At 40.9% G+C, this 72,089-nt stretch overlaps 1 protein-coding gene across 5 annotated transcripts; it reads right to left on the bottom strand.

The window, feature by feature from the left end:
* Window positions 1-14,342: 14,342 nt before the first annotated feature.
* On the bottom strand, window positions 14,343-49,183 carry LOC147630143 (serine/arginine-rich splicing factor SR30-like). 5 transcript variants are annotated; one of them, XM_086811762.1, is made up of 15 exons: window positions 49,032-49,177; window positions 47,805-47,949; window positions 47,494-47,624; window positions 47,211-47,276; window positions 47,008-47,082; window positions 43,284-43,395; window positions 43,112-43,158; window positions 42,968-43,025; window positions 42,626-42,675; window positions 42,490-42,546; window positions 42,250-42,392; window positions 15,178-15,288; window positions 15,072-15,105; window positions 14,890-14,943; window positions 14,343-14,661 (listed from the first exon to the last, which is right to left on the bottom strand). In XM_086811762.1, the coding sequence occupies exons 3-15, from the start codon at window positions 47,581-47,583 to the stop codon at window positions 14,653-14,655; spliced, it is 906 nt and encodes a 301-aa protein (XP_086667888.1). In that variant the 5' UTR covers window positions 47,584-47,624; window positions 47,805-47,949; window positions 49,032-49,177; the 3' UTR covers window positions 14,343-14,652. The 5 variants fall into 5 exon arrangements, 4 of the variants coding, with proteins under 4 accessions (XP_086667888.1, XP_086667890.1, XP_086667887.1 ...); XM_086811764.1 differs by having other exon boundaries at window positions 47,497-47,624; window positions 49,032-49,176; XM_086811761.1 differs by lacking the exon at window positions 47,805-47,949 and having other exon boundaries at window positions 49,032-49,182.
* Between the last annotated feature and the right edge of the window lie 22,906 nt (window positions 49,184-72,089).

Raw genomic sequence — 72,089 nt, 5'->3', positions numbered from 1 at the left:
CTAGATTTATCTTACCCCCTCCCCTCCTCCCACCCACAAAAAGAATGAGAATTAGTAGGCATATGAGATTTAAAAACCAAATAAACATCCAAATAAAATAATCCGCCTAATGTTTGGGAGATATTTTATAAAGCCTACAAAATATGATTTCTTAGAGAAACAAAATACCAACATTGTGTCCAAAGTCATAACATTCAAGCACTATTTCATCTCCTACTCACTACTGTCACCCTCTCATCAGCTGATTCATGATCAACAAATATAATTCTCACATTTATCCTCTCTCTCTCTCATTAAACATAACTCTAGCAAGATTGTCTCTCCTTTGTGCGTCGCCAACCTGGGATGAATCACGTAGTATTGTTTCCAATGATTGTGCCCTCTGCACAACCACTGAGGTCTCGGTCTGCAACAAAGCTATAACCTCAGCAAAAAGACCCACTTGTAGCCCCTTCTGAATGATTGGATCCAAAGCCAATGCATCATTGTTTGCTCTCTCCACCTCCGCTTGTGCCTCTTGAACCCAACCCTTATCAAATAAATCTCCATGCACAATGCACATGTTATGAAGGACCAAACAAGTGCTAACCATCTTCGGCACATTCTGCAATAACATGTCACGTCTCTTCAGTAAAATATGAAAGCGAGCTTTTAGCATTCCAAAAGCCCGCTCCACAGGCATCCGTGAACTAGATTGAATGTAGTTCCAAAAGTACCGCTCAGGGGATAATCCATCTTTACTTCCTTTAAATGGATGAACCTTTCAAAACCTTGCAGGGTAAGCACAATCACCAATGCAGGGCATCCTTCCAAACCTCCCTCTTTTGTGTTTGTTCATCTACGTTGGTCTTTGGTGTTGAGGCCTTTCTACCTCTCTTGGTCATGGGGGCTTTGTTGAAGCACAATCACCAATGCACGGCATCCTTCCAAACCTCCCTCTTTTGTGTTTGTTCATCTACGTTGGTCTTTGGTGTTGAGGCCTTTCTACCTCTCTTGGTCATGGGGGCTTTGTTGAAAACTTCAACCTCCTACACCTCTGCATCATCTGACTGTTGGACTCTATGTTTTACTAGAAGCTTTTTGACCTTTTGTGGAGCAGAAACCCCATCCACATCACTTCTCCCTCTCAGAGGCAAAGATGAAATCTCATTCTCTGCTTGTGAGGGTTGCGGACTTTGATGCACAGGACTGGTAGCCGATTGGATTGGGCTGTTGGTATGGTGTAAATGCCAACGGTGAACCACTGAAAGCGGACAAAGGAAAAGTCCCTGGAAAAAGTGGGGGACATGCAAATGCTGAGGACGAGGATGCAGGTAGTGTCATACTAAGGGTTGGAGTAACTGGCACATGCATGTCAGGAAAGTAAGATGCCTGAGAATATTGGGAGTATAAGGGCGTGTACTCGCTGTCTTGCAAGTTCTGGGAATCCATTAGGGGATTACTAGAACATCAAAATACTGCGAGCTATTAGATGCTAATCAAAAGCACTTAATGATTGATTAAAAATAATCAAGACACCTTTTTCAATTACGAGCATACGAAATACAAAAGATGCGTACAGATTAATAAATCACATGGAGTATGGCATGCAGCATGATAGAGAGGTAGGGCTGCATGCTGTGAGGAGAGAGAGGAGCAAGAAAGAAAGAAAAAAAAAAGCTTAAAAAATGAAGGTTACCTGGAGACATGAGGAAGAATGCTGCCAAGTGCCGAGGGAAGAGGAAGGCACTGGAAACTCGGTCTGCAAATGCCAAGCAACCTTGGAAAAGTCTTGACTTTCTACCGGGAGCGTTCTACCGGGAAGGAATGGCAACTTGGTCCACAAACCAACATCCATTGGCTAGAGACCGCCGGTGTGCCCAAGATAGGGCAGCCAAGCTCGACTACCTATGCAGAGGCAAAACAGGGGCAGAAGGTGGAGTCTAGCATGGCGATGTGTCATGCATGCTCCTCAACGATGTGTAAAGGGAAGCTCCATAGGACATCGTCCAATTGGCCCAGTGCTCCCACTTACCTTCAGGTGAGGGTCGATGTGTAAAGACCCTAAATTGAAGAGCAAAAACAAAGAAGAAAACTCACAACATAGTATCATCTCCAGTATTTAATATCTTTTTTAAATTAAAAATAGACATATTAATCTCCTACACTGCTAACCATGGAATATAAATTGCCATTACAACTAAGCCAAAATATGAACTTAATTTAATCTGAAAATTGGCACATTACTATAGATACTTTGTGTCACACCATGATTGGCACTTGTACACTATGGTCAAACAAGACACAATGTCATCCATATGCAACACCTCATCGCTACCCTCATACTGCTCAACGCCTATTACTCACAAGCATCAACAATCACATTGGTTAGAACAATTAATTGGACTCCTCAACAATTAATCCCAACATGATTACACTCATAGGCACAAATACAAAACACCAATAATACACTAGCTTGATATTTAACACGATAATCACCTATAATACCAATAACACTAGCATGGCTATAAATGCATATGTCAATAATATTAGCCCATTAGTATTAATATGGTATCACCCAAAATACCAACTATTAGTATGGTATAATGGTGTCTAAGGTGTCCCCAATCAACCATAGAGTGGAATATCTAACATAACCACATACCTCTTAAGGAGACTTACATGAAAGACATTGTGGATCCAAAGATGGGAAGGTAGAAGCAGCTCATAGGCTTGATTTCTAATCTACCTTGTTATCACATATGGACCACAATACCTAGGAGAGAGCTTTCAAAACTTCTCCCAAGGACAGGGAGCTCTTCTTTAGTTCTTCTTTGGTTTGACTCAGAGAAACACCACGTCTCCTTTGAACAGCCTCTCAGATCTCTTTCGATCTACATAACTTTTCTATCAATCCTGAGCGGCCTTGAGATTTTGATGATAAACTTGACTTGGCAATCCATATAGCCTCAACTCTAATCAAAGGACTCAAGAAAGTCAAAGTTGTTATGCATTCTTAGCTTTAAAAGGGAGACACTCTCATGCTTCTATGACAAGAAGCATTATAAGCTAACGTTATAATCAAACTCTACCAAATGTAAAAATTTATACCCTTTTGGTTCTTGACTGTAGTAAGCTCTAAGCATATCTTCAATAACCTGGTTTACCCGCTTGGTATGTCCATCTATCCCTAAATGATAGGCCATACTCATACCTAAATAAGTTTTCATAGCCTCAAATAAAGTAGTCCAAAATTGAGAAGTGAGCTTACTATCCCTATCACTCTCATTGACGATGCAGTGAGGCAATCCATGAAGTCTTACTATTTATTTTACAAATATATGGGCAATGTTAGCCATTGTAAAGGTCTTCTTAAATGGTAGCAAATGGGCTTGCATAGTCAGGATCCCAGTGATGATGAAGTCCATACTAATACATTCCCACTTTATCTCTCCACCCAGAATCTATAAGGGATGAAGCTTCCCTTTAAGCTTAACTCTTTCAACTTTGATTTTCTGACAAGGAATTTCTTTGAACAAAATTCAATACATCCCTCTTTAACCTAGGCCAAAAGAAAATACTTTGAATTGAAGCATACTAGTCTTTGCATAACCTAGGTGTCCTCCCACACTTTATCTTCATGCTTCTTATGCTGCTCCTAGAGCTCTTGCTCGGCTTTTCTCCTCTTTGATCTTTCTACAATCAGTTTATTATTTGTTCTTTCTAGTTTTTCTTCCACAAGACTTAAGTCTTTTGCTTTGTAAGTATTGGTTATGATCAAGTATGTAATCAGTATATGATAATTAGACACCAAACCTTCCTTATCATCATCTTCCTTTCTAGGGTTGTCATGTAAAAATTTGTATCTGTGTATTTCTTTCCAAGGAGATGATAATGAAAGATCTATTATTAGGAACCACGAGCATGCATTTGTGAGCATGCATCTATTAGGAGATGTGTAGCACGAGTCCTTGTGCTGTGGGGAGTCATAATGTAAAAGTGAGAATCAAATATGGTAGACTATAAACTAGCTGAGGGAGACACCTCTGTCACTTTGCCATTTTTGTGGAAAAGTTTATAAGTGATTGCTAGTAGCTATTTTAACTGAAGTTATATGTATGCTTAGTGAAGCTCTAGATAAGTTTTCTCCTGATGTGAAAAACTAGATTAGTTTTTCATGATCAATATCTAGACATATTCATGTTTAAAAGAAATCCTCAATTTAAAGCAAAAGAAAGTTAAAATGGATCACTATTAGAAAGGAAGTTGAGATTAGAGTTATCAGTACCATTCCTAATAACTTCTATTGGTCTAAATAAAACTAGTCTGGTTTTTCATGGCATAAATATCTTGAGATATTCACATCAAAAAATATTAGTAATTAAACATGTTAGAAAGGTTCATTAAGTCATCAGAATATGCAATTAGTGTTTGAAATTTATTCCTAAATAATTTTTATGTCATGAAAAACCAGTCTGATTTTTCATCTAGGTTTTCATGATGGCAATGAATATTAGAAATATTCACATTGAAATTTTTATCTTTTTTTGACAAGTTTGATGCATATTAGTAATGCAAACCATTTAGATTATAAGATGGAGTTAGTAACTCATACTATTTTTTAGATTTTGTGGCGTGAAAAATCAAGGTGGTTTGTCACACATGATTTTCTTAGAGATAATCATGTGAGCTCTAAAAGTTAGTTATATGGTACAAAATGATCTTAAAAGGATATATTAAGGTTAGAGGAGAAGAAAGATGAGATGAATGATGGATTCCTAAGGATTTCCCTTGGAGTGTTCTAGTTTTTCACAACGATGAATATCCTAAGAATTCACATCAACATTTTATCACAAAAAGGATAAGGAAGTGCTAGTAGTACTCAAGAAAGTGTGATGGTTAAAATTTTATGTTTTCCCCTTGAGGTCCTTTGCGAAGCTTTCATGGCATCTTATGTATAGATTGGCTTGGTAGGAATGATGCTACCAGTCATTACAAGATGGCCCATGTGGGCTAGTAGCTATTTTAACTGAAGTTATATGTATGCTTAGTGAAGCTCTGGATAAGTTTTCTCCTGATGTGAAAAACTAGATTACTTTTTCATGTGATCAATATCTAGACATATTCATGTTGAAAAGAAATCGTCAATTTAAAGCAAAAGAAAGTTAGAATGGATCACTATTAGAAAGGAAGTTGAGATTAGAGTTATTAGTACCATTCCTAATAACTTCTATTGGTCTAAATAAAACTAGCCTGGTTTTTCATGGCATAAATATCTTGAGATATTCTCATCAAAAAATATTAGTAATTAAAAATGTTAGAAAGGTTCATTAAGTCATCAGAATATGTAATTAGTGTTTAGAAATTTATTCCTAAACAATTTTTATGTCGTGAAAAACCAGTCTAATTTTTCATCTAGGTTTTCATGATGGCAATGAATATTAGAAATATTCACGTTGAAATTTTTCTCTTTGTTTAACAAGTTTGATGCGCATATTAGTAATGCAAACCATTTAGATTATGAGATGGAGTTAGTAACTCATACTATTTTTTAGATTTTGTGGCGTTAAAAATGAAGGTGGGTTGTCACACATGATTTTCTTAGAGATAATCATGTCAGCTCTAAAAGTTAGTTATTTGGTACAAAATGATCTTAAAAGGATATGTTAAGGTTACAGGAGAAGAAAGATGAGATGAATGATGGATTCCTAAGGATTTCCCTTGGAGTGTTCTGGTTTTTCATAGCGATGAATATCCTAAGAATTCACATCAACATTTTATCACAAAAAGGATAAGGAAGTGCTAGTAGTACTCAAGAAAGTGTGATGGTTAAAATTTTATGTTTTCCCCTTGAGGTCCTTTGCGAAGCTTTCATGGCATCTTATGTATAGATTGGCTTGGTAGGAATGATGCTACCAGTCATTACAAGATGGCCCATGTGTATCCTTCTAATAGAGTGCAAGAAATGGGATTAGTGTTATTATTATTGGTGTTGTCTTGATGCAACAAGGCTAGCCCATTGCATATGTCTAGAAAGCTTTGACCACATGAGAAGAGTTACTGTAATCTTGATTTGGAGCTCTTGGTTATAGTTTCATGTACTTCACCTCTGGAGGCATTGTGTTCTAGAACGTAGATTTTAATTAACTATTGACCATAAGAGCATAAAGTGGATATTATCTCAGCTCGTTCTTAACATAAGACAGATGAAATGGATAGAACTACTTTAAGAGTTTCGTTTTGAAATTAAATTTCATCCTAGTAAAGAAAATGTCTAGTGGATGCTCTTAGTCATCATTAAGGTTTTAGTTTTGCCATCTCTATGCCCTCTAATCCTCTTCCATACCAAGTTAAAGGTCTTTCTTTATCACAAGATCCATATTTTCATCCAATTTCACAAGCTTTAAACTCTAATGGTAGGGGTCCAAATCTTGAAGGCTTTCAACTTGGAGGATGGATGCCTGTTTTATCTTGGAAGGTTGTGTATTCCTCATAATGAGGAGATTAGAAAGAAGATTCTCTCTGAAGCACATGATAACAAATCAAAGAGAGTTACAAGTACAAAAACAAGAGCCCAAGTAGTTGAAGGAACAGGTAAACAAACAACAAAAGAACCTAAAGGACCTTAAAGAAGATTATGAAAAGAAGGTGGAGTCAAACCACTCTTGTGAAGTGAAGGTAAAGCTCCAACAAATAGAGGTAGACTTTGAAGCTAGCTGAAGAACACGTCACATAGCTACACAAGGATAAGGAAATTAGAATAACAATTGAGTCAACTGTAGAAGAAGCCATAAGTAGAGGAGCCCAATGACAAACTAAGGCAGCTGGTGGAGCATGCATCATAGTTGGCCTCATTTCTGGTGACTCCGAGGACCCCTCTGCAAACTCCTAACCTATTTTTTTCATCATTAACCCTCTCATTTTTACAATATGATATAGTCGTTTTAGCAAGAACATAACCAGAGAGGGATATAGAACTCATCAAACATGGGGATAAAAACCCAACCATCCAACATAACTCAAATAAGGATGCAAACCCAACCATAATCATGGCAATTTTTTCATAATGACCTCTATCTTACTGACTACACCGCCATGTATACTTATGCATTGCATCCCATAGTGCTTAAATTTAGGTCATGGTGATGTTTGTTGCTTCTTACACATGTGCCTTTCTATGCTTTGTGTGAGAGAGTGTAGAAGGTGACACAAAAGAGTCCTTGCAGAGGGAAGTGTAGCAAACTTCTTGTTGGGACCATAAGAAGGAGACTTGGGAATTGGAGCTAAGAACTCTACCATTCAAGCAAACAATAACACTAGCAACAATCGTCATGGGATTCTTACATTGCTTATGGCCTAGGATCTCTATGACCTCCAATCTCCACCACTGGTGGTTGCTATCTCCAACTCCCAAGTATTCTTCTTGTTGTCACCAAGGCGTTTACTACACTTCCTTGCAAGGATTCACCTCTCTCACTTTCTGCACTCTCTCACATAAAGCATAGAAAGGCATGTGTAACAAGTAACAAACATCTCCTCTCAACAACTCTCTCTCTCTCTCTCTCTCTCTCTCTCTCTCTCTCTCTCTCTCTCTCTCTCTCTCTCTCTCTCTCTCTCATACACAAGAGAAAGAGCAAGGAGAAGACAAGAGCTCACTTAGCACAAACAGGAATTGTGTCATTGTACTATGAAAATTTGACTTATATATAAGTGACCTTTATTCACAAACAAGCACCCAAATTTAAACCCTAAACTACTAAGCTTTGTCATTTACCAGCTTTTCTCATAATATGTACAATGTTATAGTGCCTTTTCCTAACACTTATTATACAGCTCCCGTGTGTAGTAGAGAGTGCATTTGTTAAGCCCAAAATCAGGATGTTGCCAAGTTAATGACCATGTCTAAATTCCACACTTAACGACTCTCCTTACTAGGGATGTTACCAAGTTATTCATTTTGGAAGATAAAGAAAGGATTTGTTGAGGTTGGAAGTAAAAGAACAAGATATGATTTTGATTGTAAGGGGAGAGGGTCAACACCATAGGGTCAACACCATAGGGTCAACACCATGTGGTAGTGATTGCAAAGGGAAGGGTGTAAGGGAGGCACGGTTGGGAGGGGGATGGGACGGCCATTACTGAACTTGAAAATAATGAGGAGGATTGTCTTAGTGTAGGGTGCTCACACAAGATAGAACACACTCGCACTTAATTAGTACTCACAAGATCTACAACGCAATTACACATGATACTATGAAGTAGACAGCTTTTTCATTAAGAGTAGAAGTAAAGACCTAAAGTTTAAAATATAGAATACAATAAAAACTAAGGCGTGATTTGTTCTTGCAACAAATTAAATCAAACATCAAATAAGTATATGTTTTCATTAATAGTCATCAAGGTTAATTAGTTAAGTGTTAGGGCTCTTGCCTCCATGACCAAAGTTTGAATCTTATTCCATGCCACTATGTTTTTGAGAATAGAGTTTTAATATTGATTTAATCCTTGTTTACGATTTTTCTTAGATGTCACCCTTACTTAAAACCGATCCCCCTCTAGTGGTCTCACTCTAGCATGCTCTATTATATATAAAATAATCTCTTGCCACTATGCAACTATGTAGTGTTTTTATTATTTACAAAATAATAACAAGTTACAAATAGCCCTTTGTAAAAGAGTTTCTTGCACTATGCAACTATGTAGTGTTTTTATTGTAAACAATTACTACACTTGCACAAACAACAAATGCTAACCAAAATATATTTACAAAAAATCACCAAAAAATCAAAATGAAAATTTGTAAAAATGAACCTTCACCCTTTGATCCCTTGATGGTTGAATTTTTATTAGGATTATTCTTACACAATTATCAATGCTAAATCAAAACATATCTACACCAAAACCAAAAATAAAAATTTTAAAATAAACCTCCGCCTTTGGATCACTTGATCATTAACCCCAAGAGCTTTGGCTAAACAATTTCACCCCATTTTGCACAATGTCTTGCATAAGGCAAGACCCAAAAGGAGCCATTGGCTTTTCAATCTTTGAAGGACTTTTGTATAAAAATCATTTCTATTCAGGCATATCATCTCAAAAGTTACTACTCGGTAAATAGTCTCAATGCAAGCTATTTGTTTTTTCAAAAAAATCAAATGCCAAATAGTAGTCTTCCGTTGACATCATTTAGGCACTTTTATAAAAAAGACAACTTTTAAATTTTAAAAATACACACTATATATGCAAAATTTAAACTCCTCTATATGTATATTCATGCCATTGGCATGTACCTTCTATCAAGTAATGACACACTTCATTATACATGTCTTCTTAAAGATAAGGTTACAATAACATTTTTTATATTTTTAAAATTTTAAAAATGATAAATATATTGAGTGCATGATTTTTTTTCCCCCAAAAAAAAACTTCAGTAGATGTATACTAATCAACAAATTTGAAGTAGTTCCAAAAAAATCTAGGATGATTTGCCTTTCCATTTTCCATAATTCATGACTCAAATTTGAGCCACTTTTGTGGCTCAATTATTGGCATACTATTGTTTGGTGAAGAAGTTTATGAATCTTAAGAAAGTTCAAACCTTTAAAGATACATGATTACAATATCATCTCAACTAGTTAAATCATTTTTTATTCAAACATAGAAAGAAAGGAAAACAATACCTAGCTCAACCTTTCGCTAGTTGCTACATTAGGAGGTTGAAGGTTGCACTTTATCTTTCCCATTGGTAACTTTGAGTGGGCCTTAATAATTTTAGTCATAGTAAATAAAGGAACAAGTGGTGGATTAATGTGGATCATTGACCCCTGATGAATACATGTACAAAGATAGGCCACCATAAGTGTTAAGTTTTTTTATCAACACTCAATCAATGTGTTACTCTCTAGCTTTGCAATCTAATGAGTGTAAGATTTTTTATCAACACTCAATCGATGTATTACTCTCTACCTTTACAATATAATGTTTAAATGGGTTCTCTTCTTTGGACTAAACAATTTAATTTATTTTAGCAATCTTCAACAAAAATGAAGATGTGAAGATTTAAAACATTTCCAAACAAATTTGAGACCAAAGATTAGTGTTACATCAAATGAAGCAATCCTTTCAAACCTTTCAACATGAGAGATGACACACACTTCAAAATGGAGCAAGTCTTTCGTAAAAAGTCATGCAAGGTGAGATCTTTGCAATGTGCAAAAGGGATTGGTTGCAAGGTGTAGGCTCCCTTGGATTCCATTTTTGAATTTGATTCACAAACGTTTTTATCCCTTTAGAACATACACCTAGTGTCAACAATCAATACTTCAAAACCAACAGCATAATGTATTTTCAAGAGGGCATAGCATATCTTACATGCTATACATGATTCATTTTGCAACATATGCACATGCATATTGATGCATGTGTACATATATGTATATGTCTATATACATATACACACACACACACACATATATATATATATATACATGTGTGTGTGTGTGTGTGTGTGTGTGTGTGTGTGTGTGTGTACTTCAAAAACAACAAGATAATGTATTTTCAAGAGGGCATAGCATATCTTACATGCTATACATGATTTATTTTGCAACATATGCACACGTGTATTGATGCATGTGTACATATATGTATATATGTCTATATACATATATACATATACACACACACACATATATATACATGTGTGTGTGTGTGTGTGTGTGTGTGTGTGTGTGTGTGTGTGTGTGCACATATATACATATGCATGTATATGTATATGTATGTACACGTGTATATACATACACATACATTACATACACATACATTACAACATGTATATACATACACATACATTACATACACATACACATATACATACATATACATGCATATGTATATATGTACATATACATCACACGTGTGTGTGTGTGTGTGTGCGCGCGCGCGCGCGTGTGTGTGTACATATATGTATATATGTATATTTACATACATATATATGTATGTGTATATCTATACCTACCAAGCTATTTTGGGGGCAATTTAATGTGCCTTTAGAATAATTCAAAAGAGTGTGCTGGGTAAAATCCAAGGTGGACCTCACATGGTCATCTCACAAGGGAGTTTTTATGAGTGGAGGGACCCTTTCATGAGCCACTTGCAGCTTGCCAGTTTATTGATCAAACGACAAAGCTTGTCTAGACTAAATGACAAAGCTTGTCTAGACTAAATGACAAAAATTGTCTGGGTTAGTTCTTTCCATTGTGTAAAGTGTAGGCTTTCTTGGTTTGATCATTTTTTTATTCTCACATTTGAAGAGAAACCTCTATGTTAACAATCAAAATCAACAAAATGCCGTGTTTTTCAAAGGATGCATAGCATACATCATATGCTAGACATGTAAGCATGCACATGTATGTGTGTGTGTGTGTGTGTGTGTGTGTGTGTGTGTGTGAGAGAGAGAGAGAGAGAGAGAGAGAGGATTGTCGATGTCTTCTTGTTGGTGTTGGTGTTGGTGTTGGTGTTTTCCCCTCTTTTGGGCACTGCCTGTTGATGTGATGTCAATTGATGGTTCTTCATGTCAGTTGTAGTCTTTCCTTGCAATAGCTTTTCACCTCTTCTCTTGTTGGCTATGGCCCTCCCCTCCTTCCCTTTTTGCCTGCTTATTATCACCTATTTTTCTTCATAGCAACCTCTATTCCTTCTCAACCTTTTGGCTTGTGTGTGTGTGTGTGCGCGCGCGCGCGCGTGTGTGCGTGTGTGTTATAATGATGTTCTCTAAGAGTGTGTGTGCATGTCTATCAGATCATCTCCATGTGTGTACGCTTCTCGCATCATGGATACATAGGAACAATTAATTCACTATGAAAGAAGGCATGATAAACCTATTGATGGCACACCAATCCCAAGAAGCCAAGGCATGAGGATCTACTGCGCAATTTCTTTATGCTGTGCTCCATCAAGATTTTTAGGGTGCAAAGTGGGAGAAGCCTACAGGATTACCTGTAAAATGTGTCTACTATGCAACCTGTGGTTTTTATGAAGTGATGCTTAAGCAACCAAATTTCAAGCAACAGTCAGTTATTTGAAAAGTCTCCTTTGTTTTACGCTCAGCAAATGGTCCATGTGCTACCACAGACCCCTACTACTGACTACCAAGTGCTTGTCCGACATTGTTGTCTCGATTTAGGTGGAACTCCTTGGTTTCCCTGTCATTTTCTATGATGTGCTTCTGTACCTAGAGCAAGTCTCGACACAATTATCTACGCCACCACTGTCATGGGTAATTATAAATTTGTGTTTTGTGCAACATAGATAAACCAACCCCTAAATCGATTAGTATGGAAGCAGATGATGTGTTGATGGGGGAAAATGTTTTGAGCATAAATGGGACGCATTTGCAAAAGCTTGTTTTTGCTGTCACAAATATTTACACTTTGCAAATGACTACCCTGCCCTCAAATTAAACCCACCTGATGATTCCTTGTTGTGTTGATGGGGGAAAATGTTTTGAGCATAAATGGGACGCATTTGCAAAAGCTTGTTTTTGTTGTCACAAATATTTACACTTTGCAAATGACTACCCTGCCCTCAAATTAAACCCACCTAATGATTCCTTGTCACCGACAACTTTGGTCAATGATAATGTCCCTCCATCTAAGATGGGTCATGTAGGACCTATGATTGGTAAATAACTACATGCAAAATAGTTGTGCCGCCCCAACTGGCACCCCAACAAGCACAAGTAGCATTACAAAAAAAGCATAGCTTCTAAGGACAAAGCTCCTATAGGTGATGTGGACGGCTGGCAAACCCCTATTGCTATTATAGGACGACATCAACTGCAACTCCCTCATTGGTATGATACCTCCTCTATGCAAACTCATGCTTCATCTTCTAGTATTGCATCTACCTCTATAGCGATAGATACTAGCATGCTCTGGTCTCATGTTGTGAAAGGTTGCATTGCAAGATGATATAGACATGATGGTTACATAACTATTTTGTTGCTCATGTTGATGATGATGAATGCCCCCATAAAATGTGTATCATACAATGTATAGGGTTTGTGTTTCCCTAAAAAATGGAGACTTGTTTGGGAACATAAGATGCATCTTGATACTATGTTTTTTTAGGAGCATAACTAACATAAATTTGCTAGCAAGACAAGTTTCTTTGATGTTTACAATATATACTATGCTTGCTTCAATTCTAATTCTATCTAGTGTTTGTGTGCTAATCAAGTAGATTTTAAAGCCTAAAAAGCTTGAGTTCTAATTCTGGTGTTTGTGTGCTAACCAAGTAGATTTTAAAGCCTGCAATGACACATAATGATCCAAATGGCAAACTGATTATTTTGGAGTGCATGTTCAATGGGGAGCTCTATGAGTTTGGCTCTGAATACGCCCCTATAGTTTCAACCTGCACCTAACTCTTTTGTGGTTTTTTGAGTCAGTATCCTTGGTTCTCCAATGCTCTTATGGGGATTTTAACAACTCCCCTTGTCTTCTCATGACAATACTTGAGGTCATTCTCATATGCTGATTTCAAAGAACATGGCCCTAGAGACATGTCGTGGGACCTTGGATTGAGAGAATTTTGGACCACCACTTCTCCTAATAAGAGAGGTTTTACTTATCACCATAATGCACATTTGGAACCTCATTTGCGTAAGTGCCTCGTTAAAATAAAACTAGGATCAAAAAAAGGCTTTAGCTCAAGAGCTTTGCTTTGTACATGCACACACCATCTTTCCTACCAATAACCGGCAGTAGTAAGCTTTGGAATAGTAGCACTCTCCATCGGTACCTCTTGTGTAAACGTCACACCACCTTTACTACCAAAAAACTACAACAGTTAGCTTTGGAATAGTAGCATTCTCCATAGGTACCTCCTTTGTTAAACAATCTTCACAGAAACTGCTGTTTTACCCCCGTCCCTTTTCCTCAAAACACGCTGATGAGCACACAAAGACTGCATAATGATTTGTGTGCACGGGCACACATGAGTGCGCATGCATACGCGAGAACGCACGTGTGTGTGTGTGTGTGTGTGTGTGTGTGTGTGTGTGTGTGAGAGAGAGAGAGAGAGAGAGAGAGAGAGAGAGAGAGAACCAGAATGCAAAGGACACAACAGCCTGCTCTATGCAAGTGTAGATGTGCCATGCCCCAGATGCATGTGTGGATTTGTGTGCACACGCGTGTAAGAGACAGAGAGAGAGGCAACCTACATTCAAAATTAATTTGGAATGCTAAGGACAAAAGAGTCTGCGCTATGCAAGTGTAGCTAAGCCAGGCCCTAGATGCAAGCAGCAGCCGCCCATGAACTTGTCAGCTAAAAAGATGTTGAAGTGAACCTGTAAAGGGAAATACGTGGGCAAACAACAAACACATTTTTGCAGTAGCATTGCTACATAGCCACCATGAGTGAAAATTCAGTTAAGCCTTTTTAACTCCACACTCATTTCAACATACGGATCACAAGAGACACGGACTACATCAGTCTCTACACCAGAAGCTAGTGTTCGACCGTGAGGCAAATACACACATTCATACTACACAACTCAGAAACTTAACATTGATATTAAAAGCAATGTCTACTGAAAAACAGGTATATCTGAGCTTCTTTTGGAGGCCTACTAATAATAGCCATTTCTGAACTTCAACGTCAGTTAGTGTGACCTTAGCCCTCCTGCAGAAATACTTCACAATTAGCTATGTGCAAACAGATTGCTAATAAATGACACACACACACACACACACACACGGGATGAATTTAAGAAAACACATACAGCAGAAAATGATGGACTCCTATTCAAGCTGCGTTCTCAATCATTTGTGTGTGTGTGTGTGTGTGTGTGTTTGAGAGAGAGAGAGAGAGGGGGTCAATGTGGGCGGATGCATTTAAGTAGACACTTACAGAAAATGATCGACTCCTACTCAAGCTGCGTTCTCGATCATTTGGTGGAGAAGGCTGTCCAATAAGCAGAAAGTTCATCACTTGCTTGCCAGTAGGCTCAACCAACAAGCTTTAGCACAAAACAAAAGAGGTAGCTTGACATTGACCATAAGCACTTCAGATAAAAATTAATTAGCACTTACCATGCCACGAGGTGACCTAGATTTAGACTGGCTCCTGCAGGTCAATGTTCCAAAAAATCACTCAAAGTAGCAGGCACAGAGCAGATGCACACTTCACTTTACAAACCTGGGTGCACTTGGAGGGGAACCGGACTGTGAACGGCTTTTTGAAAGTGACCTTGAACGAGAATCCATAGGTGACGCCGATCTGCTTCTAGGAGACTTACTACGAGAGCGGCTGCGAAGACAGACAAGAGAGTCTAAAAGCAACGTCGCAAGAGTGATGGGACCCTAAATAATATTGTAACAACATTGCCCATAAAATCAATATATTTTGCTCAATCAAGGACAAAACCATGCAAATATAATATGCAATCGAGGATTCCGTGCATGCGTACATGTGCTTCATGTGCAGATACTACAATGGGGACCAAAGTATGGAATGGTTCTCCTTGGAGTGTCTTTTTAATCCAGAAATCTATATACAATGAATGCTTTGCAGAGGCACAGATACTGTGACCTTAAAGCTGGCATGCACAATTTCCAAACCCCCATCCTTTTCCTTTTCTCGTGTTTGGTTCTCATCATGTTGATTGATGTCATGGTATGTGCGGAAAGGTTGGAGATGGAATCATTGACTTGGTTAGAGCAAAATCCAGCATTCTTATACAAAAATTTCTGAGCAAGAAAGAAGGGAAAAGAGATGTAAGAGAACACACGATTGGATCCCCATAAACACTCTAAAGGGTCTCCACTATGAAGGTATATTTGTCTTATTGCTGTACATGAAAAGATGAGACTGACTTACGAAGTGTCAAGACTGACCTTAAACTTGCAGATAATCCCTGAGACCAGGGCTGATCTAGCCACCTCTCTGTGGTACACTGCTGGACAGATAATACATAGGAGTGGTCAATGAGCCAATGGTTAAGTTTGATTGTTTGTTCTTGATTGGGGGTGGAAGAGATGCATTTTCTCCAACAGGCTGCTCGTCTACCTGTTTCTCCACCTCAGATGGTTGCATTTTCTTGCCAATGAGCTGCTTCTGGCATGCACATGGGCCTGGGTTTCTTGCAGAGCAATGAGATGATCAAATGGGCTCAGGGACACCCTTTATATAGGGGTGGGGCTGCTTGTGGACCTCGCCGATTGCATGTAGGGCTTGCCGACTAGCACAAGACAATGTAAAAAATGCATTTTTGCATGCATTTCACACCCTTACTGGTCCAGGTGCCTAGGGTCCCAATATGAGGAGGCATGGAAGGCTGAGGGGCTAAGGGCTGTTTACAGCTCATTGGCTAGCCCAAATGAGGGGCAATGGACCCTAGGCACCTGGACCAGTACGGGGCCAGGGTGTGAAATAGGTTCACACATCTAGACCTAGACAATGACTTTGACAGGTGCCTATCCACTCGACCAACTGGTCTAATAAGTGAGCAGGACTACAAAACACGATTACATCATAAAAGAGGGTTACATCCTTGAATGGGGCTGGTATATGACTAACATGTGTGAGACGTGCACGACTAACTCTGACCACCCCTAGGCAGTACACTTTGCAGCTCGTACCCCAGACAAGGGCTCACAAAATGCAGTGTTCATCTCAGGGCCTTGCACTTGTCTTGTACAGCCATGTCCATGACATCCAAGTGTGGGATGCACGTGGCATCCCTTTTTGCTTAAGCTTGATAGGACCTGCATAGCTTCCATGTAGTCCATCAATAAAGCTGGGTAGTCCTAGAAGAACTCCATGTCAAGCCTAAGCTGGGTAGGTCATCCTCGTGTGTGGGTACTAAAGTTTGCATGTGTGAGGGACTCCTCCCAAGGATCACCTACTGCACAGGCATAAACAAGATTAGAGAAACCAAATAAAAGGGGAGCATACAAGCTCACCACCAAACTAGGTTCGCGTCCGCAAACATCCCCTAAGCCAAGGGCTAATGTTCCACTCCAACAAGTCCATGCCAGTCAGCTCTAGCGTCCCATACCACCATTGCCTCCTCAGAGGGGCCGCTGGCAAGACTACCCATGATCTTCCATGTCCATGGCAGGAGCAATCCTCTTGGTCTATAGCCCTCTCAAGGAATCATATAATCATATAAATCAACACTAAACTGGGTAAAAGATTCACCCTCTCTCAGTCCTAGCAACCCCATCCAAATTACCCTTTCGATTTTCTTGTCAAAGTCTTACATAACTCCGTCTACCGTAGGGTAACTACCCCCCATAAGGATAGGACATAGCGAGGTTAGAAAATATAGATACACCCGAAAACTCTACATGCTGCAGATCCTAGCGTCCCATACCATTAGAATACACACCATATAAAATTTCCTTGACACTTTTAAAGCCTAGTCAAGTTGAACAATCCTTTCCCAACTAAGTCTGGGTGCACTACACCACCACCCCATGTCATAGTCCACCCTATAGGTAAACCACTGGAAGAAATACTAAAATAATTCACGCATGTCCACAAGTCCGACAACTCTCGTCCTAATGGAGCTCCCACAGGGAAATATACCATGCCATCTGTTTGAATCTTTAGATACTCCGACAATTGTCACGCGACCTCGTTCTCCCCCAACTAGCTTATCCTATATAAGATGTAATTACTCACACGTTGAGACCCTAGGATCAAACAATCATGTGACCAACCAACCAACCAACTAGAAGACCACAACCACCTCAACAGAGAAAACATTTGCAAAACCCGCACTAATGCTTTCTAATCTAGTCTCCCAAACATCTACTTAACCGTTATAAACCACAATTAACATCAGATAAAAGCGCTCATAACACATTTAAGCACTTCATAACAAAATATTACATTATATTACGAAGTCCTACAATGTTAGGGTGGGCTCCAAATTCACTCTTCAAACATACTAGAGCATTTTCCATTACAAAAGAAAAAATTTGACCCTTCCAATCTACATGGACATCATGGCTATAAAGCCATTCTTTACCCAATATAACATTGACCCTATCCAGATTCATAATCAAAAAAAATTAGGGACTCTGTATAGCTCTGGATAGATTTCGACATGCGTCTATCCCAGTTTTGTCCATATCCCACCACCAAGTTCACACGATACACGTGATCACAGGGCTGCATCTTCCACTCCCAGCTTCTACACAAGTTTAGCATTAACGAAGTTGTGAGTGCTACCAGAGTCAAAAAGGATGTGCACACTCTCTCCTAGCATCGACCCAAACATATGTATCAAGTCGTTAGAGCCGAAGATTGCCATGCTGAAAACACATTCCATGCAAGCACTCTGACCTAAAACAATAGTATCCACGGGAGAAATTTGAGGGTTACCAGTTGAAAGAATGTGCACAAGCGGAAGCAAATAAACATGAGAGAGAGAGAAAGATTGCAAGCAAGAACTAGGGCTTTATTCGCTTGAGGTTACAGAGTACAAGAGCCAGCAAATAGGGCAATGAATGATGATTGAATGAATAAAAGAGAGCAACTCTTATATACTTGTGCATGAAGCAGTGGGCTGTAGAAAACAGGCCGACAGGACTCTACGACAGCATTAAGAGAGAGATGCAATATTTTAACACCCCCTCTGCATCTTGAAGTGTGTAAAAAAGTCAAAAGAAAACTGATCACGAGGGTGCGACCGTGGACACCTCAGCATGGCCAGTACTGAGTACACCTCGGAAAATGCACATGTCAGCTTGTTGTCTGCCACTATAAAGAGCAAAAGAAATCTGCTTGGCTCCAAACTCAAAGTAGAACTGTGAACACATCACATCCAATAACCTCGAACAAGTGAACATGGAACACATCCTGTCCATAGTCTCTGCTGACCAATAGTTCTGGATCTCATCCGAACCATGAAGGAAACTTGGTTGATCCTGGAACTCATCCGGACCATCAAGTGAACTTGCCTGTCTTTATACTTGGAACTCCGACACACGGGTCCCATGCTCCAGATTTAATATAAGAGAGCTTTTGAAAGCTCCCTCTCCCGCCCACAAGCCGTTTCTGGAAGACAGCACGTGGGAGATACCCTTAAGATCAGAGCAGGACACCAATCATGTTATCTCCAGTCTGTAAGGCCTTGGGAGAGCTGGGGTTATCACTAGACGAGTCTATGTCAGTGTCATGTGACTTGTCTTTTCCCTTCTTTGAAGACTTGCCCTCGTCCCAAGCTTTGCCTTTGTCCTTTGACTGACAATCCTTTGACACGTGGCCTTTCTTCCCACACTTGTAACACCGACTCCGAACTTTCTTCTGCACTGTCACGAGTGCCTGATCAGGTCCAATAGACGATGAAACTTTCAACTTCCCATGTGAAATGAGAATGGGTTCCTCTTCCAAGAGGAGAGTACAAAGATCATCAAACTCGAGGGAACGTGTTGTGATCTGAACCCGCAAAGCTCGGGAAACCATGTCATAATGTACAGGAAGCCTGATGAGGAGGAGAGCAGCTAACTGAGAAGAGGTCAGGGCAGTACCCATTGCAATCATGAATCACCTTAACCTTCATCACAATGACTGCATGTAAGTCCCTGCTGTAAACTCCAGGGAAAAGAGCTGACCCAATAGGTTGACAAACCGCATTGTAGAGTCTCGTGCATATAGATCTGTCAGCTTTCTCCAAACAGAAGCAGCACAATCCAATGTTTGTACGGCGGGGGAGACCTTTGGTGAGATGGCTCGTACAAGTGCAGAGTGAGCTTTTGAGTCTTGATTCTCCCAAGCTGAAAGTTCTGCAAGAAAGGCATCCTCCTGGTCCTGAGTCCACTTCCTAGAGTTGGTAGGGCGTTCGGGCTTTCGTTCGTGGCCCTGAACAATCTCCCAGAGACCCTTGTGTGTGAACCAGACCTTCATCTGTAGCTTCCAGTGATCATAGTTTGAACCACTGAGCTTGTCCTCCTTGTTCGTGCAAGGGGGGACCCATGTCTGCCTCAAAGAAGCTATGTCTCAAACAACCTCTGTAGCTAAGCAATCCGCATGCTCTCTCAAGCACCTTTCCAGAGGATCCAACTAGGGACTAGTAGCCCCCTCTGAAGATGCAGGCTGGACAGCAGCAAAAGAAACCCAAAAAACACACCACCGGGAACCTCCTACCGGAAGAGGGAGGGGATCTTGGAGGGAGAAGAGCTGATGTGCCACTTGTCTGATGCACTTACTGAATCTGCAGCTAGAACTCTTCCACTTGCCTCTATAGAAGAAAACGTAGCCTGGGGGCTGGCTGACAGTAGTGGGAGAGCTTGTAGAGCAAAAAACGCAGCTAAGAGAGAAGAAACGCAGCCACTGTTTGAAGGGTCTACAGCCTGGAGAATCTAGGGAAGCAGAAAACGGAGAGAAGCAGATTGTGTAGCAGCCAGAGCCTAGGCGTATGATACCATGAAAGAATGTGCACAAGCGGAAGCAAATAAACATGAGAGAGAAAGATTGCAAGCAAGAACTAGAGCTTTATTAGCTTGAGGTTACAGAGTACAAGAGCCAGCAAATAGGGCAATGAATGATGATTGAATGAATAAAAGAGAGCAACTCTTATATACTTGTGCATGAAGCAGTCGGCTGTAGAAAACAGGCCGACAGGACTCCATGACAGCATTAAGAGAAAGATGAAATATTTTAACACCAATTACTTCGGTCAAATAAGCTACCTTGCTCTTGGCCTCCAGAAAACTCGCCTTCATATGACCCTTATGACCGCAAGAGAAACACATACACTCCCTTTTGTTCTGGAGGGTCAGTTGATACTTCTAATCCTTAGGTTCAACCGTTCACCCGAATACTGGGTTTGGTTGGTTCTATGGAGCCTTCTTAGACTTAAACTATCATTTACACCTGGACACCTACTGACACATTTCTACAGATTAAGGTTTCTAAGAGACGAACAATGAGCCGGAACGACTGGCCCCTCTCTCAGATAATCTATATTGATCTTGGGAGAATCAAGTACATAGTGTCATGGGCATTTCTAACCAGATTTCCATACCATAGTCACCAGAGACGAGAAACTGGAACAGAAAAGTTCGAGGAATGGAAACGGGAAAACGAGTTTTTAGGGGTGGAAACGGCCGTTTCCTGTGACAACATCACTTGGGAAACGGAAACAGTCGTGGAAATGGATGGGGACTTGAAACGGAGAAACACGCTTCTAGGGGCTGAAACGGCCGTTTCCAGTGACTATGTTCCATACAATGCATACGAACACAATATTGCAAACAGTATGGTCATCGGTGAAGATCTACGACTCACACTACCCTCTCAAGTGTCCATGTTCTCTACCATCTGCTCTCTATTGTTCCACCCACACATGGTAGAACCGATCTTCAAGAGAGCACGTAGGACAAGAGAACACTACACACGGTATGTACTATGTAAACACGGAGTCTTCCTCCTTTTTGAAAGCTTCAATTTGTTGCAGTCCTTCACGACAAAAGACTTCAAGTGGTTGCAAGGAATCCTAGGAAAGCTTCCCCTATGGTTCACCTTGAGAAAGGAAGGCTGAAATTAGAGTTTTCATTCAAAAGACCAAAAGTTACAACAAATAAAACAACTGTTTTGCTGAATTTGAGCCGTTGGGAGTATGTAGGAGAGTAATTACGGTCTGGAAACACGCTTGGAAGCTTGGAAAACACTTTAGCACACTTGGATTGGATATGGAGTAGGGAAGGAGAAGGTGCAGAAAATACAGCCATACAGCCTCTTGAAAGGGACGCCAACTTCTAGAGAGAGGAGAGGAGAGAGATGATGAGATGTCCACCCTGGGTGTCAGGCAAAGAGGGAAAGTGAGTTGGGATCCAAGCATAGATTGACACATGGCTGGTTGCTCTCTTTGAACAAAGGAGATAAGATATGAGAAACCGTGGACATTGAGCATTGTCCACCTCAAGACATCAGTATGTTTGCACACACAGGGCTGGTCATAATTTATAAGTGAGTTTTGGTCGCCCAGAACTTAATAAAGTGAGTGCACACTCACTTATAAATTAATGCTAAATCCTAAGGCTCAATTATGACCAATACTTACCACTTGTCACATGCCACATAACCATGTCAGCAGACAGTTCACAAGCGGGTGTTCCCTTACCCGGAACTACACATTGGTCAAGCAAGCATGAAAATGGCATGCAAATTCAATTTGCATGCAAGCACATAAACACGCTACGCAAATTGACCCGTTCATGAGACAATACCAAAATAGACGTGTTCCAAGCAAGTACACGAGGTACCAAACCCAATGAAATACCAATCCTCCAAGCATTTTCGTGCAGGACATAGAGACATGTCCCAATGGATAGCCAAATCCATAGTATCATATGGCTAGTATCAATCCCCTACATAACAGCCATGGATACCAATCCAATGTATACACATAATGAGAAAGCAAGGGTGGACCAGTTAGGTGGCCAATTGGTAACATCCCCTCCCCCCAGCTTCTAGACAGTTGTTTGCAACTGAAAAGCATCCAAATACATATAAAGCAGGTACATGCAATCTCTAAAGAACTCTTCATCTACCCATTTAGCATCAATGAGAAGACAGTTCTTGAACTTCACAAGATAACGCCTGACAAGTTTGCTTCTAGCAAGCTTGCGTTTCTTGTGATACAAAATCTATTATGGCTGCAAAATCTCCTCAAGCTCATCCACTTCTGGTGGATCCTCAATAATCGGTTCATTGGGCTCTGGCCCTACATACTTGCGAAGGAGGCTCACATGAAAAGCATTGTGTATATGCCAATGACTAGGCAATGCCAACCAGAAAACCACTTCATCGATCTTCTTGATCACTCGAAAAGGCCCATAATACCTCGTTGCAAGTTTAGGGCATGCACATTCTTTGCCAGGCCTCTTGCTAAGTCTTGCTTTCTCAAATTCCAACAATACCCAGTCACTCTCTTTGACATCAAATTGCCTTCTATGTTTATCGGCAACCTTTTTATGTTTGTCTTGTGACCTTGCAATGGCTATCCGCACTTGAGCAAAGGCATATTAATATCCAAGTCTCTTACATATTCATCAACTGCAAATATCTCATCCTTTGTGCGAAGGATGGAGGCAAAACCACCTCACCATAAATAATCTCAAACGGGCCCTTTCCTATAGATGCATCCCCCCTATCGTTGTATACAAATTCCACAAGCGGTAAGTATTTCTCCCAAGAAGACTTTTCATCCGCCACACGGTTGAATTTGCAGCCTCACTTTGCCCATCCGTTTGAGGGTGATAATCTGATGAGAAGTCCAATTTGGTGCCCATATTATCAAACAAGGCCCGCCAAAAGAGACTTGTAGTCCTAGGATCTCTATCCCCTACAATGGGCTTCGGCATTCCATGATGCTTAAACACTTGTGCCAGATATATCTTAACTATATGCTCAGCTTTGATGGTCTTCTTGGCCATTAAGAAGTGCGCTTACTTGCTAAATCCATCCACAATTATCCAAATAGCATCATTACCCTGTTGGGTGCCTGGCAAGTCCATAATGAAATTTATTGCAATACTCTCCCATAGCTGGGTGGGAATAGGCAATAATGGCTAAAGCAACCTGTTGCCTATTGTCTATCAAATTTTACCTTTTGATAGATGATACATGCACGTACATGTGTCTCTTGTCCTTCCACATACCTGGCCAAAAGAAATACAACTCAATTTGTCACCATTTTGGGCATCTCCATAATTCATGTGTGTGGAAGGGCTTTGGATGCCCAAAAGATCAAGAATGTACATGCTTTGGGAATGGGGTATTATCCACTACAGTGGACCAAGTGTCCGTAGCATGGTCCAAGCACTCGAGATGGTTTCTTGGACACAGAAATGGGTTTTGGAGCTCAAGTGTCAAGTGGAAAGTATGTATGGCGAACTCTTGAGGATTTGGGGGAGATCGAGCAATGAAACAAGTTTCTACATGGTGCTTACATGTATTTCCCATGTGGTGAAACACAAAGAGATCATCTCCTAAATTTTAGGAAAAGTTGCTATTTTTAGCAATCTTTGATGGAATTTTCGTTCGCGTCATTACCTCCAAAATTTGACAGAGATCAGTATTGCCAAAGCGCTGATATGAAATTAGCCATCATCTAGGATACTTTTACAACTGAAGATTGTAAAATTTTTGGCCTTTAGATTTGGGACATGTGGCAGATAAGAGGATAAAAGTGTAACAAGTGTCCTCACACTTGTCAATTCAACTCTACACATGGCATTGTAGCATTTTCTTGTTTATTTGAACATAAGAGAGTCAAATCTTGGGCGAGTTTGAGCGTCAAGTAGGTTTTTGGAGGTTGAAAACTATGATTTTCCTCCATTTCTCTTCGTTTCTAAGCCCACCATAGCTATATCCAGCTTGGGAAAGATGATTTTCACTGCTCTACACCATCTTGCACACCCCGGATGGCTGTTTTTCAGTAAAACAATCCTAAAGCTTGCTGAAATTTCTGGTTTTATGCGATATACATGCTGTTATACTAGTTTATGTGCTCATGGATGAGCCACATGGGCTGGTTTACAAGTTTTGGCGCTCATGGATGCAACATACAGGCTGTTATACAGGTTTATGAGCTCATGAATGAGCCACATGGGCTGGTTCACAGGTTTATGAGTTCATGGATGAGCCACATGGGCTGGTTTACAGGTTTATGTGCTCGTGGAAGAGCCATATGGGCTGTCATATAAGTTTATGCACGTATGGAAGAGCCATGTGGGCTGTTATACATGTTTGTGCCCCTATGGAAGGACATGTTGGATAGCCATATTGGATGAAGGACAAGTTTATGATTGTATATGGATAACCCGGCATCTCCCATGGAGAGAGTAAGGCCCTCAAAGCTTGTACATGTTATATTTCCCCTTGGATAATGAAATACTCCAAGGGGAAGGGGAGTCGGCCCATTCCGACCTCTATGTGGTGTTGTGCAACTTTTATTTTCAGCTTTGTGGATTGTTTAATGGCTATGATTAAATGCCGAAATGTTTAATTATGCCCATAGTCGAGCGATGCACACCCACTCCCGCGCTTCCCCAAGCGAGTTACACAATTATGTGTGTAGTAGGCATTAATAGGCATTATGCCTCTATGACCAACATAAGAAGGAGCATGGGACTCATCTAAAACCTTTTGCCTGATGTTAGATACCACACATAGGCAATTATCTTTCATAAGATAACCCTCTTTGATCACATATAAGGCATGTGTATGACCAGCCATCAAATCAGCCCAAATAGTCGCAAAATCATGCATGGGAAGACAAGTCTCCATGAGAGGCAACTGAGATAGCTTCTACATACGGCTTTCGTGACAATCCATCAGCCACTAGATTCTTCTTTCCTAGGGTGTGCAAGATCTGAAAATGAAACATAGAGAGGAAATTGGTCATCCTCGTATACTTCTCTGACAATTTAGTTTGGATAAGAAAATACCTCAAACTCTAATGATCTATCTTCACAGTAGTGAAACCGGTCCTAAGAAGATAATGTTTCCATATGGTTAGTGCATGAATTACAGCCAAAAGCTCTTTCGCATAAATGCAAGTGTTACGACCCTGTGTTTTTCTCTAGATAGAAAACAGGTGGGCACAGGCACGGGATGGACAGTGTGAATGGCATTGGTATGAATTTGAGAAGGGAACTCATGTGTGGCAGCCTAAGTGTGAAGAGGACAAAAGGATTCTGAGTTTATAAGGTTTTAAAGCCTTTGATGATAAAATAATATTATTTTATTTAGAAGCATGCGTTTTGCTTTTAGTTATTGGCTTTTTGAAGAAAAGCGATTTGAATCGCATCCTGGTTATAAAGCGAAGGGTGGCGGAGATTCGTGGTGTGTGGCATGTGGCATGTAGCACTTCTCTCCTTGAGTGGCTGGTTGCCAGAGAGCACAAGCGACTCCCAGGGATTGTGGCAAGAGGCGTTGTACGTAGGCTGGGCTGCAGGAATCGCATCCAGGCACAACAAGCATACGTGGGCTGAGCTGGTGGTATATAGGTCGGCAGGACAAGAAGCACAGGCAAGCAGCGTGGATTTCGGGCGTGGGAGAAAAACGCATTCATAACACGCTGCAGGCTGCGCCTCTCTCACTTCTTGCTTTTGGAGAGACAGTAGGCGTGCAGCTCTGATATCCACCGTAAGAAAGGCAACTTCATAGAACCTGCGCTCTCTCTCTCTCTCATTCCTCAAGGCTCACGAGTCAAGCCATCTTCAACCATGGCATCCTCCTCACGTGCCGGGGCTTCTCGTAGAAGGACAACGGGATGGACATGGTGGGAGGAGGTAAATTACACCACATCCGTTCATGGAGGCGGTTCTCGGCCATGGGTATGCAAGCTTTGCCCATACCGACGAACGGGTGGCGCCGACAAAGTGCGAGCCCACCTCTTGCATGAGAGTGGGCATGAGGTGAGGTTTTGCACGAATGTCACGCCCGAGAAGAGACGGGAACTTCTTGACAAGCTTAGCGTCTACGAAGCGGTCGAAGCGACAAGAAGGACACCATGAGTGGCCGTGGATCCCGCGACAATGGGGAGAGGAACTCAAGCCTCTACCATGGAGTCATGTGGTGGATCGGGATCATGCACACCATCACCTTCGCCATCAAGTCGGAATGTTACTCCATCCACGACACCGGCACCCTCCATCTCCACAGCCTCTCAATCATTAAGTGGCCCACGACGACAATCTACACTTGGGGAGAATTGGAACCCCAAGTTGAAGGAGGAGGTGGATATGGCGGTGGCCCGCTTCTGCTTCCACGACCACATTGCCTTTCAAGCGGCTAGGTAAGTGCAATCGATCATTGCCAATTCATCATTCATGTTTTCATCATCCTAGTCCCCTTCTCATTAGTAAATCACTTTCTTGAATAGGTCGGAATACTTCAAGGTAATGGTTAAGAAGATTGGGGAGTATGGCTCAACCTATACGCCCCCCTCATCCGAGAGCTTGCGCACTACATTGCTCGACAAGGAGAAGCGCATTGTAGAGCAAGCGGCCGACAACACAAAGCGGCAATGGGAGAGGAACGGAGTCTCCCTCATTGTGGATGGATGGAGTGACACCCGCAAGAGGAGTATTCACGGCATGGTTGCCTATTCCTGTGGAGAGATGTACTTCATCTCATCTCATGATGCATCCGGCACTGGGAAGAGCGCGGATGTGCTTGCGGCGGAGTGGGCTACCACCATGGAGATCGTTGGTCCCGAGCATGTAGTGGGCTTTGTTGCAGATGGGGAGCCTTCCAATAGGGCGGCGGGAGCTATTCTCCAAAGTATGTATGGACATGTCACGGTGTCCTTTTGTATGGCTCATTGCCTAAACAACCTCCTCAAGGACATCGGGGCATTACCATGGATCAGCCCGCTCATTGAGGAGGCCAACACCATGGTCTCCTTTGTCCTCAACCACCAAAGACTTCGGCATGAGTTCAACAAGAGGTCCTGTCTCTCTCTCCTCAAATATTCCGACACCCGGTTTGCCTACAACTTTCTCATGTTGGGCCGGTTGAAGGATTGTAGTGGTGCTTTGAGGGGGCTTTTCCTTAGCGACGAGTTTGTCGCCATGCAAGAGTCCCATACAAACACTGGCCAAGAGTGTAGGCTACAGGCGGATGACGCCTCTTGGTGGGAGCGTGTGAAGACCACAGATGCTATGGTGAGGCCCATAGTCCATCTGTTGAGGATTGTAGACGCTATGCAGCCATGCATAGGCAAGGTCTACGAGGCCATGGATCGCATGATAGAGAAGTTGAAAGACTTCGTGCCTGACGAAGACAGATACGAGGAGATCCATGCCTTGTGTCTAGGAAGGTGGAATTCCTACTACTCTCCATTGCATGCAGCAGCTTATGTGGTGGACCCAGAATTCCAAGGCAACAAGCAGGAGAGCGACCGGGAGGTGAGCGCTGGATGGAGGATCATCTTGGGTCGTCTTGTGCCTGATGCATCAGTCAGGCGCAAGATCAGGGACCAGCTTTCGATGTACAGGTCATTTCATGGCTCCTATGGCTGTCATGATGCACAGGTTGACCGCTCCAAAATTGGTGCTGCTCTATGGTGGGAGGACTTTGGTTCAGATGGACCGGAGCTGCTGCAGCTTGCCATCCGCATACTTAGCCAGGCCGTCAGCTCCTCTTGCTTGGAGCAACTTTGGAGTACCTACAGCCACACTGCCTCTAGGAAGAGGAACCGACTCGGGGTAGAGCGTGCCAATGACCTTGTCTTCGTCAGCGCGAACTTGCGAATGCTTTGCAAGAGCGTGACCAAGAAGGCAGATTCCTTCACCGAGTGGGAGATGAGTCAACAAGAAGAGCAACGGGAGGATGAGGTGCAGGAGCAGTGTAACTCGCGGCGGTGAGTGCCCGGGGGACTAGGGCCTTTGACACACTTGTTGATACCATCAATGCATATTAAAACACTTAAACATGGCCACAGCCTTAACACAAATCCATCATCACTTTGCATAAAACATAAAGCTGGACAAAACATCCACAAATGCTAAAAATGGAGCTTGCACGTGTGACACCGCATAGAGGCCGGAATGGGCCGACCCCCCCCCTTGGAGTATTTTATTTCCCAAGGAGAATAATATCATGTACAAGCTTTGAGGGCCTTACTCTCCCCACGGGAGATGCCGGATTATCCCTATACAAATGCCATAACACAGCCCACCACAAGGCTACCAAGCCGGAACATAGGCTGTAGAAATGCCAAGCCATCAATATAATCCATATACCTCCGTGTGGGTACTGATTTTTCCCCAAAAAACCACGGGTCTTCATGCAATAGAGCTGGTACAGCAAGTACAACTCTCCATTCAGCCGGCACAGCAGGTACAATGGTTGGTACAAGTACAATGGCTGGTACAGCTGGTACGATGGCTGGTACAGCAGGTACAGAGGCTGGTACAGCAAGTACACTGACTAGTACAGTACGTACGATGGCTGGTATAGCAGGTACAGAGGCTGGTACAGTCGGTACGATGGCTGGTACAGCAGGTACAGCAAGTACAAATGCTGGTGCAACAAGTACAATGGCTAGAAATCATAATAGATGATTAAATACCCTTGCCTTCAGTATTTCTTCGCGATGGAAGCCTCCAAGACAGTCCCCAACAGCCGGTATTCTTCATGGGCAGCCTTCAAGAGAAAGAGAGTAGCCATCATTAGGGCAGCCTGTAACGGTGATAGAGGCTAGTGTGCAGCAAGAGAGCCTCCATTAATGAAGAGAGAGGGCTCCAATTTATAGATTTGGGCCTCCCATGAGCTAAAATGGCAAGAGAAGGCTACAATGACAAGTGGAGAGCCACACAATAGCTGAAGTGACAAGTGTGAGGCCACTTGTCTCACTTTGATCCATTTTCTAACAAGTGTCAGGCCACTTGTCTCACTTTGGTCCACCTCCTTGCCACATGTCCCAATCTAAGAGATGGGTCCTTCCATAAACTTTATCTCTAAAAATATCCCAACTGGTAGACATTCTATCATAGGCACTTTGCCAACTCTTGGTATCTGCTCAATTCCAGATGTAATGACGCGAACAGAATTTCCATCACAGTCGGGCCAAAAATAGCAACTCTCCTAAATTTCAGGAGTGTGGTCCTTTGTATTCTAGGATAATCCCCCATTCCCAAAGCTTGTACTTTCCAAATATTTAAACATCCTGGAGTCCACCAGACCCCTTTCAGACTGGGAAATGTCCAGGCTGGTGACATCCTCCCCAGCTTCTTAAAAGTTGTCCGCAACTTTAAGCTTCAAGCCATATATTCAAGATATAATCATGTCCCATCGATTGGGCGAGACGAGACAGTCTCAAAAATCCAATATAACTGAAGAATCCATGTCCCAAAGAAATGGGCGAGACTAAATAAGTCTCCATAATACCAATATGAAAATCATGTCCCAAGATAAATGGGTGAGACAAAAAACAGTCCCATAAGTCCAGATATCATAATCATGTCCCAAGTAAATGGGCGAGACAAATCAGTCCCATAAGTCCAGATATCATAATCCATGTCCCAAGTAAATGGGCGAGACAAAACAGTCCCATAAGTCCAGATATCATAATCCTTGTCCCAAGTAAATGGGCGAGACAAATCAGTCCCATAAGTCCAAATATCATAATCCATGTCCCAAGTAAATGGGCGAGACAAATCAATCCCATAAGTCCAGATATCATAATCCATGTCCCAAGTAAATGGGCGAGACAAAATAAGTCTCCTGCCAACAAGACATCGGTCCACATGACCCTTGGCATAGACATAAGTCCCGTCATGTCCACTTTACCACTTGCACTCCGTGTTGGTACTCTGACCACACACCTTGGATGAGAGGTGGGCTCAAGTAACAAGATAAAACAATCACTCGCAGGCATAGATAACCTGGAGTTCCATAAGCATTTCTGCTACTTGAAAATATTCCACCTGCCATCATAACACACCATGTGTGCATGGCTGGAATCCACACGGGCACCGCCCGAAAGTCCACAAATGTCCTGCCATGTCATTGGACTCATATGCATCCACACGGGCACCGCCCGAAAGTCCACAAATGTCCTTGGACTCATATGCATCCACTCATATGATCCATACACATGCCCAGGTATAATACATACATGCATCCGCATGTTTCTAGGCCTGACACGCATCCGCATGTCCCTAGAATATAGGGGTTTGTGACATTCCCCCCGGCTTCTAATCAGTTGACCGCAACTGAAAAGTCTCCAGATAGGCCTCATCCACTCTGTGCTAACCACACACCTTGGAGTAGAGGTGGACTTTATCCATAAAAGCATCATATCCATGAGATATCCAAAGATTTCTTCTCTATAAACTCGGACAGATTCGTCCATAGAAATTACCTGTTAAGCCCAATATCTATATAAATCTCGTCCAAGAAAGAAATCTCCATAAATATAATCCATCCCAATAAAGGAAGCCATGAAAAGAATTCATCCCATTAAAGGGAGCCATAAACAATGTTTCCCTGAAACCATCTCAAGGCAAACAACAACACCTTTCTCCTTGCATAGCTATACAAGGGTCAGTGAACATCAAAAACACTTCATAGTAAATAGCAAATGCACCAACTTTGCAAACTCAAAGTATACTTAGCTGTTCTTTGCCAGGTTGGTCATGAAGCCAAAAGAAATATCTCCTCACCATATCCTTAAGATATCCCGAGATATATCTCCATATAGCTTGCCTGTAAGCTTGATAATATAATCCACAATATCCATATGGAAAGAGTACTAAACGTGTGCACATAAAGCCAACTCCATACTTCCAAGATAAATTTTGTGAATTCATAAATCCTTAGACCAAGCTGTCTATTGCTCATGCTCTCGCTTCATAGGCTTTGAAGTGGCTGGCCATGCTTAATAGCAATGATGGTAAGTGTGGTCCCCACTCGAGATCTTTTCTCTTCCTTATTGATAGAAGGAAGCCTCCGCTTCCAAGAAAGCCTATGCTCTGATACCAATGTAACTCGCGGCGGTGAGTGCCCGGGGGACTAGGGCCTTTGACACACTTGTTGATACCATCAATGCATATTAAAACACTTAAACATGGCCACAGCCTTAACACATATCCATCATCACTTTGCATAAAACATAAAGCTGGACAAAACATCCACAAATGCTGAAAATGGAGCTTGCACGTGTGACACCGCATAGAGGCCGGAATGGGCCGACCCCCCCCCTTGGAGTATTTTATTTCCCAAGGAGAATAATATCATGTACAAGCTTTGAGGGCCTTACTCTCCCCACGGGAGATGCCGGATTATCCCTATACAAATGCCATAACACAGCCCAACACAAGGCTACCAAGCCGGAGCATAGGCTGTAGAAATGCCGAGCCATCAATATAATCCATATACCTCCGTGTGGGTACTGATTCTTCCCCAAAAAACCACGGGTCTTCATGCAATAGAGCTGGTACAGCAAGTACAACTCTCCATTCAGCCGGTACAGCAGGTACAATGGTTGGTACAACAAGTACAATGGCTGGTACAGCTGGTACGATGGCTGGTACAGCAAGTACAGAGACTGGTACAACAAGTACAATGACTAGTACAGCAGGTACGATGGGTGGTATAGCAGGTACAGAGGCTGGTACAGTCGGTACGATGGCTGGTACAGCAGGTACAACAAGTACAAATGCTGGTGCAACAAGTACAATGGCTAGAAATCATAATAGATGATTAAATACCCTTGCCTTCAGTATTTCTTCGCGATGGAAGCCTCCAAGACAGTCCCCAACAGCCGGTATTCTTCATGGGCAGCCTTCAAGAGAAAGAGAGTAGCCATCATTAGGGCAGCCTGTAACGGTGATAGAGGCTAGTGTGCAGCAAGAGAGCCTCCATTAATGAAGAGAGAGGGCTCCAATTTATAGATTTGGGCCTCCCATGAGCTAAAATGGCAAGAGAAGGCTACAATGACAAGTGGAGAGCCACACAATAGCTGAAGTGACAAGTGTGAGGCCACTTGTCTCACTTTGATCCATTTTCTAACAAGTGTCAGGCCACTTGTCTCACTTTGGTCCACCTCCTTGCCACATGTCCCAATCTAAGAGATGGGTCCTTCCATAAACTTTATCTCTAAAAATATCCCAACTGGTAGACATTCTGTCATAGGCACTTTGCCAACTCTTGGTATCTGCTCAATTCCAGATGTAATGATGCGAACAGAATTTCCATCACAGTCGGGCCAAAAATAGCAACTCTCCTAAATTTTAGGAGTGTGGTCCTTTGTATTCTAGGATAATCCCCCATTCCCAAAGCTTGTACTTTCCAAATATTTAAACATCCTGGAGTCCACCAGACCCCTTTCAGACTGGGAAATGTCCAGGCTGGTGACATCCTCCCCAGCTTCTTAAAAGTTGTCCGCAACTTTAAGCTTCAAGCCATATATTCAAGATATAATCATGTCCCATCGATTGGGCGAGACGAGACAGTCTCAAAAATCCAATATAACTGAAGAATCCATGTCCCAAAGAAATGGGCGAGACTAAATAAGTCTCCATAATACCAATATGAAAATCATGTCCCAAGATAAATGGGTGAGACAAAAAACAGTCCCATAAGTCCAGATATCATAATCATGTCCCAAGTAAATGGGCGAGACAAATCAGTCCCATAAGTCCAGATATCATAATCCATGTCCCAAGTAAATGGGCGAGACAAAACAGTCCCATAAGTCCAGATATCATAATCCATGTCCCAAGTAAATGGGCGAGACAAATCAGTACCATAAGTCCAGATATCATAATCCATGTCCCAAGTAAATGGGCGAGACAAAATAAGTCTCCTGCCAACAAGACATCGATCCACATGACCCTTGGCATAGACATAAGTCCTGTCATGTCCACTTTACCACTTGCACTCCGTGTTGGTACTCTGACCACACACCTTGGATGAGAGGTGGGCTCAAGTAACAAGATAAAACAATCACTCGCAGGCATAGATAACCTGGAGTTCCATAAGCATTTCTGCTACTTGAAAATATTCCGCCTGCCATCATAACACACCATGTGTGCATGGCTGGAATCCACACGGGCACCGCCCGAAAGCCCACAAATGTCCTGCCATGTCCTTGGACTCATATGCATCCACTCATATGATCCATACACATGCCCAGGTATAATACATACATGCATCCGCATGTTTCTAGGCCTGACACGCATCCGCATGTCCCTAGAATATAGGGGTTTGTGACAAGCAACATGCCAGTGAGGATGAGACTGAGGATGAGCTTGATGCTTCTTTGGCAGCCGCACAAGCTACCCATGACCATGAGGCGAGCACTTCACGTGGATGATCATTCATGGATCATGATTCATGGGCCTTACTACTTAGCTCTAGCCTCTAGCCTCTAGCCTCTAGTCTTCAGCACTTTTTAAGTTTTTTGTCATTGACTCATTTGAGTCCGTCCTTGTATTCTGCCTCCTTAAGGCTTAGTCCTGACTCTTGAGTCATGACTCATTTTGTATCTACTTAATTATTAATATGACTCAAAATCTTACCATTTCAGTGTAAATTTGTGCTCATTTTGATGTACTTCCAAAGTAGAATAAGTGCAGAGTAGAAAAATTTATATAAAAAAAAGTATTTTTGAGTGCCGTTCCCTCCCCCGTCCCCGTTCCCTACTTATGGCCGTCCCCCGTCCCGTCCCCGTCACCGTCCCCCGTCCCTTGTGACTATGTGGCCAGTACAACCAGTACAGTGGCTGGTACAAGAGGTACAGTGACTGGTACAGCATGTATGGTGGCTGGTACAATAAGTACATTAAGTACAAATGCTGGTACCACATGTACAGTGACTAGTACAACAAGTACAGCGGCTGGTACAACAAGTACAAAAGCTGATACAACAGATACAAAGTGTGGTACAACAAGTACAACAAGTATAAGGATTGGTACATCCAATACAATGGCTGGTACAGCAGGTACAAAGGCTGGTACAACAAGTACAATGGCTAGAAATCATAATAAATGATTAAATACCCTTGCCTCCAGTATTTCTTAATGGAAGCCTCCAAAACAGTCCCCAACAGTCGGTATTCTTCATGGGCAGCCTTCAAGAGAGAGAGAGAGAGAGTAGCCATCATTAGGGCAGCCTTCAACGGTGGTAGAGGCTAGTGTGCAGCAAGAGAGCCTCTCTTAATGAAGAGAGAAGGCTCCAATTTATAGATTTGGGCCTCCCATGAGCTAAAATGGCAAGAGAAGGCTACAATGACAAGTGGAAAGCCACACAATAGCTCAAGTGACAAGTGTGAGGCCACTTGTCTCACTTTGATCCACTTTCTAACAAGTGTCAAGCCACTTGTCTCACTTTGGTCCACTTTCTTGCCACATGTCCCAATCTAAGAGATGAGTCCTTCCATAAACTTTATCTCTAAAAATATCCCAAGTGGTAGACATTCTGTCATAGGCACTTTGCCAACTCTTGGTATCTGCTCAATTCCAGATGTAATGACACGAACAAAATTTCCATCGGAGTCGGGCCAGAAATAGCAACTCTCCTAAATTTTAGGAGTGTGGTCTTTTGTATTCTAGGATAATCCCCCATTCCCAAAGCTTGTACTTTCCAATTATTTAGACATCCTGGAGTCCACCAAACCCCTTTCATACTGGAAAATATCCAGGCTGGTGACAAAAAGCTTCTTTTGGCCTGGACTAAAAAAGGATGTACTTAATCATGTACATCAATGCCTGATATGTCAGAAAGTCAAAGCAGAGAGAGTAAAAATGCCTGGAAAGTTACATCCATTAGACATCCCCCAGATGAAGTGGGAATGTATCAGTATGGATTTTATTATTGGACTACCTTCAGTGCAAAATCAGGTTACAACTCCATCTTCATAGTAGTTGACAGACTAACCAAAGTTGCCCATCTGATTCCAGTAAAAGAAACCTACACTACAGTGCATGTGGCCAGAGTGTTCCTCAAGGAAATCTTCAGATTGCATGGCCTACCCAGGAGAATAGTAAGTGGTCGAGATCCCAAATTCACGTCAAGATTCTGGACTGCACTCTTCGAAGCAGTAGGAACTTTCTTGGATCTCAACACAGCTTACCAACCCAAGACCGATGGTCAAACAGAACAGGTGAACCAAGTAATCGAAGATATACTTCGGTCATGCTGTGGTGGCAGGGAACCCAAGAAGTGACTAAACTATCTACACCTAGTCAAATTCGCCTACAATGCTTCTTATCACCGAAGTATGGGGATGAGCTCTTTCAAAGCTCTGTATGGACAAGACTGCTTAACACCATTAACTTGGTCCGACCCATTGATTAGGGTCGAGATGTCCAGACAGATGCTTGACGACATGGGACAGCAGATGCAGTCAATCCGCAAGAATATAAAAGCTGCCCAGGATAGACAGAAGCAGTATGCAGATAAGAAGAGGTTAGACGGAAAATTCGAAGAAGCAGATATGGTATTCATTCGAGTACGGCCCAAGAGAAGTTCTCTATCTCTTGGGAAGTACAAGAAGTTATCTCCCAGATACTATGGGTCATATCTGATTACAAAGAAAGTAGGTAACTTAGCCTATGAACTTCTTATGCCTCCTCATCTCAAAGTACATAATGTATTTCATGTCAGCCTACTTAAGAAGTATGTACCGAGCCCGAATCATGTGCTTAATGATGAACTCTTAACTTCTTCAACCCAAGGACACATGAAACTCCAACCTGAAAAAATCCTTGATGTTCGAGAGAAGGTTCTCAAGAACAGAATTCTGAGAGAATTATTAGTCAAATGGAAGTTCTATCCTTTTCAAAAAGCCACCTGGGACAAAAAAGCCGAACTGATGCGAGATTACTCCCAGTTTGCGAGATAAAGACATCTCGCTTTTTCAAGTGGGAGAGGATGTAATATTCCTCCCCAACCCCTCAAGATGTCCAGTTTCTTCCCCTGTAATCAATCCCCTTTTCAGAATAATAAGAGATCTTGTTTCTACCTGTTTTGACCTAGAGAGAGAAAATGTTCTAGAGATAGATAATTCAATTTTTAGATATCTTTGGATGGAAAAATATCTCTTCTCATTAAAATAAATTTTCCCGAAACGGAAGTTTATAAAGAAATTCCTAAGGTGCATTAAAAATAAATTATAATGTGCACAAAAGACCTTAGCCTAAGGATCAAGATTTTCTTAAAATTTTGCATTAAGGTTCTTATAGACCAATAAGATTAATCCAAATGTAGAGAAGAGATGAATTGAAAAATAAAAGAAAACCCCTCCAAACATGAGTAGATGCTCACATAAGATGAAGAGTGGACTAAGGACCAAAAAAACGAGTCAAAAACTAAATTTTGACACCTCAGAGTGGAGATCTCTCCTCATGAAGTAGACGCTTTTTCTCATCATTACTCCTAATTTTTAATCAATAAAATGAGATATTTTTATCTCTCCTCTCCTGTTCAAAACTAGATCCAAAAAGTAAACTGAACTGACCCAAAAATGATCAAAAATTGATCAAAGTGATCTGAAAATTTTTAGAATCAGTTTGCTTGATTTGAAGCTCACTATTTCCTATAAATAGAAGCCTCCCCCTTTGTAAAAACTTAATGGTATTTATGCACTGTTACTCTACTCCTGTCCTGAGCCATCTACATTGAATTTCTTAATAATTCAATTGTTTTTTGCCTAATCCTCTCCAAAGTGAATTGGTGGCCACTCTTGCTTCAAACAAGAGTAGAACCCTCAATCCCTCAAGCCAAAGCAGAGCTTACAAGCTCCATGTAAGTTAATTTTTTTACTTATTTATAAATTTTAAATCTATAATTTTCTTGATTTTTATGTTTTACAGTTGATTGAATTAAATTCAAATGCTATGCCTTTGAGGAAAAAGCCACCTCCTTCTCTTCTTTGCATTCCAGCCTTTCTTAATCCTAGAAAGATTAACTAAGAGATTAATTAAACTCTTCTTATTGTTTACTCTTGAATTTAAAAAATTATGTAGATTAGAGTTTTATGAATCTAATTTGGATTAATTTAAGTTAAATAAAGAATAATAAAAATGAGAAATGATCAGCCATACAAAAGAGGTTATGACAAAAAAAATTAAAATTTTATGAAAAAGAAAGTTATTTTTATGTTATTCCAAAAGAGTAATTCCCATCATTTTTTTGCATCTAAAAGAAATATTCTAATTACTCCATGTATATATTCACTTATGAATATGCATGGATATCATTGATATTAATTATTAAAGTTGATTTCTATGCATACAAAGATGCAAAATAAAAAATTTTATTATAAAAGTGTTATTCTCATTAAACTTGATTTTTATGCATAGAAAGATACAATAAAAAAAATTATTACAGAAGTATTATTCTTATTAAAATTAATTTTAATTTTTATACATAAATAGATGCATAAAGAAATTCTTTTTAGTTTAAAAGTGTTATTTTATTAAATTTAATTTTATGCATAAGAGGATTTTTTTATAAAAGTGTTATTCCCATTGAAGTTGATTTTTAGGCATAAATAGATGCATAAAGAATTTTTATATCAAAATTAGAATTCTCTTAAATTCTATGTTTAAATTCTATGAGTATTTGATAAATGACTCTAAAAGAAATTTCTACCGTTTTATATTCACACGGATTATAAAAAGAAAATTCAAAAAATCTATCGAGATCGAAATATTCAGATAAATGATTAATTTATTGCTCATTGAAATTCATAACTAATTTAGAAATCAGTTCAATGAATATTCAAAGAAAGAAATTCAGTAAAATAGTAACTGAATTATCAAACCTTTTCGAGAAAGATAGTTCAAAAAAAAATCTTATCCGACTCGAATCTTGAATCAGACTATCACCAAAACCAAACTCTTTTGTCAGTTTTGAGGAAAGAAGATGTTACCAGTTTAGAAAAATACACTCAAAACTCTCGCCAAATCTGAAACTAAGTTTGAGACCCTTCGAATTGATATGTGGATCAAGGTTATAGAATTCGAGGAATTCTGGTATGAAATTCAAAATTCCGATCAAGAAGTTTTGGAGATACTAAAATACTCCTTGTATTCAAAAGAAAATCAAACTGAAAACTTACATAGAAACCCTGTTTTCTTAAAGGACTGTCTTACGCCAGAATGCTAGAGGAAGCATTTGATATATGTTTTTCTAAGGGAAGTTCGATTGCAACAACTGGCGGGGAGTATTCTCAAAGGACGGCTCACGCGACAAAGCCTGCCCAGGTCTTGATCAGCCTCGCTATGGTTGAAAAATGGTGTGCTTCCGGTATGATGGGCGAGGGCCAACGAAGCGGTCCCTGAGTGAAGTACCAGGACACCTAAGGAGGATCCTAGAGGGTTCTAACCAGGCGATGTACGGGCTCGTGGTGCTTAGGACATCCATGCGTATGTCGTGAAAGATATGTATGATTACTGGATCTTGTTTGCTGACCAGTGGGTCTCAACGAAGAGTCCAGAGTGATACTGTTTTTTAAGAAACAAGGGACTGGATGAAAATTTTGAGTTATGATATCTGTAACCAACAACTGTTTGTCAATGGATTATTTTATATGTTAAAGTAACAAGGAGTGTGTGCGTATCTCTATTCGAAAGCAAAAGTTAAGAAAGGCATTCAATTATGGGTAGGTGAGTAATTGTTTGTTTTTACCGACTCCACTAGTTGGGTGGTGGCTAACCCATGGACCGAATGGAGTTAGGCTGGAATCAGTGGAGTTTTAATAATTAAATTGAAATAATAGGAATACGCTTAGAATTCGAGTAGTTAAATAAAACCCTGAAGAATTTCTCAAATGAGTAGATCAATAGCTATGCCTGATTTCGGTTAAGAAAAAAGCGTTGATTTCCTCATATGATTAGATTAACGGCTGTGCCTGATTTCGCTAAGGAAAAAGCGTTGATTTCTTCAAATTAAGTCAGTGATAGTTTTCCTTCTATCTGGTTTAATCAGGTGAAGGATAGTTTAATCTCTTGAACGCCTTAGAAAATTCGTTAAGAAAATCAAAAAGGTGGAATCGTTCCCGTTTTTCGAGCAAGGAAAATTTTCCTGGTTTCGGTTTCGGAATGACCACCAGATTATTCTCGTGTCCGGACTTTCGAGGGCGAGGCCCCGAGTGGGAAACCCTGCCCCGCGCAAGAGGAAGCTACTTCCGCTGCTAACAACCGGGAATCCGATGCGCGGAGGGGACAGAGGGGTCTCACATTTCACAAATAGGAAGATGACAATATCATTGAGACAAAGCCTTCCACACGCGAGGCCAGCTATTGTGTTGATGCTGGGCTTTTTAAAGTCCAAAATATGTGTTGTGCTTCCAATTGTGTGTGTGAACTGATCTTGTGTGTACTTTACACTGGGATCTCATAACTGGCCTATGAAACTAGAGCCATGTGATTTTATCCTTGACCAAGAGGAGAACCTTTGTACATATGAAAGGTACATGTACTTCATTGAAAATTAATCAAGCATTTGAATCATTTTTGTGCCTATTGTTTGGAGTCATTTTCTTTCTTTCTCGAGTCATGTTCTTTCTTTCTCTCATTTATCTACCTTTGCTCTTCAATGCCATAACCATGTTTGAGTTCAAGCGTTCATAGCTCTTCACATTAATTCCATTAATTACTTGTGCGCTGATTTGAGAGAGAGAGAAGAGAGAGAGAGAGAGAGAGAGAGAGAGAGTGTACGATCTTGACAGCAACCACATTCGTACCATCAACCATACAACCAATTATAGCAGATGTACGGGTTGTACAATTAGCTGAACCAGTTGTACAGCCGACTTTCTAGCAACAAATCCCATGTGGATTATCATGTGTAGAGACACAAGTAGAAAGATACACAGATTATACAACCTACAGCCGAATACATGGCCAGTAGCCAGGCTGCCATAGCAATTGTCTGGCTGCAGTCGATTGGCTGCCAGCAGGCTAACACACCATCTTAATGGCTGTGTCGAGTAGTAGCACAACAGGTATGATCAGCACTGAGCAGCGAAGGCCAAAAACAGCAGTTGTACAGCCAATCACAGCACTTGCCACATCAGTAATATGACTTGTACAGTCAGCATCTCCACAACACCTTGTCATCATCAGTACCTCTTAGTGCTGTACGGACAGCAGGTCTACAACATCATCACATATTCGGACAGGTCAGGCTGTACACTCTGTATGGGTTTTTGTGTGGACTACTGCATGGGGTATAGACAGCAATCAGGATTGCCACATCAGCAATACAGAATAGCTAGTTCTGCAATGCGAGTTTTTCAGAGGAGGACGTGTGGACAGCCGTGTAAGGGTTGCATAGTTGCTGACATCGTCATCAGTCACATAAGGATGTAGCAACCGAGTTTTCACAAGTGTGTGAACCAGCCATGTGCAATATGAGCAAACTTTTGGGGAGCATTGTAGAGTGAAACGGGCTGCTGGGCAGCATGGACATTGTCAAGTTTTAACCACATATCTGGGGTATAAGGGCAATGTGGGAAGCTCATGGTTCGGCAAGCGCAGATGCATGGACAGAGAAGCGACAGATACATGGCTGCATGGACAAAAAGTGGGCAAGTCCATAGACAAGAAAGTACACACAAACATGGGAGATGTATAGCCTGAGAGGCTTTCTTTTTTTCCGGGGTTGAATTCTTGCTCATTAGTAGGCAATGTTCCTCCTCCTCCAATGATTAACCCACTAGGAGCAGGGAGAAATCAAGGTTCCCCGAAGACCACAACAAAGGACCTTGGTGTCCATCAACTGAGGCCAGTGGGATTTGAACTAGAGACCCCCCATTCGCTTGTGAAGCCACAGACATGTATGGCCAAGAGGCTGTAAGTTGATCAGCTGGATTTCTTGCCCAACAGGGGTTGAGGTCATCATGCCAACGGCTACAGGCTGAAGGGCGTGACTCAATTACGTCCCCCTTTGCAGAGTTAACTTGTTGGATTGGAAAAGCTGGTGCTCCAGGTGGGTTTCATTACGCATTTGATGCAGATACATCAGATCTGTACACACAGCAATGCCAAACGTGTCAAAAGTTGTTTCGTACAGCTATGACAAGTGCATTAGATCTATCTGTACAGCTGTGCCAAATCTCTCCATAGAGCAGTCAGATGTGTTGGCTGTACAAGACCACACAATTTTCATACGAAGAGCAATGTTCTGGCCGTTCGGATTAGTCTGTACGCACCTGTTCACTGATCATTGAACTGAGGAAAAGCAGCATGCTCGAGCACTCTCGCATTTTGGCAAGGGGACAAGTGAGTAGTAATTGACAGCTGGCTCTTATCTATCAGACGAAAAGCATGAAGCAAAAAGGTAATAATGATGAATTTCACTAACCTTATCATGCAAAAAAACCTTCCTTCTGGCATAGGCATTGAATCCCATGCAATCTCCATGCTTAGAAATCAGTTTGCACGTTCACACATGACCCACAACCATGACTCGACCACAATGAAGAGCTCTTCGCACATGCACAAACACAGATCTCCCGTTTTGCCAAGCATTGTATTAAATGCCCATTTCACACACCTTTATCCCAAACTAGCCAGATAAGAGATGTCCAATCCAATCTCAATTCAACAGATTAGACATCCATCACTGCGTCTCCTATTGATGAAATCAAACAAGAAGAAATGCCACATACTGTCCCTACTGGTGCCAAATATGCTTTATTTAGATTACACCATCTACTTGACACTGACTGTACAATTTACCTATTAAACACACTGTAAACACAGAATAGCCCAACACTGACACTCTCACCTGCGTACAGGAGAGATGCTTTTACTGCGACTCCCCCCCAGACTGACACTCCGACTCCGGGTAAGGCTGCGGCTACGGCTGCGGGTATGGCTGCGGCTGCGGCTATAGCTTCTCCTTCCTCCATTGCCTTTATCTTCCTTCACCTACAACCCGCAAACACAAACATGAGTATTAGTCATGCTTTCTAAGCTCCCATGACAAGCAGAAAAATTTGTGGCAGTTCCATCGGAAGATTGATACCCTTATATATCCTCGAGAAAAAGGGTTCCTGAATTCCGAATCATCAAGCTTCCGGATCTACATGAAATGTCAAGAAGGGGTCAAAAAAAAACTATGACTTGTAAGGGAGAGGACCCAAAAATAAGCAGCTTCTTACTGCATATTTCATATCATCATAGTTTGTGTAGTCCACTATGCCCACAAGCCCTGCACAAAAGACAGAACAACAATTGACAATGTTTCCATGCCACGTACAAGACAAGTAAGCACTCCCTCTTTGGGGCCTTTATAGACGTAACCATCGCCCGTGAAAAGGGGAGATTTCACCTCACCTGCCCATCCCTTTGGTTGGGGTTCGGGGGGGGGGGGGGAGGGAGGGGGGGGTGGGTTGAGATTGGGGTGGCCTGTTCAACCCCTGCCCCCATTCAACAAGCAAAGGATCTAACCCTAACTATACAAAGAAAAATTGTTATAGACGTGCATGATTAAGGTCATTTACCTCTTCCATCTCGAAAGACTTGAGCAAAACAAACATCACCAGCACGTCGCATGTGATCCTACAAAACCCAAAAAAAAAAAAGTAAACAAAGGCCATTCTCACACCATTCTGGCCACTGATGAAGATATGGTTCCAGCAGCAAACCTTAAGGTCTTGCCAAGATGCTGAGGATGGCAAACCGGTCACAACAACTGCCATAAATATCAAGCTGAATAAATTGATAGGCATCACGTTGATGAAAAGTTTAGAAAACAACTTGAACTACACATATCTAGACCAAAACAAAAAGATATACAGAAAACTAAGGAGAGCATACCCCTATATTCAGAACGCCTTGAGACACCGCCCACCCGTCCACCAGAACTACTGTAGCTACTGTGACGATCAGCAGAAGAAGATGGACCTCGACCGCCATGGGCAAGTTCGACCTGCACAAAATAAACCAAATGAATGAAACGCCTTTCAAAGATGGCCAAATGTAGCAAGGGCAATGCTTTGGAAAGAAAAAGGTCTAAAACACTTGACGATGCCCATCCCTTAAGGCTCGTCACTCCCTTACTTCACAAAGTGTGAGTCTCGAGCATTACTTGATGCTCAAGAGGGGGGTTCCTCCACTCCTTTCTCACAGACACACTCAGATGGGATCTAGGAGTCGCATGGTGATCTCTTTATAGTTCACCCGAGGTATTGAGGGTTAACCCTTACCCTAATTTTCAAGATTGTCAGATTGCGTCATCACGAAGAGATCTTTGAGAGGAGCAACTTTGTCTCTTACAGCATCTTCAAATTCGAAGTGGTGTGAGAGACTTTTCGCATAAAAAGTCAATAAAGTTGCTTTTCGGTTGCTTTTTAAAAGCAAGTTACTTTTTAAAAGTGCTTTTTAAAAGCAAAACTTGCTTTAAAGCAAGCCTAAGCCAGCTCTACATAAGTGAGGCATGGGGGAGGGCTCTAGTCATAACCTCAGCCACCACTTCTCTTGTGTAGGAGCAATCTAGCTTCCCCTATCTACATTCTCTCTCTCAGGTTTAAGTGATTAAAACTGTTTTTAAGCACTTGTGTGTGGGAAAGTTTTTGTCTACCGCCCATCAGTTTTATTGAAGGCCGGTTTCATAGGGAGATTTAGAACGGCTACCATAGAAGATATGCTAAAAAACCAAACATGCCCAAAGACAAATGAAGCACAACCTTAGACGGCTGGAAACTATGCACAAGAAAGAAGAGGAAGCAAAGGATGGGGCAAAAGTGGAAAGGAAAAGCAATAAAGGAAGGGAAAAGTGCTCAGGAAAGAAACTTTGAGAGGCAAATGCAGCAAAGAAAATCCGGGGAAAGACAACCAAGCTAAGATGGGCGAGGGAGGTAACCAAAAGAGGGATGTGCAAGACAGGGAGAAGCGCATGAAACAGCACGCATGCAAAGAGCTAGAAAGGTTCTCTGGATCTCCCTAGAACCAATCCTAGAACTATCTGACAAGAAACCACATAGGAGCAAAGCTTAAGGCTCACCTCCCAGCCATAGAGTCCTCTCGACACTCACCCAAGCTGAAGGCCATAGCTACATCCTTGGAGAAGCTCCCCCACATTAAGACCTAGCGTCCCATACCACAAGGCCACACCAAACAAGTGTCGTCTCACGCAGTGAACATCCCTGATGGACCATGATCAACGATGTCAGACCAGACAATCGTAATGACTTATGAGCCACTGGGCTTCATAATTAGCCCCAATGCTTTTATAAGCTTTTACCCCTATAATTACTTATAGTTGTGCCTCCGCTTATAAGCCTCTTCCCACATTAGGAATATCTCCCCACTAGGCGCCCCATGTCCAGCCTCGAGCTTGGCCCCAGGCTAGTGTGCACCTGTCCTGTACGTAACATACTTCCCCCTTTAAGGACCATTGATGTACTCAACAATGCAAACAAGGTTGAGATTGCTCAAAAACTCCCATGTAGCCTCTCTCTCATATCTTCCCCTCCACTTAACAAGTATTCATCAAAACCGCTTCAAGTTCTCAAGGAATATACATGGTTCATTCTTCCTGAACTGAACTGATTCCTCGATAGGAACCATCATATCACAATCACCTAATCGTGCTTTCAGTCTACTGACATGAAAGACAGGTTGAACTGCTCTCTCTCGAGAAAGTTCTATGCGGTACGCAACATCACTAATCTTCCTTTCGATCCTAAACGGATTGCAAAACCTAGAAGACAACTTGTAATGTTCCCACATGCGCATAGTACTAGAATCCTTACTACTTAGGTATCCTCAAGTACACTAAAGTACCAACGTCAAAGTCCCTCGGAGACCTTTTTTGGTTAGCGCAAGTCTGAGCTCAATCTTGAACCGTCATTACACTCTCCCTAGAAAGGTTAAGCATTTCCTACATATCTTGCAAGCAATCTCTCGCTTGCCAATCTTGGATTTTATTCAATCCTTTAGCAATTGGTGATTGAGGTTGAAAACTATACATAAGCATAGAAGGACTTACGCCTATTGCCAAATGCTTATTACTGATGTACAGGAATTTAAGATGGTGGAGGATATCGTTCCCACTCCGATTGCCATTTTGAAACAAAGGCCCGTAGCATATGTTCAATTTGACCATCACTCTCCGGATGATCTAAGAAAGACATACTTAACTTAGTTTCTAATTTAGCAAATACCGCTTGCCAAAATCTTGTAGTAAACTTAGGGTCATGGTCACTCACTATCTCTCTCCTCAAGTAAACCATAAAGCCTGTTTAATTGTTAAGCAAAGTGAGCAGCCGATTCATGACTCTTTATTGTAGACAGTGTTGGGAGAAACCTCGCCTTCTTTGTCAGTCTATCCACGACTACCCCGTTAGCATCATGTCCCTGATTCGTTCGAGGTAACCCAACAATAAAATCCATTGAGGTACTTCGCCATTTGGTTTTTGGTATCTGTAGAGGATGAAGTAAACCACTATGTAAGGCAACCAGCACTCGTTACACTTCTTCACGTAATCCTCTACATAGGACCACATATGTGGCCAATAGAGATATCTCTTGACTAACGCAAGAGTTCTATGAATGCCTGGGCACGCTACACATGAACATCATGATACTCGAAGAGAATTCTACTTCGCAGATCACACATTACCGCCATCAACTAGATCCCTTGTGTGATTCATGCCGAGGAGATAACATCCAATTTTACCTTCTCCCTATCTTGGAAGACCCATGGCTTCCTAGCCATGCCCACGACCACCACATCCACCATTTCTGTTCGCATCAGATCCAAGCTCTGATACCAATGTAAGGTCTCCCTAGACCCAACACTAGAGCTATGTGACAAGAAACCATGTACGAGCGGCGCTTAAGGCTCACCCCCCAGCCATAGAGTCCGAAGCTCTCCCCCGAGTTGAAGGCCATAGCTACATCCTTGAAGAAGCTCCTCCACATCAAGACCCGGTGTCCCATACCAAGCCACACCCTACAAGTGTCATGGCAGTGAACATCCCTAATGATGTCAGACCAAACAATTGTAATAACTTATGAGCCTAGGTTTCACTTATAGGCCATTGGGCTTTATAATTGGCCCCAATGCTTTAATAAGCTTTTAACCTTACAATTACTTATAACTACGTCTCCACTTGTAAGCCTCTTCTCACGTTAGGGATATCTCACTACCAGGCATCCCATGTCTGGCCTCTAGCTTGACCCCAAGCTAGTGTGTGCCTAGATGTAACAGGTTTGCAGGCACGACAAATGCGGGAACACCGAACGTAACTCGTTCACAAATACTTACACAAAATAAGCTCAAACTCAGCCCTCACGAGGCCTTTGCTACACCGATGGCTTCTCCTTCAGCTAAATTTCTCATACTCATATTTGTGTCGAGCTATATTTGGAATACATGTGGCTAAAACATCTACCATGAGAAGATGAAATAATATACAAGCTAGCCTTCCAAACACTACTCTTGATAAGAACTAAACATGGTGACCCCTACATACATGAAAAGTTGTGCGCACGGCCTGCATAATTACATTTAAAAGCATAAGGCCCTAGATAATACCCTTATATGATAGCCGTCAAAATTGTAGCCATCACGCCCTCTAATAGCATCTTCTGCATCTCGAGCATCCTCAAACTGCACATGTTGAACCAACATAAAGAAATACATTGAGATATTATTTGACACAAACCTCCTCCTACATGTAAAACTACGGTGGAAAGACAACAAAATGACCCCTCAAAAGTTATCGTTTGTTGCTTTACCTCAATGAAGCAATATCCCGGAGGACGAGGAGGCAGCTTCAAGTCAATGTCGACAATGGGCCCATACTACCTCCACAAAAATGAAAGGTACATCAACAACACATGCGTAAGCATAGATGCATGCATGCATGCATATAAGCTTCATAGATGCATGCATGCGTGCATATAAGCTTCTCACTTTGGGCTTAATGCAAACCCAAAATAAGACATCCAATTGCCAACCTAGACAAAATGATTTGTATGCAAAGTGATGACTTGCCAAGAACAAGGATCAATAGGCAACAACCTTGTAAAACAGATCCTCAATCTCTCGCTCGCGAACGTCTCCAGGAAGGTTACCGACATAAATTGTACGACTCGAGCGGCTGCTCATGGTTATACTTGCAGGACCAGCCTCCAATTCCAAGAATTAAACTACACACAAAAACTTGACAATGTGAGCATGATGGAAAAACCTTTTAACATAACTATGTTCTAGAACCACACCAGATATTGACACTCCACATTTTCATGCAACCAAGCACCCCCTGAAAACAGCATGTCAAAGGGTCTTGCATTCATCTTTGGCTGGGGATTGGATGCTATGAGGCAAACCAAGAGGAATTTCGTTGGTCCGAGCAGAACTCCAACGCTCCCTCCTCTGCTTCACAAATCTCTTCAACCATGAGGTACAACTTATCAAAATTAACCCCATTCATCTCCCTCTCTGCCTCCTGCTTGTAAGTATACGCGCTCCCTCCTAAATATTCAAAGACCATATGTAAAACCCACAATCGACTTTTCCCTTTCTCACACTATCATACTACAGTATGCTGAAAGCTCCATGCATCTATCATAAAAAAAGGTCATGTCATTTATAGCAATGTACAAGCCAACAATTTCCTTCAAATTGCAACCTGGGTTTTAGAAAGTATGCTCAACAAATTCAGAGAGAACAGAGTGATGAGAGCATCAGACAATGAAAGGTACTCCAAACAAGGCTTCAACTGCTTCTGTTTTCTGCTAAAACTAAATGTGGGGTTTGTCCAGCGAGTCAATATATCCAGAATTTCTGATAAAGCAGACTGCTACACTAACTAGGGTTGAAACAACGGTCTCCTACAAACTGTAATTACGACCAGTTGTACTTTTTTAATGCATGACTGCCAATTGATACACACTATAATCAGTACCTTGACATGGCCATTGGTGCCATGAAAACAAATGTATCCTCACTGGAGGCTAGAAAGCAGAAAAACATGGGAACACCACCGTTACCATCCAACAATTTGGCTCCCTCCATGCACACTGCCACATTACTATTCACACCAGTTCGCCAGTAGTTCACCTCTATCCCAGTCTACACGGCGACATGGTGACATGTGTATCCCTCCAGTATTAGCATCCACTACAACGACAGTATCCCCATCTGTAGAGCAGGGAGAGTTCTGGTAGGGGATTGCTGGCTCTACTAGCCTATTGGAAGGTGTTTATGTATTCCCCCTTCGATAGTGACAAGACTTTATAATGATGATGACAGTTCCAAAAATGCTCTTGATGATGTCGTCTTCCTCTGAAAGAGCCCAAGCCCAAGGAGGGAGCTAACCCTTCTCTTGATTAGGGTCAATTAAGCCAACCCATCTTCGACATCTATCAGCAGGGTCCAGCCCATCTTTCCAACAACAATATTAGGTGGGGAAAAAACATCCTTTATTATATTTATGATGTGTTGTATAGCAAACAAAGCAAAACAAAATGAACGCATGGAAGAAACAACAGACTCTGCTCTGCAAGCTTACAACTGTCACGCCGCCCCAAACAAGCAAAGTGAGGGACTCAAACCTGGCGTACCGTTGGAGCAGAGTGCGCGTGTGTTTTTGTGTGTGAATGTCTTGAAAGTATGATGATAGTTGGTATTGCTTCTTCTGACTCTACCCTCTCTGTTAGGGTTTTATAGATCCAAGCACGTGGCAATGAAAAATGAGCAAATTTAAAAAGTGGAACTAGAAGCTTTTCAAACACATCATGTGCCCTAAGGATAATACACTATAGATTTTTTGTGAATTATTGTGTAATTCTTTGTCAGCTCGCAAATTACATCATTGATGAAATGACCGCCCTGATCACTGAGTAATTCCACTATGCATTCGCACCTCGTGATGATTCCTTCGTTGTTGATGAGATGACCACCCTTATCCGAGTAATTCCACTAGGCATTCGAACCTCCCTTATATAGAAATTTAGCCACCACTAATGCAGCAAAATTGTCCCCCCTTAGGACCTTGGCTTCGACCCACTGGCCACCAAAATGTATTTGTTACTTGTCTACATGGTGAAGGCTTGAATGGATGATCATTTATCACGTGTACCTAATGGTGAAGTTCCTATTGGAGTTCATGATGATGACTTGTTGAGATATCGAGCTCAACTAGTGCTACGACGGACATTGATGACCTGCCTGGGTGACAGCTTCCGCACTTATGCCACTGGCATGGTTGGTGAGATTATGGTTGTTGATATGTTGCCAGTTGATGATAGGCTATGTGACAGCCACTTTGGAGTACTAGAGTTATGGCAGAGTTATAGCGTCAACTCATAGAGTTATTTTCACACTATAGACTGACCATTTTGTATGTTGTTGTAGGAGAGTACTTTCCCTTTATGTGTGTGCTCTTATCTTTCAGTTATATGGTTGTAGAGAAGAGAAGAAGATAGAAGAAAATTCAACCATCCATCTCTTGTGTGTGTGTGTGTGTGTGTGTGTTGTGTGTGTGTGTGTGTGTTTGCTTACAAGGAACTCAAGCTCCCCTACCCTCTCTTTATAGTATAAGAGCTCCGGTTCGTGTGACAGCTAAGGAGGCAAGCAAGAGGCAAGAACGAGCAAGGAAGGAAACGGTACACAAGTAACAGCATCATCATCTATGAAATGGGTCTTCCATTATCTAAAGGGCACCAAGAACTTTGGGTTATTTTATCCCAAGGAGGGTAAATCATAGTTGCATACATTTACAGACTTAGACTGGGCTGGATGGTTATGACACACAAGTGTCCCATGAGTGGTTTTTACTTTCACCTTGGTGATTCGCTCTCCCCAAGAGAGAAGTTTGAAGCTTTTCGCAAAGCTTTATTAAACTTATTTCCCTTTGGGGACTAGTCTAGGCTCCCTATCATAGTCCAAAGAATGTGGCACATCTCTGTAATTCTAGTGCCAGCTCACCTCTTATTCACATCATCACTCCCAGGGGGATTTATAGCCATATTTAATAGTGGGTGTGAACACACTAGGACCAGCCGAGTAATTACAACATTTGATGAAAGATTAAATTTGTTTTACAATGAAAATAGAGAAAATTAAAAAGGAATAAGGAATGAAATCCATCCCTAGGGACCGAGTGGTGGATCGTGGGGTTCTTTACCAAAGTTAGGTCCAGGCTCAAGTCTCCTCCCCTCTTTACCCAACGGAAGCGGTAAAAATAATGTAAAAAAGTTTAAAATTCCCTTACTTAAATTATATAAAGTTTTGAAACACTCTGAAATATCAGCTTACGCTTTGTTGAAACCATTTCGATTCGGAGGAGAGTCCATCCGGATCCCAATTGGGAGGCACCGAGTCTTCCATGAGGGCAGTCTGAGAAAGGGAGTCAGTCCCAAGAGGGAGAGATAGGCTGGCTCTCACATTGCAAATATTCAAGTTTGATTATATAAGATCCCTTTTACTTATGTATTATTTGGACAGTGTAAAATTAATATCAATCCCATTCAAGAGAGAAAATGTATAAAATAAAATGTTACACTAAAAAATGTGTAACCTTATTAAAATATTATAAATAATTATATTCATTTAGAAGAATAAATTTTTATATTAATTAACTATGATCCCCTAGAGTGTGCATATGCACATACACTACACACAACTGGTTCAAAATTTTGATTAATGGGAATCAAGTCAAAGTATGGCCTAATAAATTAGAAAGCTAATAGTAATAATATAAATAATTAAATTATAATTAAAAATAACAAGAGTCATAAGAAATAATATTAAAACATGTGTGGATGATGCCCGAGTCAAATAAATGTTAAACTATACATTTGTAGGGTGCACATTTATTTTTATAAGGTTAGGTGGTTGAATGGTCTAAAGCAAAGAATGATTGAATTTATGGTTCTCAAGTAGTAAAGGGATTGATTCTAGGGGGGCTGGGGGGGGAGGGAATAGAGAAGAGTGGTGATATGCACATCATAGCTAATAAAAGGTTAAAAAAGGGATGGCTACATATGAATAGCTAAAATAATGGGTGAAAGAGTACAGAGTATGAAGAATTAGAAAAATAAGCCAAAAATTAAGGGGAAAGCAATGGAGGCCAATCAATGTGACCCAAGCTTATCATAGACTCCCCAACCATCATATTTGTCAATTAAATAGGAGGGGGAGGAGGCTTCTTTTTCTCCATGCATGCTTTTTGAGAGGCTAGAGAGTTCAAAACCACATAAAATTTAGTGATGTACCTTTTTTAAGATTCTTTGGTCCCATACCTAGGCTTTGGACTTGCATAGTACACAGAGGGTACTTTTTTTACTCCTTGGGAGAAGACAATTCTAGTCGTGAGCTTTTTTTATTAGGAGGGAACCTGCAGCATTAATTCTAACCCCCTACACTTCCCCCAAGTCTGATATTCAAAGGTACATCATGTCTATATTCAAAATTTAGTATTTATTTTAAATTCTTATCTAAAAATTTAAAATTATTTTTATTACTTTAAACCTTTGCAAATCCTTATTTGGATTTGTTCCATCTACACAAATTTTAAGAATAGAAATTAACCTTAGGTTCTTTTTCACCATTAGTGAATTAATTCATGTATAGATAGTTGAGATATCACGCTCAACTAGTGCTGCAAACATTAATGAGCCACATGGGTGATAGCTTCCACACTTAAGCCACTGGTATGGTTGGTGAGATTATGGTTACCAATTGATGCAGGGTATGTGATAGCCACTTTGGAGTGCTAGAGTTATGGCATAGGTATAGCGCCAACTCATATAATCGAGTTGAAACTATGGACCGACCATTGTATGTTATTGTAGGAGAGTACTTTCCCTTATAGTAGAGAGTACTTTCTCTTATGGAATGACCATTATATGTTATTTTAGGAGAGTACTTTCCCTTATAGTATGTACTCTTATCTTTTTAGTTATATGGTTGTAGAGAAGAGAAGAAAATATAAAAAAATTTAGCCCATCTCTTCCCTTTCTTATTAGATATGACACCCTGGGAGCTACCCAAGGGTGTCACCCTTGGGTAGCTCTGTCTTATTAGATATGACACCCTTGGGTAGCTCTGGAGATTTGTAGCTCTGGGAGCTACAAATCTCCAATTGAGGAGCCATCGTTGTAAGTTTGGAGGTTCCCATGTGGTGTGAGTAGTACTTTAAACTAAAGTTTTTTTAAGCCAAAATCGTGTTTCAAGTATGTTTCCATCTCCGTTCGATCACTACAAGGTGTTTTCGACAGTTTTGGGAAATTCTGGTTGAGAACTATTCACAAAGATTGCAATAATTGTAGGCTGCAAGTATTATGTTACATTCATTGATGATCACACTAGAAATGTGTGGGTTTATTTTATGAAGGAGAAAAGTGAGGTGTTTACTCACTTTTAGAGATTTTTAGTCTTGGTTAAGAATGAAAAAGACAAACAAATAAAATGCCTGAGATCAAATGGCGGGGAGAGTATTTCTCCAATGAGTTCAGTGATTTCTTGAGAAAGTAGGGAATCAAGAGATAGTTTACATGCAGGTACACTCCGCACAACATAATGGTATTGCAGAAAGAAAAAACAAGTACATTACAGAAGTGGCACGTGTCTTGATTTTCGAAAAGAATATGCCACATTACTTCTGGGTAGAAGCAGTAGCAACTACTGTGTACATTATGAACAAGATCCCACTGCGCTGTTCATGGTGTGATACTTGAATAGAAGTTTATAGGTATAAAACTGAATGTGTCTCACTTGAAAGTGTTTGGGTGTATTGTATAGTTCCCGAGATAAAGTGAGAACAAAGTTGGATCCAAAGGCAGAGAAATACATCTTTATTGGTAATGCTTTGGAGTAAAAAGGTTATAGATGTTATAACCCTACCACTTGTGAGATACGAGTAAGCAAAGATGTTGCCTTTGATGAGATGAGTAGCTTGCTGGTATACACCAACAATGAAGGCATTAGAAGATGTAGATGTAAGAAGTATTGATATTGCACCACATGTAGAGCAGCATCACGGATTCTTAGTGGACTTGGAGAATCCTCTAGTAGTGGATCCAATGTTAGTGGGGTCAGGCAAGTTGAGGACAGATTTAAGTACACATATATTATGCAAAGGGAAGGAAAAGGTAGATCAACCTTTTATGCATGATCTATCAGCAAGTCATTCATATATGGATGGAGACTCTAGTGGCTCTAGAGCAGAGTCTTGATGAGGAGCTTGGCATTCTATCGGTGGTTACTCATGTGGTCATTCATATATGGATAGTGAATCTAGTGGTGTTGGAGTAGAGTCTTGACGAGGAGCTTGGCATTCCATTTGTGGTTACTCTTGGTGTAAGGAGAACCATGGCTGTTTTGAGGACACATGGTAGTGATCTAGGTGTACACAGGTCTACGAGGGTTAGGTACCCTATTGACAAGTTGAGATATGATGGATATATAACCCATCATTATGCTTACATGGTTAAAGCAATATAGGAGTTGGAGCCCACTTATTTTGAACAAGCACTTGGAAATAAAAAATGGAAAGATGCCATGAATAAATAGATGGCAGTATTGGATGCAAATGCAAAATGGGAGTTAGTGCCTTAGCCTAAGAAAAAGAAGGCAATTGGATATAAATGGGTGTATAAGGTCAACTTGAAGCATAATGCAAATGGTACTGTGAGCAGATATAAGGCAAGATTGGTTGCCAAGGGTTATATGCAGACTTATGTCATTGACTATGAGGAGACATTCAACCCAGTTGTAAGAATGACAACTATGAGAGAGCTATAGTTACTATGGCTGCAACAAAGGGTTGGTCTTTACATTAGATGGATATAAATAATGTCTTCTTGTATGGTGATTTGCAATAAGAAGTATACATGATGCAACCACCAAGTTATGAGAGTGATGCACACCTAGATTTTGTGTGCAAGTTACGCAAAGCCTTGTATGGCTTGAAGCAGGCACCTAGAGCATGGCTAAACAAGATCGGGGAGTATCTTGTTACCATTGGATTTCAAATATCCAATGTAAAATCTTCACTTTATGTGAAAAAGACAGATAGAGGGATCAAGCTATTAGTTATTTATGTGGATGACTTGATTATCACTAGTGATAGTGATGTTAACATACATGATGTCATGAGGCGTTTGAAGCAGAAGTTTGAGATGAAGGATTTGGGTGAGCTACTGTATTTCTTGGGCATAGAGGTGGTGAGATCACCTCATGGCATTTTATTAGTAGAGAGGCAATATGGCTTGGACATGTTGTCTAAGTATGGTATGACAGGCTATAAGCCTATTTCAGTGCCATTGGAGCAAAACATAAAGCTTTCCACAGATACATGTGAGTTTTTAGAGCTTTTGGAGGACCTCACTATGTATAGGCATATAGTGGGTAGCTTGATCTAGTGGCTGACATCTTCACAAAGGCATTAGGCACAGAGAAGCTCCATAGGTTTAGGAGCTTACTTGGACTGTGGTGTGTGGAGTTGAGCTCAAGGGAGAGTGTTGAGATATCGAGCTCAACTAGTGCTGTGAACATTAATGAGTTGCCTGGGTGATATCTTCCGTACTTATGCCACACTGGCAAGGTTATGGTTGATATGACGTCAATGGATGAGAGACATGTGTGACAACCACTTTGGAGTACTAGAGTTATGGCATACTTATAACGCTAGATCATATAATCGAGTTCACACTATGTTACTGTAGGAGAGTGACCCATTATATGTTACTGTAGGAGAGTAATTTCCCTTATACTATGTACTCTTGTCTTTTTAGTTATATGGTTATAGAGAAGGGAATAAGATAAAAGAAAATTCAACCATCCATATCTCTCTCGTGTCTTGCTCTGCTTTGAAGAAACTCAAGCTCTTCCTCTCCCCCGCTTTCTCTTTATGGGCCTTAGTTTATCTAAATTCCTGTATGAACCTTAGCTTATCCTTTCCCATTTTTTTTAAAAAAATGGAAATTTGAATGTAGAATTGATTTTTTCCAAGGAATAGGATTGATACTTGAATAAGGATGAGTTTCAATAATTTTTAGAATATTAGTTAAATTTTATTTTAGAGAGAGAAAATACATTTATGCATAAATTAAATTAGTTATAGTCTTAGTTTGACCTTAGAAAATGTAGGATTCCAAAATTATGATGGAAATAGATGTAATTAGGTTTTAGACTTAGATTTGAGAAAAATCCTATAGAGAGAGATAAGGGTTGAACCTAGATTATTGAGAGAGTGTGCTATAGAATGAGTAGTTTGCATACATAAATAGTAAGTAGAATCATAAGTGGAATTTTTAAGGCTTAATCATCAAAGTACCAAGCTTGTTTTAACTTTAAAGTAGCGATTCTGTATATTTTTTTGGAGAGAGAATTGATAAATTACACTGATTCAGAGAAAGAATATGTGGGTAGAGAGTTTAAATGAATGTAGAAATAAATAAATAGAGATATCAAAAATAGAAATCAAGAAAGGTAGGTTAGTCCAAGTGAATAAAAAAGTTTAGGAAGCAGTTCCTAGAGAGACAAGGAGAATTCTAGAGAGACAAAGAGAAATGCTAGTGAGAGAAAGTGAAATGACCTTCCAAACAAGTAAAGTTAAGGTAGAGGATAAAGTAAATCCTTAAAATTAATTTTAAGGATTTACTTTATCCTTAAGAAATGCTAGTGAGAGAAAGTGAAATGACCTTCTAAACAAGTAAAGTTAAGGTAGAGGATAAAGTAAATCCTTAAAATTAATTTTAGATTATAAATATTGTTTCAATTATAATTAGACCCAAATTCTCTCAATGAAGGTATAATCTTAGAGAGAGAAAGTCTAAGTTAACCTCTAATAAAGAGATTTAGAGTGTCCTATTTAAAAAGTAAAGTTATATCTTTGATGCAAGTTTAGGAAACCTTGAAAAAGTAAATTCAATAAATTTATCATTTTAGGGAGAGAAATATGAGATACTCTCTCTCTAGATTTCTAAAGCCAAAATTCAAGAATTAAAGGCATAAATTTTAAGCTCTAGGAATCAAAATTGAAGAAGTTGTGTGAACCATGGGAATTATTCTTTCTCTAGTAGTCAAAGAATTCAATTATTAAAGGTGTGAACCATGGGAATTATTCTTTCTCTAGTAGTCAAAGAATTCAATTATTAAAGGTGTGTATAAGACCTTAGGATGACTTTAGTAAGAATCTGCGAGATAAATGTTTAAATGTGTAAAATCTGGTATCCTTATAGAGGTATCGGATATATTTTCAACTTCAACTATCGATTTAGATCTTTAATCTGATCAAGACTTAGAATAAATAAAGGATATTCACTTAAATAGGTTTGGATCTTTGTAAGCATGCGCTAGAAGTCCAAGGATTGAAGAAAGATTAAGAAAGTTGGGATAAACTCCCCAAAACTAGACTTGGCTCATGATATTGTGAAGACCTCACCAAAATCATGTGCAGCTAAAGGATTTTCAATCAAAGTTAACAACCAGAGATCAAAGAATGTTTGGTTGAACTTGCATACATAGCCTCAGTTGCATGTGTGATGCATATGATTGCTTGAATCATGTCTTATATCTTTTGACATAGCCTTAGTTGCATGTGTGATGCATATGATTGCTTGAATCATGTCTTATATCTTTTAACATTGTATTCATTTAGGATATTATTTTTGTTGAAAACTATGTAAAGGTACCACATAGGTTTGAGCTATACCGTGTGGATCTCATCCGAGTGGTGAGTCCCATCATGAAGACGGTCGTCCCATTTAGGTCAGATGTGGGTCCACTTTTGACACAGTCGGTGTGAGGGAAAAGAAGCGAGTTCAGTGTGTATTGGGCATAGGAGGTCCATGGCTTGGATGTATGTGAGCATCAGTCATGTGTGGCTATTAACATCGATGCTTGGTGGTTTGGATGTATGTGAACATCCGTCATGTGTGGCATAGGAGATCTGGTGTCTATTGACATCGATTCCTGGAGTGTTCGTGCCTCTAGAAGTGGCATGACTATTGACTCCTTTGGATGTTTTTCATATGGGTGTTAGAGTCGGATGTGAGACTTATTAGGTTCCTCTGGTCATTAGCATAATGGTTTGGGAGTGTTTGGGCTCAGTAGCATATACCTTCTTGGTGTGAGGATCATGGTCGTGGAGTCAAGGAGATACTTTGGTGGCTTTTTGCAGAGATTTGGAGTATTTTATATTGATATATTTTGGACATTATTTCATGTATCAGGACAGTTAAAGTATCGTGCATATTCTATTGAATAAATAAATCATTATCGTGGGGTGGGTGAGTGCACTATGCATGTAGTTGTGTGAGTATGTAATGAAAAAAGACATGGGTGTGTATGGTGGTGTGAGTTCACACCAGCTCCATAGACCCAATGGAGGGTGGAAGACTAGACCCATGTGATTGGACGAGGCTAGGCCGAGTCTATGGATTCAGTCAAAGTAGTAAACAAATAAAACCTAGACCTAAGGTTACGAGTCCTTTCCAAACATGAGACCCAATCTGTTTGAAAATCTTACACTTAGAAAAAACAAGAATCAGTTTTTAGTTTTAGAGGACTAGCAAATCTTAGTAGAGCTAGTCACCTTTATAATTGAGGAGTTATGACATCTTGTTGAGCCTCTAGATCCTATTGTGGTAATTATGAAGAAGATACTTATTTAGAGGAATCATGTTCATTTCTTAGCATAAGTTCTATCCCAATTTTGTTATGCGAGAAGCTAAATGTCAAAATATTGATACATGGAGGCCCTAAGTGGGATGCTCTATCCTCTTATTAATCTTTAGTTGTAGATTTATAAAGTCATTGAGGGGTAGAAGCTCACATTTGATATTAGAACATGGTTTATCTTTAGAAATAAAACTTATAGCATTTCATTGGGTTTCTTTTTAGATAGCTCACATGATTGATGGGTAGGAGTCTCACATTCGATATTAGAATGTGGTTTGTCTTTTGGAAATAAAACTTATAGCATTTCACTGGGTTTCTTTTTAGATAGTGTTAATCCATTCCTAGGGTTATCAAGAACTACCACCATTATCTTACATCAAGGAGTCAAGGTAGATACATCAAAGGGTTATACATTCAAGATATGAAGCAATGGTGTCCAAAGCTACAACTTGGATGGGCACTTGTAATGGTCCGATGGAATACTTATGGTGATTCTTGCTTCAAGAGCATGTGGTAGCAAGTTAGGATGAAGTCCTAAGTGATGTACTTCATGGATATATTATGAGAGTAGTCATTGTAATAGCATTAGGCCTCTTATGAGCCTAAAGTGCCTGGCCGGCCACAATTTAAGTGAGTGCGAACACTTATGGCCATGTATATAAGTGAATATCTCTCATAATACATGATACTCTCCCATTGTGCAATTGATTCTTGATCTTACTAATCTCTCTCTCTAATGCACGCTAGTCAGTGTGTGTGAGTGAAGTGAGATGAGAGGAGGGACGAGCACCCATAGTGCAACGCGGCGGTGTGACAACGCTCGCGGGAGGTGAGGTGGAATTACTTCTCAAGGAGTTGTAGAGCTTAGAGACCTGAAGGGTTACAAGCTCGGCCATTGGAAAGATCCTCATGATAGTTTGCAGTTCACCAGGTAATCTCTTGTTGGATGTGTTTCAAGGGGGATTAGGGTGAGCCATAACATTTTGGGTGCCATTGCCGGGAACCCCTGGCTTTTTCTATTGTTTTTCCTCTAATCTACACATTACCCCCAGTGCCCATTATCTTAATTAATAGTTTCCCATAAAAAAATATGTGGATTTGATGGTGATTTGGTATAGAATAACTCTCTTTTTTTGTTTTTGTAAAGAATGATTTTTGCTTAATTTGTTGTTTTTGTGTTAATGTGATTTTTAATGTTCTTAGGGCTTGCACATAGTGTGTATTAGGTTTAGTCTACATCCATTACATCAAACAATGCAATAGAATGCATTTTTCAGTGAATGTTAGCTCTCTTTAGTATTGAACATAGAACTAAAATCATTAATATTAGCTTAATTTGTGTGTTTTTTGTTGGAACTGTATGCATTAGAGTGTTAACAACCATTAGGAGTAGCTTAATCCTTTCATAAATTTCTCAAAAATATTAAAAAACTCTAGAAAATGACTAATTTCTCTTAATTGACTGGATTTTGTCATTAAGGGTGATTAATCCACTTTAAGAGACAAAAAATTTAAAAAATGGGTTATTTGGGGTCCAAATTGATCATGTAAGTAGTCGAAATTAATGTTTTTGAGTGTTTTGAGAGCATCTGCATGTATCAAAACACCTAAATACATCAATTGGAGGAATTTGACTCTCTTTTGCTTAATTTTGACTTAAAAGAAGAGACTAAAATTAAGAGCTTAATTAATCTCTAATTATACATTAATTTACACATTGTTGATGCACATAGCTTAGCATTCCCTTGCTCTATCTAATGATGTGCTCAATTGTGTGAAGAATTAATTAGAGATTAGTGGTTAATTAGAGTCCTTGATTAGTGTAAAAGAGGGAAAGATTAGTGAAAGGATTAATCTTTAATTAGTTATTAATCACCTTTTTACATAACTCATTAAGACTAATGAGTATTCAATGAGTAGATGCCCATAGTTGTCAAATTATCCATTTTGGGGGTCATTTATGAAGGGTGTAAGGGGGTGTCATAAAAAGGTTGACTTTTTTATTCCGACTTACCTTTTTGGAAAAATGCCCACATCTCCTTGATTTTAAATCTAAAAAATATTTCCCCCAAATTATCCATTTTGGGGGTCATTTATGAAGGGTGTAAGGGGGTGTCATAAAAAGGTTGACTTTTTTATTCCGACTTACCTTTTTGGAAAAATGCCCATATCTCCTTGATTTTAAATCTAAAAAATATTTCCCCCAAATTATCCATTTTGGGGGTCATTTATGAAGGGTGTAAGGGGGTGTCATAAAAAGGTTGACTTTTTTATTCCGACTTACCTTTTTGGAAAAATGCCCATATCTCCTTGATTTTAAATCTAAAAAATATTTTTCCCAAATAAAAAAATTTGTATTTCCCACTAGACTCTATATATATATATATATATATATATATATATATATATATATAAATGGTTCACACGTAAACCATTTTTTGCACTCATGCCTTAAGGTCTCACAGCCTAAAGGTTCACGTAAAAAAAATAAATAATAAAAAATCGATTCATGTCCTAAGTGGTTCACGATGTGAACCCTTAACTGTTTCACGGCGTGAAATAGTCCCCGCGTGCACAATTTTTTTAAAATTTTTATGTGAAGTCCACGGAGTTCATGGCGTGAAACAAAGTATTTCACAGCGTGAAGCACTAGGTATCTCACGACGTGAAACAGTAAAAAAAAAAATTCAAATTTGATAAAATCTGTGAAGTCTGTTTCCCAACGAATGGAGGAAATAGTTTCCGACGATACTATTACAAGGGGAGACGTAGACTCATCGGTCTTTTGTTGGGTGTTGACAAGAGTAGGTGTAGAGCATGTAGAAACTTCTATATCAGCGTGTGCCTGGCATGAGGAGCTAGAGGCTTCATGTGGCTCCCCCCTTCCTGAGCTAGGTGGTAATGATCGATATCGTTTGTGAATCCAAACTAACTCTGGAAGAAGTGGTGCGGAGCACTCTGTTACCTTTCCCTTACCACGGTCTTGAATTGTCGTTGGGGTGGCAACAATTGGTTTGCAAGGTTTTACAGGTGATATCGTTTGGGAATCCAAACTAACTCTAGAAGAAGTGGTGCGGAGCACTCTGTTACCTTTCCCTTACCACGGTCTTGAATTGTCGTTGGGGTGGCAACAATTGGTTTGCAAGGTTTTACAGGTGATGTAGAGGGATTCAGCTTATGTTTAGGAACCCAAATCTGGTCATTTCCCTTGTAGTACCCTTGGGCTACTAATAATTTTTTAGGGATCCATCGTGATGTTACATTGCCCTTTCTCGGGTGGGTAGCTGTTTTCTTCCTACGAGGCTTCTTGTGTCTGAACGAGATTGAGCAAGGGAAGTAGCTATTAACGAAGCTTTTGGGACCCATTTGTATGTAGTTTTTGGCATAGTAAGCGGAGCTTTAGAGACCACCCTGCATGTTTCCACTCTTGGCGTTGAAGTGTTAGAGGGGTGGCAAACAATCAAAGATGGTTTTGCCACTGGACTTTGTGATTTTTCGTTATCCAGCATTTTGGCTTAGGAGCGAGATTTTGAGCGGTCAGACCTAGTGTTGGTTCTTGCGTTGTGACTCGTCTAGTTGCCCAACCGATATTGCACTTGGTGGCCATCATCCATTTGCGCCCTAAGTTTACAGTGCCTTCCATGGTACCACCAGGCATAACCAAAAAACTTTGAATTACGGTCCCCTTGTCATAGGCAACCGGAGTGTGTGCAGAATTCCTGAGACAGGGGTTTTCTTCTTGTTGATACCTTGAACTTGGATAGCACTCTTGGATAAAGGTGGTTTTCCAAGTTGACACCACACGCCATATGATAGCAAATTGTGTTGAGCTCCTGTATCCAATAATGCATTATATAGCCCCTCCCCGTAAGGACTCTGTAACTCAATTGGGTATCTTAGAGGTGGGTCAGATTCCAGTGAATCCTCCTCTGCCTCCTCGAAAAATACTTGCGTAATTTTCAAGTTGGCTTCTCGTTGTTGGCGCCTAGCACGCTGTTGACGTTCTTTGGCTTCAACTCTCGCTTGTATTTTCTTAAGTTCAGCTTGTTCTTTAGCTGCCTTCTTTTGATGGATTGCATATAACTCCTCTTGGCTTAGGGGATCATAGTATCTTTTGAATTTACTCCCATTAAGGAATCCAATGGTTTCAACTCCGTCGAGAGTCTCCACTTGGATGGTACCTTGCGGGGTAATTTCACATACTCTATACAGTCCCTTACCAGCATATTTGAGCTTCTTCTTTTCGTTACACACTCCATACATCAGGACTTTATCCCCAACCTTGATGTCCTTGTCCTTCAGGTGGCGATCAAACCATTTTTTCCTTCTATCCTTCTCCACAAGGGCATTGTATACAGCCAATTGTCTTTCTTCGTTAAGCCGCTCAAGGATATATAGACGCTCTACTAAGGGGTTACCATTCCAACCCTCTTGAGTAGCAACACGAAGACTAGGAATGACAAATTCCCACGGCATGACTGCTTCTTGGCCATATACCATTTTGAATGGTGTGCAATTAATAGCCACTTTGTACGCAGTACGATAGGCCTATAAAGCTGTCGTAAGCTTTAGATCCCAATCCGTGCGATGAGCTTCAACTGGCTTTGTCAAAACAGAGATTAAGGTCTTGTTGGTGCTCTCGGCTTTGCCATTCGCTTTGGATAGCAAGGAGTAGATTTATGATGGGATATCATGAAATTTGTTGTGAGCTCCTTAATTTATAAAATGCGTACCATTGTCGCTCACAAGTTCAAAAGGACAACCAAAGCGTGTGATTATATTTTCAAAGAGAAACTTAGCTGTTGTCCTTGCATCTGTCTTACGTGTCGCTTTCGCTTCAGCCCATTTGGTCATATAGTCAGTGGCCACAATAATATAGCGAGATTGTGTGTTGCGGGCCGCTGGGCTAATTGGACCTACAAAGTCTAAACCCCACTTTTCAAATGGTTGGTTTACTTTGATCGGATGTAGGGTCATCTGATCTTTCCTCTGGGGTTTCTTGTATCGTTGGCATTCATCGCAACCCTTCACAAAGAGTGATGCATCTTGGAACATAGTGGGCCACCAATACCCCGATTGTAAGATCTTTCACGCAGTTAAGTCTCCTGAGAAGTGACCACCGGCTACGCCCATATGTGCCTCTTGTTGCAGATACTCATCCTCTCGGGCACAACGCCTAAGAACGTCATCCTTTCCTCTTTTATAAAGAGTCCCGGCTATCAGGCAATAGGGTTCGCATTCTTTGATCAGCTTTTGAGCTAGATCTTTACGAAGCTCCTTGGGTGGAAAGCCATTAACCAAAAAGTTAACAATCTTCTCACTCCATTCAGGAATTGTCTCCACCATGAACAGGGAAGTGTCAGGTAAGTCATCATCAACCCCCGTAGGAGCCTCACCATTAGGTATGCGAGACAAATGATCAGCCATAACATGTTTTTTGCCAGGTCTCACAACAACAGTGAAATCAAACTTAAGAAGAATCAATAGCCATCGTGTGATTCTTCCTGTGGAGCATGGTTTGTTTACCAGATATAACAATGCTTGATGATCCATATAGAAAACAAACTTGGTGGCAAGGAGGTAATAACGAAATTTCCTTACTGCATATATCATTGCCAACCCTTCTTGCTCTGTAGAGGTGTAGTTCATCTCAGCATCGTTTAACTGGCGACTGGCAAAGCTAATGGGGTAGTCTAGCTTGTGTTCTCCAGGTTGAGTTAACACACACCCAATAGCAAAGTTTGATGCATCAATATGCACATGGAAGATTAAATCCCAGTTAGGCATTCACAAGATTGGAGCACTCGCTAAGGCCTTCTTTAATAGCTCATAGGCACGGTCACATTCTTCGGTCCAAATAAACTTGATGAGAAGCTTATACAATAGTCGAGCTATCTCGGCGAAGAATAGAATAAATCTTTGATAATAACCAACATGGCCCATAAAGCGTTGGACTCCCTTATAGTTGGTGGGTGGGGGTAATTCCAAAATGACCTTGATTTTACTCTCGTCAGTGGAAATCCCATTTTTAGACACTATATGCCCCAAGATAACTCCGTGTTTAACCCAGAATTGGCATTTGAAAGGATTCAATGAGATGCGATATAATCTACACCTTTCAAATATTTTTCGTAAACACATCAAGTGCTCGTCCCAAGAGGAATGAACACAAATATCATCTAAGAAAGCTTCACAGAAGTCCCTTAGATATTCCTTAAAGGCCGTGTTTATCAATCGTTGGAATGTTGCAGGTGCATTGGTCAAGCCAAAAGCCATGACGCGAAAGGCAAACACTTCAAACTCCGTGATAAATGCTATTTTAGCTTGGTCCTCGACTGCAATTGTGATCTGATTGTAACCCGAGTACCCATCTAAAAAGCTATATGCCTCCTTGCCTGCCACTCTTTCAAGCACATGTTCAGAATATGGCAAGGGGTAATGATCTCTTCTGGTGGCTGCATTAACCTTTTTGAGATCAACGCACACTCTGAGTTTTCCATTCTTCTTTGGTACGATGACTATCGAAGAAACCCATTCTGAGTGCTCAATAGGGTATATGAATCCACATTTTACAAGCTTTTCAATTTTCTCTTGTACAATCTTTGCGTACTTAGGATTCATTGGGTAGGGACGTTGCTGGACTGGTTTAGCAGTGCTAATCATTGGAATCGTGTGTTGCACCACCGAGGGTGGAACACCCTTCATATCATGATATGTCCAAGCAAATATGTCCTTGAATTCTTTAAGAAGCTTCTTAAGTGCAGCTTCCTCTGACTGGGTGAGGTCTTGAGCAATAAAAACTGGTTTAGACTCCTCACCCGGATCTGCTAAGTCTATCTCCTTAACTACCGCAGGGCCATCGTAGACACCACTACTCCCATTGGTAGGCGTTGGTTGGGCTTTTGTGTAGACCACTTTACGTTCCCCTGTGGTGAATGATTTGAAATGCTCAGGTGCGGGGTGTAAGTCTACTGGTTCTTGTTGTGCCAAGTTTTTTTCTTTCAATTCCGCCTCCTTTTGTTGCTGAGCTAACTCTTGGTTTTGCCGCCTTCTTGCAGTACGACTTAGTTTCGGCTTCTCTTCGATTTCTAATTGGGCGACGTCATGAGGTTGCGGAATACACCACATGACACTTTGGAGGTATTGTCCCCAATTATCCGCTAACTTCCGATGAGCGTCAATAGCTCCTACATAACTAAGCCATTCTGCGGTGGATCTTTCCTTGTTTATTGCAGTGCGTACATTAGCTCGATAGCGTTGGCACTTATGTCTCGTTTTCTTCTTACCAAGTTTTTTATTTTTGTTTCTGTCAGATTCAAACTCACTTGGTCGATCTTCACTTGTGTCCCCCTCACTTTCGGATGAATTGTAGGAGGTCACTGTCCTAGGCCTTGAGCACCTTGCTTCCACATTTGGGTGAATATTTGATTCATTCCCCCCCATCAAGCTCAGAGTCAGTTTCTTCTTGAGATTCAGACGACTCAGAGTTACATTGGTCAAAGCCTTCGCTACTTTCAATGTCAGTGGAGTCTGCCGCTTTCTCGCCATCAGGAGTCAATATCTTGCCCCTCAGGTGTTACCCAACTTATGCCTCTATTTTCCCATGTGTCTATGGTTGCCGCTAGGTGTACCCAATCCACGTTATCCGACTCAGTCATACCCGATAGGACATCCATATAAGGAGAATCTTTCCCATCATTAGTCTCTTTTTTGCATGTATAGCAATACCTTAATGGGGCAGAGTGAATAGTGGTATCCGATTGATTATCAATGATAACCTTGCTTCCTAAAGGATGTGCACGACCATTCTCAAGATTAACTCGAATGACAGAGTCCTGGAATTGTAGGTAGACATGGTTTTTTGACCAATCATGCACCATTTGTGCTTCCCTCATGAAAGGACGTCCTAAGATCATTTGATATAACATAGGATGCTTGGAGAAATCCATTACAATGAAGGTATGTTTTACCTTGTATCCCAGGACCTTGATCTTAAAGTCCCTTAGCATTCCAATAGGTTTAGCAGTAGTTCCGTTTGCCATCTTAACCACTATGTTTGTGACTTCGAGGTGAGGTCTCCCCATAGATTCCCAACAGTTTTTAGTCACAATGCTCACTCCAGCACCACCATCAAGGATTCCCTTTAGAGTTAATCCCTTGGTAGTAATGGGAAGGGTGGCATTAGATTCGTCACCTTCAAAGTACTGTCCCAACTTGTTCACAGGTATTTCAACGACCGAGTCTTCATCTAGGTTGGGTTGTAGATCCCAATGTTCCCCTTCATCTTGAAGCGTATCGGGTCTATCCATATTTACAAATTGTGGTAGCCCCGCCTTTAGTTCTCCATTGAGAAATGCCCGAAGAGCTAAGAATAGCTCAGGATCTCCGTATAATTTGGATATGATCGTGGTTCTGATTTCAGAGGACATGAAATGCATTAGCTTAGACACATTCAACAGTACTTTTCGAGACATCGACTAGGGACTGGTGAAGATGGAATCACTTCCTCTTCGATAGGGTCAGGCATTCCCTCACTAAACATTCTTTCAAGCAAAAAGGGTGGTTGCCCACTTCCTGATGTCCTATCCTCACTTTCTTCCCGAATGATACTAGGTATAGCTAACGGTTTATGGTTCCTGTGAGGTTGAACTTGCGTAGGAAACACTGTGTCTGGAATTTTGATTTTTCTCGGGTTTGGCTCCAGTTCTCTTTGTGTTTCTTCCACCAAACCCCTTAAGTGTTGCACTTGTTCAATCTCCTCAACTGGGTTTGGGTAAGTTCCAATCTTTTTCTTGAGGGTCTTTGGCCCACGTGGCTTGTCTTAGGGAGTCTCAGTCAGTTTGGGTGGTTGAGAGGGCATTAACTGACTTGGTTGTGGGGCCGAGGAAGTTTCCTTCTATTTTCCCTTATTTATGTACTCGCTTGATTCTCCTTCGTTGAGCTCCCGAGTGGGTTCCTCCCTTAAGGTAGTGGCTTTGGTCCCCATGGTTTCTATTGAATCGGAATCATCTTCAGGATCATTCATATACACGGGGTCGTCTCCTGTCCCTATGTTAGTCTTTGAACTAGGCTTGGAGCTCGTGGCATTAAGCGATCTCTTCCGTCGCGTTTTCTTTTTCTTTGCTCGAGCAATTGATGCAATATCCCTCTCTTCGAGAATGTAGTTTTGATTTGAAGCATTGACTATGTAACTACATTCACGGGTACCACAGGTATGTCTCCTCGTGCCTGGTTGGTGACCTCAATCAAATTCAATGGCATAATCTTGGGTGCATTAGGATTATGTGGACATTGAGCAATCAAATGATCTATGCCACAACGATTACATGTAAGTACCGACATTCCCGATGTGCTCCCTTGATTTGGTTGCATCTGAGTAGCGATCTTCTGTAGCCTATTAGGGCATTCCTCTACACGATGCGGTCCACCACACTCGTAGCATTGAAGAGGTGGTCTCCTCACCAAGGTATTAAGGTTTTGCCCTCTTGTGGCGAGAGCAGCCGCTTGATATACAGGCTTGACTTGCCCGAAATGATCCTCCATGTAGTACTGGGGAGTCATTTCAAACGTATCAATCCCATATGGAGCATTGGGGTCTATCTCCTTCTCATAATCCCCACACGCACTATGTGACACAACCCATCTGGTTTACAGGGGTAATCCTTGGATGTGGAGGTTGTGGTCCTAGCACTGGCGGTGGTAACGGCACAGACTAGACTACATTCGGATTCCTTGGAACTATGTGCTGTGATGGTTGCTCGACAGGTTGTGCAGGCATTAGCACGGGTACTTGAGGTGTGTTTGACCAGGCTAGTGGTGCCTGATTTGCCAACAGTCGCTTAAGTACTAGACAATCTTTAGATTGATGGCCATACTTACCACATGCATTGCAATTCCCATTGAATTTGACTCTGAATGTGGGACATTCACTCGTGCTATGTGGGACATTCACTCATGCTATGTGGTCCTAATCAAACCGAACACCATTGTTGCTCTCCTCTTGGGTACATATGGCTATTTTGAGGAGCTCGATTACCCCTAAAGTATTCTTGGAGAGCCTTAGTAAGGTCGGTCATCACAGACATTTCGGATATCTTGGGCTCCTTGGCAATAGGTTTTATCGTCATTGGCTCGTGCTGCCCAGATACTTGCGAACTAATGGATTTTGTCTCCAAAGACACCTTTTTACCTGTAATCATCAAGTTGTCTTCTAATTGGATTGCATTGGCAGTGACTGCTTCCCATGTTGTAAGACCTCTAATGACTAGGCCATTGTATATGTCCTCGTGGCGCAATCCTCGGATGAATCTATCGAGCAGTTGGTTATTATTGAAGCGCTCATCGGGAGTGTAGTGAGAATTTAGATGCTTCAATCGACTTATAAAGTCTCTCACTGACTCCCCTTCCTCGCGTTCAGCTTTTTGGAGTTGAGATGCTACTCCCCAAAGCACACCCTCATGTATGTATTCTTTCAAGAACAATCTCTTGAGAGTGGGGTAGTGAGTGCGCTCTTCAACCCTTAAGGTTCGATACCAATCTCCGGCCTTCCCACTGAAGGTTAAGCCTAAAGCTTTACACTTATGCAGCTCATTGTGCTCTTCCAAGGAATCACACACGTGTTCAAAAACTTCAATGTGCTTCCTCACATCTTCGTTACCACTGAAGTTCTGAGTGAGCTTAGACACTTGTACTGCTTTGCTTCTAGGTTCTCTCTCAGGCATGCCCCGCATGTTTTCCGCAATAGATCATTCGATCGTCTGAGAGCAAACGCTGCAAAATCACCTAGGTGAGCAGGCATAGCTGGTGGAGGCACTTCTGGGATAGCCTGGCTGATAGGAGTTGGCGTTGGTCTGGGTATGTTGGCAAATGACGTAGGATATGACATGTGACTAGGCCTAGCTCCTCTTGGATAATGGTTATGATAAAGCGGTCTGGGTATGTTAGCAAATGACGTAGGATATGACATGTGACTAGTCCTAGCTCCTCTTGGATAATGGTTATGATAAAGCGGTCGTGGAGCATATGCCATTGGCATACTAAGAGGCATAGGAGCTACATGAGCATGAGTAGTGATAGGTACATATGGTCGATAGGCACTGGCACGCACTGTTGTAGGTACTGTTCCACTAGGTAGCGGTGTCGTACTAACTACAGTGGTAACAGCAGGTGCACTTTCCGTTATGCTCATCATTGGGGTAGGCATTATGGATTCCTTAATGGAAAGTTGAGCCAAGGTTGGAAAGCTAAAGTTACTGCTCGTGGGCTCAACCTGCATTGAGACTCCAGGCGAAACAACATATGAAGGGTCACAAGCCTAGAGTTTGATTTGTGAATTGAGAATTTATCAATGAGAAGCATCATTTGAATAGAGAATTGGTCATAGGAATGGCCATTCTTTTGGGGAGAGAGAGATAAAAATAAAAAGCATCCTAATTAAGCATAAATGTAAACTTTTCTTAATTATTCATTACAACTCTTAAGAAAAGCTTGATTTGCATTATAAACACTTAATTTAGAAACTTCTCAAGCTTGAGAGGGGTTGAGAAGTAAAAACATTGAGAATAGTAGAGAAAAACCATGAAATTACATCTTACCTCTTGATTTTAATTGCTTCTCTATCTTAGAAGAAGTCCCCAACCAATCAATTGGTTAGTGTGTTGAGAGGAAAGCTCCAAGGATCAGTGAGAGAGAGAGAGAGAGAAGCTCCAATCTCTCTAAAATGTAGAGGATTTTTAAGGGATAATAGAAAATATCATTATTTTAATGTAATACTGGCATGGTATAGCTCACAAATTTTTTTACAAAAGACGAAGGATCTATTTATAGGTGAGGGAGGCCTCTAACCAAAAGTCCAGTTGGGTTCTAGAATTTTCCAGGTTCAGTTTGGTTGAACCTGGACAAGATTTGGACCTAGTTTGGCTCCCTTTTGATTTGGTTTGATCCAGGAGAGAGGAGAGATAAAAATATCACAATTTTTTTGAATTAAAAACTCATCCACATGTGTGAAATAGTCGCCTACCTCAAAGTCTTCCCCCTCCTTACCAAGGTATCAAAAATGTATCATTATTCCAAAATATCTTCTTTTTTTAGTAATATCTCATAGTTTTTAACTAATAAACCTTGTACTCAATAAACTCTTCATCTTATGTAAGCATTTACTCATTTTTGGATATTTTCTTTTAATCTTTGGATTTATCTTATCCCAACACTTGGATTAATCCTATTGGTCCATAGGAACCGTAATTGGACCATAATCCAGATTTTTTAAAAAATCTTGACCCTTAGGCTAAGGTCCTTTATACATATTTTTAATTAATTCCAAATGCACTTTGGAAAGTTCTTTTTGAATTTTGTTTCAGGGGAAACCATTTTAGACACTGGGAGGATTTTTATATCCAAAGATATCTCAATTTTGGATTATGTCTCTCTAGACATTTTCTCTCTCTAGGCTAAAACAAGGTAAAACAAGATCTCTCTTCTATTTCAGAGAGGGGAATAATTACAAGAGCAGAAGGGGAGGTTCTTACACCTTTACACCTCAAAAGCTAGAGGGAAGAATCTTATAAAAGTGCTCTCAATTTAGCTTCAGGTGCTAAAGTTGTCACAGTTTGGGAATCCCTTCAAATTATTACTGATGCTATTGGATTTGTTGTTGGAGGAATCCTAATGTAGGAAGAATGTCCCATAGCTTACAAGTAGGAAGGATGTCCCATAGCTTAAGACCTTATGAAAGGAACTATGATATAGTAGTTTTCCTAATGTAGAAAGGATGCCCCATAGCTTATGCGTCTCAAAAAATTAAGACCTCATGAAAGAATCTATGATGTCCATGATCTTGAGTTACTTACAATAGTGTACGTTCGAAAGTTGGCAACACTATCTTCTCGGTCAAAACTTTACTTTGATTACAAATCATAAAAGTTTAAAGTGAATTTTTGCCCAGAATAATCTTAACATGAGGCAAAGAAGGTGGATGTAGATGCTTCAAGAGTTTGATTTTGAGATCAAGTATACGTCAAGATTTGGACTCATTGTGGGTGTCACAGATGGCACATGAAGAAACAACTTAGGGTGCACATACACAAGGGTATGAATTTAGGCACATGGGCTTTGGACAAACCTATACATGTGGGATTAGAACACATGACATTGTGGCCTTGAGACTATAAAAGACACATGGCCTATGTTCTTTGATATCCTTTTAATAATTTGACATATACTTTTCTTGGAGCTCATGCTCTTGGCTATGGTGGCTTCTCCCTTTTAAGAAGACGAGTGAGTCCTACCATGCAAACTCTGGTTACCTTTCTTTCACACACTTGGAGATATATAATGATGCATGTGGTAGATATGTGATTAAAATCTGTACTTCAAGCATGGACCTTAAGGGTTGTAGCTATTGGATTCAATTGCCTCTGGGTTGGCCATGGCTTACATTTTGTGATGAATGTTCATTGATGAGTGTGTGCACATATCTCAAGCAGATATTATTTTATTTATTAGAATTATATAATTTGTTTGAATGTTTTTAAGTTTTGTAAATTTTTAAAGATTTTAGATGTTTTTGTTGTTTGCAGGTGTTGACTTAGGAGGATAAGAGATATTACTGTGTGTATATAGTCTCTAAGTGAAGTGAAAATGTTTAACCTTTGAGGCCTTGCTTAGTTCTTCCCTCTAGGAACCGCCCTCATGGTTAATTGAGTGCCTCTTGCTTGGGGTTCGAACAGTGGTTTCCTTCAAACCTAAGGGGGTGTAACAAAATTAGGGCTTTGAAAAAACTTATTATTAAGCAGTAGAATGAAACATCTAAGTCCTAAATCCTATTGCTTCTATCATGAAAATGGGGAATGAGACTCGAGTTTGGACCCCCATGATCCAGCCACCCACCACTGGACCACTCAATCCCTAGGGATGGATTTAATATAATTCCTTTGAGCTCACTATTGATCACAAGATAACAATTTACAAACATTCCATGTAAT

This window comes from Cibotium barometz, chromosome 17, assembly GCF_041138505.1.
Source record: "Cibotium barometz isolate CiBa-2024 chromosome 17, ASM4113850v1, whole genome shotgun sequence".
NCBI lineage: Eukaryota > Viridiplantae > Streptophyta > Polypodiopsida > Cyatheales > Cibotiaceae > Cibotium > Cibotium barometz.
The sequence above is the reverse complement of the archived record's forward strand: the minus strand, read 5'-3'. Positions and strand labels throughout refer to the sequence as shown.

Excerpts from the sequence above, each read along its gene's own strand:
- LOC147630143 (XM_086811761.1), bottom strand. The coding sequence starts at position 47,583 with ATGAGCAGCCGCTCGAGTCGTACAATTTATGTCGGTAACCTTCCTGGA. Across the intron at positions 15,106-15,177 it reads TCCCCTCCAAGTGCACCCAG|GAGCCAGTCTAAATCTAGGT; the intron begins GTTTGTAAAGTG and ends ATTGACCTGCAG. Across the intron at positions 14,944-15,071 it reads CTAGGTCACCTCGTGGCATG|CCTTCTCCACCAAATGATCG; the intron begins GTAAGTGCTAAT and ends CTTATTGGACAG.